At 41.9% G+C, this 61,744-nt stretch overlaps 1 protein-coding gene and 1 pseudogene across 2 annotated transcripts; both read right to left on the bottom strand.

Annotated features, from left to right (window-relative positions):
- Window positions 1-8,053: 8,053 nt before the first annotated feature.
- On the bottom strand, window positions 8,054-12,305 carry CCK (cholecystokinin; the record flags this gene model as incomplete). Its single annotated transcript, XM_079115019.1, has 2 exons — window positions 8,054-8,415; window positions 12,092-12,305. The coding sequence occupies 2 exons, from the start codon at window positions 12,303-12,305 to the stop codon at window positions 8,282-8,284; spliced, it is 348 nt and encodes a 115-aa protein (XP_078971145.1). The 3' UTR covers window positions 8,054-8,281.
- Window positions 12,306-21,260: 8,955 nt separating this feature from the next.
- Window positions 21,261-22,235, bottom strand: LOC306646262 (centrin-2-like; annotated as a pseudogene). The gene has a single exon. The product of its transcript is annotated as a centrin-2-like (transcript).
- Window positions 22,236-61,744: the final 39,509 nt, after the last annotated feature.

Raw genomic sequence — 61,744 nt, 5'->3', positions numbered from 1 at the left:
CCTTCATGGAGGTTTCCTTAACTCCCCATTTTGGTTTATGAGTCCTCGTTGTGCAAAGAGAACCAAAGAAAGTGAAGGTGAAGGTGGGGAGGTCTGATTTGATATTAACCAACTTGATCTTGTTGTGTTTTTATTTATTTTTTGATTGTAGAAGGACACAATGCCTTTATTTTATTTATTTATTTTTATGTGGTGCTGAGGTTCGAACCCAGTGCCTCACAAGTGCTAGGCAAGCCCTCTACCACTGAGCCACAACTCCAGCCCCTTGATCTTGTTTTTATGTTCAGAATACAAAATCACATGTATTCGATGGAGTTTAACATTTTTACTTATTTGGTGTTGTTTTTCCTTTCACTTTTCCTTCACTCAAATCTGAAAAGCATAAGGTGCTCACTAATTAGAGGTAACCATAGTTACCAAGTTGCCTTCAAATTATCTTGAAGAGTTCTTTTTTTTTTTCCTCTCTTGTTTTTAATTCTACAAAAGGCATTTTACTTGTCAGTCATCCTTATTCTCTATTCGGTTTCCCTCGGTGATTTTCCTAACTCAGGAGTCTTTGGGTGGCCATACTAAAAGTTCAAAAGTAAAATAATAAAATATTAAAACAAACCATTCATTCTTTGAAAATAGTTTCATGTCCTGAACTGTCTGACTTTAATACTTCTGCTGATTTGGTGGCAAGAAGAAATGAGGCTGGATCCTGCAGAGTTCAACCTGTACCAAGCTGGACACTCAACAGAGAGAAGTTGGTACCTGGAGAAGTGGTTTTAAAGTGTCCACTTGAGGGCGCTGTGGCCTTCTGCAGGAGCAGAACCAAGGTCCATTTCAAAGGTTCAGTAAGTTACTGAGTGTGGAACTTCACTGGGACTGGATTCCAACTAGCCACAGTGCTGATCAGATACCCTGAGAGACTAGCTGGCCTCCTCCTCATCCAGCCAGCCCTGCTGTTCTTTCTCCCAGCCTCTGCTCATTACCTTCACAGTTCTTGTTGCATTGTTTTCTGACTGCCAGCTCTTCTGATGCCTTCTCTTGGCTGTGTCTCTGTACATGCTATACCAATGCACCACCTGGAACACAGGTGCATTTCTGTGTGTGTTGCTGAGACTGTGAAGGGCTCGAGATGTTCCTTGTGAGCTAAGAGGGGCGAGTAGCTGAATATTTTCCAGGATGGGATGTAAATCAAGCATGTTGAAATAATTCTGGCTGCTGCCCTGGGGAGTCTGGGCAGGTATGACTTGGGAACAACTGCTGATTGTGCCTGTTTCTGTTTGTCCAGACAGGCATATTAGCCACAAGAAGGAAAAGATAGGAAAGGTGCTAGTCTTGGAACTCAATTAGATGTACCTCATTCCATTTGTCAGTAACTCTTCTTCTGGAAATTTTCTAAACTAGAAGCATCTTAGGAGTCCTGATAATGAGCACAAAATTAAGACAATAGAAATGCCACCCATTCTTAGAGAAGAACATGATACTGTGATTTCCTGGGTTTTAAAATTTCAGCACATTTTTATTTTTCACTGAGCTTATCATTCTTTTAATATTGACACCTTTTAAAAATTATGTTTTATTTTTTACAGACTGCATTTTGATTCATTGTACACAAATGGGGTACATCATTTCATTTTTATGGTTGTGCACATCTTGAGACAATATTTCATCAAGATTTTAGAGTACCAACAGAGCCTGCCAAGCCTTTTGTAGGCTAAGAAGGCAAGGGCAGGCCCCCAAGTCTGTGCTGGTTCCTTTCTCAAGGGTAGGTAACAGGAAGACATCAATAGGGTGAGTCCAAGTAGGTACAGCTGGACTTAGTTGCCCAGAGTTGGGCTGAGGTCCTGAGTGAGGAGCAGGAGTGAGGAGGCGGAGTGAGCAGGAGGAGTAAAAGGGAGTAGAGTGAGTGGAGGGAGATTCCCACAAGGGGCAGAGCACAGTAGGAGAGGTTTCCAGCCAGAGTGCCAAGAAATTAACCTGGATCAGAGCCTGGGAAAGCAGGAAAGAGCTGGCAACAGAAAGCTGTGATGAACCAAGAGATAGATATGTAGCTGAGCCCATGTGATAACCACCCAGCTTCCCTTTGGAGATATTAATTTTGATCTCGCCTAAGATGGGGTTGCAAAATAACACAATGTGGGAGGTTGTTCTGTGAGAGAGGGCATGCCAGTCCAAAGGGAAAGCCAATCCTTGGCTTCCACATGCAGAAAGGCAGGCTCATCATTGTGAGATTTTTGAGAAGTTGGGATTTTTATGGAAAATTTTCATATTTGAAAACATGAGCACTCCAGTTCCAGGTAAGATGGAGTAAGCACACTTCACACATCCTTCTAGCCAGTCATAGCTCCAGGAGAGACTACATAGACCAGTAGTTTGAAGACAATGAAAGGAAAAGAGAAGCAAGCAGATTGGGAAGAACACCAGAAAAGGAAGTACATCAAGTCAGTAGTGACTTTACATTTCCCCCTGCTCTGGTGTCTTCTTGGTTTGAACAAAGCAGAGCAGGAGACTGCAAGTGGGCTCCAGGGCATAGGCAGGTCCAGGAGAAGTCCTTTCATTTTGGTTCAAGAAGTGAGATTTGGAACAACTAATGCCCAGAGAGAGATCATGAATGCTCCTGGTTTTCTTCCTTTCTTCTCTTTCTCTGTTCTCACGACAGCATCTAAATAAGAGCATGTCTGCAGTGACATCTGTCAATAATGGAACTGGCAGGGGCCAAAATTCTGAAAAAGGGGAACCTTGCTGTTTGATCAGGGGGTTATGATCCCAAGAGGGTGGGCTCACTGTTGGTTTGTTTGTTTTTTTTCTTTCTCTATGTTCTACCACTGAGACCGGAACATGGGCCCAAATATGGAGGTGTGAAGCAGAACAGAGTAACCAGAACTCCAAGTTTCTGAATGAAGCCCCAAGGAACAGAAAGCACTGGGGAGGTTAAAGAAGGAGGAAAGTGACCTCCCGTTGTTTTTGAACTCCAAGGTTCACAATTGCCTCCACTCCATCCTAAGCCATATGTGTTTAGATCTGGTCCTAAGTATACCAAAGACTTTGAGAACTGAAGTAATGGATAGACCACCATCCATTTCCCAGGCTGGTCAATGAGTGATGCATGCCTAAAGTGAATTCAGTATAAACTCTGAATTTGTGATTACTGAACTAACATTTCAACTCAGTCTATAGGAGTAGGTTGGAACTTGAGACCGGAACCTGACTAGCTGGATAACATGCTAAAATAAAAATATCAGCATTTCCCATAAGATTTAAAGAAGCTGAAGTCTCATAATGTAATGTTCACATTGCCCAAGATATAAATTAAAACTACTGAGCAGACAAAGAATCAAGAACATTTAAATTGTCCTTGGAAAAGACAGTCAACAGATGCTGATGATGAAATTTCACTTATGTTAAAATTATCAAAGACTTCCAAGCAGCTATTATAAAAGTGCTCAAATGAGCAATTGCAACCATTCTTGAAACAAATGTTAAAATAGAAAATCTCAGCAAAGAAATAGGAGATAAAAGTAGAAATCTGAGAATTTAGAAAAACAAAACCAAACAAAGGAAGTCATTGGATGGACTCATTAGCAGAATCGAAATGACAGAGGGAAGAGTCAGTGAATTTGAAGATAAATAGAAATTATCCAATATAAACCATACAGAGGAAAAGAAGGTTTTTTAAAAAATGAAGAGTCTCTCTGACATGAGGGACATAAAAAAAAAAAAGTCTAGCATTTGTGTCATTAGGATCCCAGAGAGAGAGAGAGAGAGAGAGAGAGAGAGAGAGAGAGAGAGCGAGAGATGCTGAAAAAATATTTGAAGAAATAATGGTTGAAAACTTTCCAAATCTGGTTAAAAAGATATACATGTTTGTGAATATATATATATGCATATATATACATATATACTTATATATACACATAAATATGTACATGTAAAAAGTGTATATATAAGTATATATGTGTATGTACATATAAGTGTGTATATATATATGTATATGTATGTGTATATATAAGTGTACATGTAGAAGACCTAAACAGACCACAAACAGGGCAAACAAAATGAAATCTAGGGGCTGGGGATATAGCTCAGTTGGTAGAGTGCTTGCCTTACAAGTACAAGGTCCTGGGTTCAATCCCTAGCACCGCAAAAAAAAAAAAAAAAAAAAAAATGAAATCTATACCCAGACACACCAAATCAAACCACTGAACACTGAAGACAAAGGAAAATCTTGAAAACAGAGAAAAATGGCATTGTTTATAGGGGAAAAATTATTTGAGTGACTGTAGATTTCTTGTTGGAAACCATGGAGGTCATAGGAAGTGATACCATATTTTTAAGGTGCTGAAGAAAAAAAAAAAACTGTTAGTCTAGAATTCTAAATTTGGCAAAAATATCCTTCAGGAATGAAAGGAAAATAAAGACATTTTCAGATGAAGGAAAACAAAAGCCTGTCCTAAAGAGACTGATAATGTTTCTCAGACAGAAAGGTTTGTCTTGGTTCCATCTCACAGCTAAAATGGTGGCCCCTCTGCATCATCCCTACCTTGTATCGTCTCTTCCTAAAGGTAATCACCAGGCATAAAGAATGGACTACTTATTTATCTCAAGCTACTATTTTCAATTTACAAGGGAAATGCAGAGGTTTGGGATATACAAAGTGACCTTCAGAAACCAATTCTGGAAATATTCCAGCAGGAGAAAGAACTTGCACACTGAAGAATGGCAGCTCAGCCTTCTGGTGTCTTTGAAATAACTCTTTTAATGGAAAGTTTCTCATGGCGTTCAGGCCCCGCAGAGTACTCTTAAGAGCTATGGAGACAGAGTGATAGGGCTGTGGTCCAGGTTTCCACCCTGAGAAAGGAAGTCACCAGAAGACTCTAGTCACTGGGCCAGAACCAGCTGAGCAGACGAAATACTCTTATTTCTACCAGCAGAGGTGGTATTTTCAGGGGGACCTCATGGTATTAATGAGACAGCCAAGGAGGGGAACATGGTAGACACTGGAGAGCCACACGGGTGACAAACCTCAGTGATTATCATAATCATCTGGAGAGAAGTGGAGTATTTCCTCAGTAAAGAATGCGGATGAAGAACTAGTTTGGGGACTGTTCTTATGGTTCTGTGTCTCTCAGTAAACTGGCACAACCAGGAGAACAAATATCACAAGAAGTTTGGAGAAGAGTAAGAACAACACTTGTAACCCTACAACCCTGGACAAGACTATCCTCATTTTCATAACATCCCATGACTAGATAAATAAACAATGTGAACAGAGGAGTTTCCACCTTACATGGGTGTTCTGGAACAATCTGGTTCCAGTGGATGGAAACCAGTCCTAAGGTACAGTGAGACTAAAGAAAGAGGCAGATCCAGGACTGCACTGAGTGCAATTTATTAGAGACCCACTGACAAAAGCATGGTCATAGGCCACAGCAAGAAGAGTGGATCCCCACAATTTGGGTCAGAAGGAGGGGTGTATATATTGAAGGGGAATATCCAGAGCTGAGAGGAGTAAGTGAAGGAGATTGGGGAGAGTTGGGGGAGAGAAAGTAGAGAAGAAGGAGGAAGGAAGGGAAGGGAAGAGGGCAGAGCTTTCTGATGGGCATGGGCTCCTCGGATTCCTCCCAAGTGGGGCTTGAAGAGCTGTTGGCTTCTGTGAGAGTCACTCAGCTCAACTGTAGGAGGTTGATGTGCCCCCCTGCAGAGGGTTGGGGACATGTGGCATAGAGATGAGAGTAGTGACACAATGCAGTTAGAAGGTGGCCAGCCTGAATCCAGAGGTGGTTCCAAAAGCATTGGGGAGCAGGCCTTTAGGCTCCCTCCCACCCCTGCCCGGGAAGCTCCATCTAGTCCCCTCAAAGCCTCCATGAATTATCACTCATGCTGATTCAGCAACTTCTGTGCAGGCACAGTTTCTGGACAAGTCTCCAGCTCTCCTCCAAGGCTCTGAGTGTAGAGGTCTAGAACCAGCACTGCCACTTGTGGGCAGTATGTGCATCCATCAGTCATTTAGCTTCTCTGAGTTCTGGTTTCTTCTTGGAGAAACAGAATCATGATCACCTTGCAAGATTGGGACCGTTTCCTGAGCTGATATCAATGTGGATCTTTCTACAGGGTCTGGTTCCCAAGAGTAGGCCAGGGAATGTTCTCTCCTTTCCTTTCCCACATTAGGAAAAATTCTGAGGGACTTTGAAGTGAGCAGAGGCCATTACTGGGTGCTCTTTCAGTGGAACTCTGACCATTTATGTGGTGCTCTTAGCTGTCTTTGAGCTACTTATACTAGGTGAGCCCTAGAAAATGGATAGTAATGCAAATAGAAACATAAGGAAAAATTGTCTCCTAAAGATATAAAAAATTTCTGTTCTGGGTAACATTCCAAACATGGCATTTTATTGACCTATAGACATGAACCAGTTTTGAGTTTATTAGCCAATCATTTCACAATCCTGACTACCTATATGTGTGTCTGTCCTTAAGTTCTCCTTCTGAAATGATTGTAACATCTTACTGGTTCCTTTATTAATGGAATCTTTGACAAGTGTTGATTTTAAATTTATGTGAGCCACGACTTTACCTTTGAAAATTTAACATCTGCTTCCTTGATCATTCATAAGTCACTAATTCAGATCAAACCTCCTTCATCCCTTTCCACTGCTGATTTTAATTCCGAGTTCCTCACCATGCCTCCCCAACATGCAAACACTACACGTACACACTCATGTCATCCATACACACACCCAGTATCCTCTACTCACTCATAAAAATAGTGATTTTTGCTGGGGAGAGGTTGCTAAAAACACAGGCATCTGAATATTTTGGACTGAATGAGAATTGGATACCTAACATATGAGGTTGTCTTGAAAACCAAATTGCAAGGACTAAATAACTGAAGTAGTGACCTCAGCAGGGAATGATATGGAGTCTAAGTGTTACACTGAATCCTAACTTTGGCTCAAGTTAAAGAATTGCACTGCCCTGGTCTTTTGAGGGGTCTCTGAGGATTTCCTCACCTTTCTCTTTCCACCATTAAGGAAGGTGCACTGATTGTCTATGGTGATGGTGTCTGGATAGAGCTCCTGGGGGGGCCTGTTATAGATATTGCTTTCAACATCTGTTCCCTTTATGCTGCCATGTCTGTGGCACTGGGTCACCTGGGGCCACAGCTGACTGAGGTTCTGAGATTCTTGGAGGCCTCAGCTGGGAGGCATGGAAGGTCTGCACTGTGGGTGGCAGTTAGTAGATCATCTCTGGTGTCCCTGTCTACTCACTTGTTGCCTTAATTAGTCCCTAAAGAGGATCAACAGATGGGTTGGCTTCTTCTCTGGATAACTTCTGGAGTCCTCCCAACATGCCCACTGACTGGAAGACAGCAGAACTCTTGGGAAAGGAATCACAGGCTCTTTTCTACTCCAGCATAAACTCTAAGCGTGGTCTGGGACCTGGGACCTGGGACCTTGGGAGCTTGCTCAGGAATTGGCCCAGGCTTTCTAAATCAGAATATATGGTTTAACAAGAGTCTCTGGTGAATCTTGTGTACATCAGGGTTTGAGAAGTGCTAAGAGTGACAGAAGTTCCACTATCACAGGAACATTAAACCCTTAAGTCTGTGACTCTCATTAGCTGGGGCAGGTGCACTGATCACGTTCACCTCTCAGAGCCAGCTTCCTCATTGATAAAGGAAGGACAATAACCTCAGTGTCACAGGCCATGGTATGATCAAATACTTGCACAAGCAGGTACAGTACTGCCCTATAACTTATGTAAAGAGAGAACCCTAAAGAAAACTTGGGGAGGGTGAGGTTGGCAAAAGAGATCAGGGGTCAGGGTTTTCAGGGTTGGACTCTGGATATGACCACAAAAGGCACTTCTGCTGGTCAGCTTGCAACCACCTTGCCTCAACAGGGGGTCAGCTCCATGCCCAGCACTCATTTCCCAAACGGTGTCTAGGACCATCTTCTTTAGGGATTCCCTGGGTACTGCAGATCAGACTTCCCTCCCTGCATGCTCTGAGGACCCTCAGTAGAGTCAAGGAATGAGGGGGCAGAATGAAATCACTTTAATAGCATAGCAACATGTTAGGACCAGGAGTCACAGAGGAAGGAAACTTCATATTCTCCAACGGCACAATTCTTCTGAGGTGTGTGGTTGCACTGGACAATCTTAATAGATGGATTTTTCACATTGAGAACTTAATAAATAAGATACTTAAAGTGTCAAACTTCAGAGACAATGAGTTATGAGCACGATTGTTTTCTTATTCTGCCTCCTGCAAGTCAGGTGGATGGAGGCTGGTTCTCTAAGAGGGGTACTCATACTCCTCAGCACTGCGCCGGCCAAAATCCATCCAACCCATGTAGTCCCGGTCACTTATCCTGTGGCTGGGGTCCAGGTTCTGCAGGTTCTTAATGATGGACATGCGGCCGGAGGGAGCTACAAGGGACAGAGAAGAAGAAAACAAGAACATTATATCTAAGAATACAACCAGTTCAATTTGCGAGGGCAAACAATGGAAAAAGCCAGACAAAATATATAAATTTTCTTCTTAAAGGCATTAAAGAGACTAAAACACAAGAAGAGAAAGACCAATGTCTGCATAAATGGACAGTTCATAAAATTCACGAGTTATGGGTGTGTTCTGTGTTCACAGGTATTTAGATGGGTTCATTTTGTCCTGCCTTAGGCAAACTGAGGCATTGCCTCAATTTTTGTCTCCCCTACCCCAACAGCATTTTCCTTGTGTATTTGGCCCTCAGAAGAAGCCAAGAATTTCCCCAGTACTTACCCATTTCTAAATTTCACTGTTTAACATCCCTGACCATACCCAACTTGTCCAGAGAGCTTTAAGGTAGTGCAGTTACAATATTTTGGTATTGGAATGGATTTTAAAAAATGGAATCAAGTCCCATTGCTAATTAAACAATATTTTGAAATTAACTTGAAAGCTACTTTCATTTATTTTTAGAGATACATGGTCAGATTAAAATTTTGGCATCTCAGTAACACTCAAAGAAGGGTGAAAGAATAAAAGAGGTAACTTAAGCCAGACATTTTGCCCTAAACTCAATAACTGAAATTGAAATGGGAGCCAAGTCCTTGGGGGACAGGATTATTCTTGCCTAGAACCCACATTGAGTGAACCGGGGTCTGACAAAGTGAATGCTTTGGAGCCATGTGACACAGTGCCTCTCACAGGTCATGATAGCAGTCTCCTGGCATATAATCACTATGACACCTTCTGTGCAAACTAAGGGTTCAACAAGGTGCTTCAGGGCCCCAAACAGGAAAAGTCCAGGCCAAGGGGATCATGAGTAGAGGAGTAGAGAACCTCAGTGGTTTCTACTGTATCAGGGGCTGCCATGTCTCCACCTCTCAAGATGCTGGGATGCAGCCTCTGCGTGAGGCTTTCCCTGTCAGCTTCTGCACATGGATCCTGAGTATTTCTTGTTTATTGACAAATCACACTCCATAAGCAGTTACCTTATTATATTGGGTAATGAATTTAACCAGTTATATTAAAAACAGACACAACCACACAGAATAATACCCCCATCTTTTCTCTCTCTGCCCTCACCCCTTCCCAGTTTGGGAGCTACAAGTCAACTCAACCCATTTTAGCCCATTTGGTTGACATTCCTAGCCTATCTAGGAGGGAAACAGTCTCTGCCTTTTAACCATTTAAGGACATTTAGGTGAAATATTTGCCCTTGAATTCAGCACCACCTGCAGACTCAATTCTCCATAGACAGTCACATGGAAATATGACCCATCCTCTTGCCTGCTCTGATGACGAATGCCACAATGCAAATTTCCATCTAGTGGAAGCAAAGTGAGAGCTTTAATACGAGCAGGCAGCCAGGGTTGCTGGTGTGGGCACTGTGTACAGTTCCCACTCCTCAGAGCTGTGTCCTCACATGTGTGTGCTTACCATAGTCTTCATTCACCAGTGCTACTCAGAGCAGGGACTTACAACTGATTTATGGAATCAAAGCGAAGGGTCTGACTTCTTTAAATTTTAACATCCAGAATAGATAGTACAGCTGGGAAGCTGAATGGTTTCCAGACCCTCTGGGGAAGTTGGGACTTGGGGAGCCTCAGTCTTGCTGCTGCTCAGATATGCGGCCACCCATGTTATTCAACCTTCTCAAGCCATGGCATCCATATGGGCAAAATGGGCATGATAACTTACTGTGCAGGAATGTTTCCTAGTCTGATAGATACAACAGCTACAGCACTGTGGCTTTGCTAGTCATGGATAGGTGTGTACTAGATGCCATTAGATGCACTATGCCACTAGATGCCTCTCCTGTCACCCTCCACTAGAACTGCTTCTCCCCATACCATTAAGAGTCCTGCAGACAGTCCTAATGATAAACTCTTACACACTGCTCAAAGAACATATTTAGAACCTTTAATATATTCTAGAGTTAAGTCAAAGTGGATGTAATCTCAAAATATGTAAAATATTCAGAGACACTGTGCAGTTCTTATGTGTGTAAATGTTTATTCCTAGTTCTTATTTATCAGTAGAAGAGCATGATTGTTTTCTAGTTCTGCTGATCCTGGGTGTTGGCAGTTTATTTTCTAAGTGATTGCTGTTCCCACCTGGGCTCCTTTGGCCCAACAGACTGAAGGCAAAGGCAGGAGAGTGTTGAAAGAGGGGATAGGAAGAACTTCCCAGTTATGAATTATGCTCTAAGAGCCGTTGTTGGGTATCGGTTCTGGGAAATAATTTGGCTACTAGCTAGCTCACCCCCAACTCCCAGAACTGTGTCTCTGGGATCTTTCCTAAAACTGGGGAGAGGATTCCAGATCTACAGTTCAATAAAAAGCCTCGGTATCTCAGACTGGTCTGGCCGAAATTCAACTCACACCAGAAGCAGATTCTAAATTACTTTCAGATAGGTAAACAGAAGGAATCCCCCTAAATCGTCAGACTTTCTCTGTCATCTGACTAATATTTACATTCATTCAGTTTAATTGGCAGGAAAAAACATGCAAGGTGGTAGGTACAGCAATTCAACAATCACCTTCTGTCCTTTCCCTCTGAAGTCTCCTTCAAAAAGTTTCTAGTCTCATCTTTGTGTAAGACCACAGAAGACTCTAGACAGCCAAGCCCTCCCTTTTCTTCCTCTTTACTCAAGCCACGAGTTAAAGTTCAAATCCAGGTCCTGGCACACTGTTGGTTAAGAATCTCGTGGAAAAGGAAGTCACTTCCCTCAGCCATCCTGGCAGTGTTTGCTGAATGGTTTTAAATTCAGTTATTGGTCCAGTTTAGCAAACTGTCCCTTAGCCAGTGTCCATCATCAGTGTCACTGTGGATACAGTTGGGAGGAAAAGTCATTTTCCATCCCTCTGAATCATACAAAGAGCAAAGGGGCTCCTGGAACTCTAGACTCATCCCTGTTTGCAGATGAGAAAGTCAGGCCCAGGAAAGGGGCACCATGCTAGGGAGCTGCTAAATCACCTTCTTCCTTATGCTGAGAAAACTGACTTATGGGAACATCTCTCCAAGAGTAAAATTAAAAAAAAAAACTTATGTGTAATCATTTTAATTCACTCACTGTCAAGGAAAACTGAAAACTGCTCCTGGTTCTTTCCTCCTGTTGCACATTTTAGTGAAAACTGACCTATTGCCGCTTGTTTTTGTCAGATCTCAACCATTCTCAGCATCCATCACTTACTGCTAGAGAGTTTCCAAGTGTCTACATCTGTGTGGCTCCTGGTTCCGCTGCATTCATAGAATAGGTTATTTAGTGTATCTGGAACCCCTTTCCAGGGTTTAGTAATTATCTTTAAAAAATGTTTTCATAAAATAGTGTTGAGCTTAATCAGCAACGCTGTGCCAAACATTAGCTTAGAGAAAGGTTTTTAAGAACGTTCTTCTTACTAATAAATTAAGTCCTTCAAACCCCATTTCGATTTGCTTAGAGAAGACTCCAAAACTGTACTCTAAGGTGCAGTGTAACTCAGGAAAGGAAGGTGGAAATCCTGTCAGCTCGTGTTTCCTCCCAGAGGGCTACCTTCATCTGGCGGGCGCTAGAGGAGAGGGTCAGGACTGAGTCCAGAACAGGGGCAGAAGTGGGGACTGGGAAGGCAGCATTCTTACCTTTCCGAGCCTGTTGGATGTATCGGGCCAGCAGTGCGCCCAGGTGCGCTCGCGGCTCCCCGTCTGTCCTCTGCACCGCCCTCAGCTGCCTTCGGGCCGCCTCTTCTGCCCTCTGCACCCCGGAGCCTGCGGCCCCAGCTGGGGGCACCGGCTGCGTCAGGGCGCCCGCAGCGAGTACCGCCATCAGCACGCACAGGCAAACGCCGCGGTTCATGGCTGTGGAGAGCAAAGGCATGGGGGGGCGTCAAGAAACAGGCTGCGCATCCGCCAGCGCCTGCTGAGAGTCGGGCACCCAGAAGAGGGCTCAGTCCAGCGCCGGCGCACCAGATCCGCTAGGTTGGCGCAAGCACTAGGGCTTGCCAAGCGCAGAGCCCAGCTGAGTGACAGCGCGCGCGCCCAGACGCACTTGGCTTGTCTTTTGGGTAATCCACACCCACTGGCCGGGGGTCAGTGAGACCTGGTGTTTTGCCCTGTTTAGCAGAAGGGATGCCTCCTGTTTGCCTTAAGTTTGAGGAAGATTTTGTAGAGCGTCTTTCTTCTAACCGGGAAAGCACGCTATTAAAGATAGTGTGAAAAATAGAGGATAACCGTGGAGAGAAATGAGACCCTTGAGGAAAGGCAGGACTTTTCCAGATAGAAAAGAAGCTTACAATACCAAAATAAGTGGCGATTAGGAGAAGCACAGTTTAAACTGTGGGTGCAATAAATTAAAAAAAATTATAAAGTTTCCCCGAGGTGTGTGTTGGAATTGGTAATAAACTGCTATGCAAAACACAGGTAGGGTTTACAAATCAGAAATATGCGTTCAGTTCTCAGCTGTTTCCCAAGCACCGACTGCATCTTAGAACTGTGAGTAGATAGAAAATCCACATATTTCTACCTTTAAAGCTCTGAATTTTCTGCAATATTTAGAAAATGGATTTAAATATTAAAACTTTTTGGTATTTTCTTTGGAAAGATTGCAAAGTACTCCGCACCGCTATTTAACAGCTAGCAAATCCCAATTTGCATGAGTATCCTGGCAAATAGCTATTCCAGCGTCCTATGCAAAAAAGAACCATACCGGCTTGGGAAAGTCTCTAAGGCAGCTCTACCCACCCGGCCCTCATTTTTAGATTCAGCGCACTTATTTCTGAGTTTAAGGAATGTCTTTTCAGCTGCAGTGGGGAGTGGGAGAGACACAGAAAATAGAAAAAAGATGTACAAGGGTACAAAACTGAAGACAGCATTCTTCAAAGACACAGGACACTTGCATCCGCGTGGGCGAGTGGAGGGACCTACATACCTTTGAATTAGAAAGCAGCTGGGTTAGCGTTTCCAGCCGAGCAGCCACAGCCGAGCCAAGTTCAGGGTAGGCGGGAGCGTGGCTGCCTCTTAAATAGCCCCGCCCGGCGCTGTAGGCCAGTCATCTATTTACCCAGCGCTGACGCAGACCCGCAGTAACACGTGCTCAGGGGGCGGCCACAGGGGCGACAACGGATTGAAGTGGCTTCTGGAAAAGAGGGGAAATGGCCCAGAGAAGGGGGTTAGCCCCTCCCAGGCGGGGTTCCCAGTGTGGGTTCCCCCTCGGGCCAATGCACTTCCTCCCTCGCCCTGTACCCTGCCTCCACTTGGCCCATTCCAGCGCAGTGCGCTCTCCAGGGTGGGAAACCTCGGAGACCCGAGTCTCTGGGATGGAGAAACTGCCTGAGTTTAATTCACTTTGGGAACTGGATGGGCGACCAAGGAAACTTGGGGAACCCTAGGCCCGACTGAGTGTCAGCAAGGTGAAATTCTGAAGTGGTGTTGGTGGTGGTGGTCGGGGGTGGGCCCCTCTTGGATCGTCCGAGGCACTGGTCTTTGGACTTATGAGAACTCTCTCCAGGGAGAAAGGACAAGTCAGAATTTTCACTTCCTTTTCAGCTCAATTGAAGTCCCTGATGATTCCAAGGGCAAGTGTTCCCTGACCAGGGAAAGGGATCCCGCCAGGGTTGACAGTTGGTGTCTCTTCATGCAACTGTAGGATGGAGAGGACACCTCCGGGCTTTGCTCAGAGAGACCCATTTTGGAAAAGGACTGTGATCTTTTCCTGGGCAGAGTTACTACCCACCCGCGTTGCCCACTGCTCACTGTCGCCAAGTGGAGCCAGCTCGTGTCTTAGGGAGCTTGCTGCCCACCACACACCACAAGTTCGGGCTACTACTCACACCTTCTGCCGAGTACTCACGCACTCCCCTTTCCCACAGTCCCTCCAGAACTCTGGCTGCTCGACTTGGAGGTGAGGACTTTGCCCCTGCCCCTAGTCACTCACCTGCCGGAAGGAGGAAAGAAGGGCACCGGGCTGCCGTGCGCCTTCCCTGCGCTGTCGCTCCCCTGGCTCCGTAGCTTTCGGAGCGCAGTGGTTGTCTCCCTGAAGCCATCTAGGATGGAGTCCGCGGGCTGGTGCTTGAGTTCGCTGAGTTCTTTAAAGGGCACTGATAACCCCATTTCACTGACAGCAAACCCAGGGGAAAGGAAGCGCACAGCCGTGCGGAGGGTCAGCACCATTCCCTCACCGCCTGGGCGCACCAAGCTCTAGCCTGGGACTTGGGGATCGCCAGCCATCCCCTAGCCCGGTCGCTCAACCCTTCCCCTCTCCTTTCCTTCATCCATCTCGGAGGCAAAAAGAAAGATTTAGAAACATTTCTTTAAAAATCGGAATCTGTACCCAGGCATGGACTGCCCGGATTGAGGGACTGTGGGAATGCTGGAGTGGGGTCTGGTGGTGGCTGGCAGGGGAGTTTGACTGAAGGACGCCCTTGATTACCGCCTGCCTTTCTAATCCGAGGGGGAAGCTGCGTTTCTGCAACCTAGAGGCACCATTTTTGATACAGAGCAGCTGATTAAATCCTATCTAAGGGTTTTCCCACGAGGTTGCCAACGATTGTGAGGTTCCATTGAAGAAACTCGTTTTATTTGGGACAGTAGCCAAGACATGTCTGGGAGTGTTACAGAGCAGAATCACCTAAAGGACTTGTTCAAAGACTGGCAGTTTCTAATTCTGCATGTCTGAGTTGGGACCCAAGAAAATGCATTTCTAGCAAGTTGCCTGACCAGCTTTGAGAACTCTGCTATGGAACTTCCTTACCTTAGCCAGTTACTCCCTTTCCTCCCTCTATTTTTTGTTTTGTTTTGTTTTGTTTTTTTGAGCATTACTTTGTGCCAGGTCCTGGGGAGCAGACAATACAATGGGGAAGCAGAAGAAATAAGTAAACAAACAGCTCTGGATGATTCTGATGCATCTGGAAACTCTGGGGTGGAGGGGATGGGAGATAATCCTGAAGAAATGCTCTGATGAACTCAGTGAAGAAATGAGGTTAGGGTTTTAGATAGATGAGTCTGATGGCGATGTGGAAGGTGTCCCAAAGACAGAAGGGCAGCTGGAGCTGGTTAGGAGGGCCATGGGATGTGGAAGAGCAAGGAGAATACAGGCAGGTTTATATTTAGTACAATGCACCATTATGAAACCTATTAATTCTTATGAAACATGACAATCATTATGCAAGTTGTAAGTTTTCATAAAATTAGTAAAAGAAGAGATAAGTAAATCTTCCAACTGCCCAGGAACAACCTCCTGCTGTTTCAAGAAACAAGTAGATGCATGGGAACTTGGTGACTGACACTGACCTTGAAGTTCCAGGTTGGGAGACAAGGGAGGATGGTGGATATTACTCAAGACAGGGAATTCAAGAGAACGAGCAGATTGGGAGTATGGGGCTGGGGTGGGTAATGAGGTCAGCGTGGGATTGAGTTTATTGTTTGTGCATGGACCATCCTAGAAGAGGTTGGGAATCTGAGTCTGAGCTCAGGGCAGAAGGGCACTGAAAGTGTGGATCTAGCATGTGACATGTGGGTGACAGCTGCCCGCCTGGGAAGTGTAGGACGAGTCTAGAAAGGCAGGTAGCACGAGGGGGGAGGGTGCCTCTAGACAGACCCGGAGGAGTGACAGGAAGAAGGAATGCATGGAAGAAAGGGAGCAGGCACAGAACCTGAGGGGTGGCCAAGAGGCCAGACTGGAAACACTGCAAGGAAGAGTCAAAGCGGACAAGGACCCTCAGAGGCTGGAAGGAGGGCTGGAGAAATGGACCCTTCATTTACAATCAAGTTGTAGCCACTTCCCCCTAGGAATGGGAATTGTAAGCCAGAATAATTGTGTTATGGAAGATATGCTGGGAGAATAAAAAGTCAAAGGGAGTCTGAACTTTTGGGCCATAGTAATGATCTTTCCTTCTTAATGGATCGGAGGGTGCTAATAATTCTGACCTTGGTTCTCTGGCAATATGGGCCTGGGGCCTGAATTTTTCCTGGAATGCCCATGCATATCTGCATTAAAGAAAATCCATTTGCTTAATGCTTCCTGAGGCAGATGCTCTGGGTGCCCTTCACCATGACTCAGAGACCCCTTCTGGCTCCAGCTGCTGCTGAGTTGGGCAGTTTGGAGCACCCAGATGACATTCCCACCTCAAGCTTTCAAAGCCCCCCGCTCTACTTCCCTGACTCAAGGCTCTGCCCAGCTGGGTTCAACCTGGAAGTAAGGGTGTGAACTCCCCAGAGGACAAGTTTCAATCTATGTGGGATGCAAAGCAATTTCTCATCCTCTGTATGGCCCATTCCCAAAGCTCCTGGAAACGTTTCAAAGTTCCTTCGCAGTGACCTTGATAACACGTCTTTAATTGGATTTTCCTTTCTTTGCCTTACAGTTCTCAATTCTTTACTTTGGCTTTCTTAGATCATCTTCCAAATAAATTGCAGGCCCCCACGTCTGTCTAATTTCAACATACTCCTACTGAAGATGCCAACTGTCTTTCTGGCACTCCAGGGGGACAATAGTAACAAAACACATGAGACCCTCATGCTCATGGTGCTTCCCTTATAGTGGGAAAAGCACACTGATGTGGGATGGGATGGCCATGGACGAGTCTACAGGGAAGCAGGGACAGGGCTTGTGGAGGGCTGGGCAGCCCCTTCACATGAATGCATGCCAAGCCCTGCTTGAGGACTCTCTGTTAGGCTCTGTGGTTGTGGGCTTACCATGTACACTAAGGAGAAATGGCTTTCGCTTCTCCGTCCTAGTAAAGAAAAGGGACGTTCTAATGAAATCTTACCTTGTCTGCAGGTTGCATTCTATTTCATTTCATGTGAGATGGTAATTAAATTTCATCCTACGCTCATCCACTTGTCCCAGGAAAAGAATGAGAAAGGTAGTGTCCTTTCTGTTCTCTACCTGTCTCCCTGAAGTCCCATCACTGAGACGGACTCACCCACTGGGACCAGAACTCCTCAGAGACGGAAGGTGGAAACACAGGCAGATGTTGCATTTGAAAGGAAGTAAGAGTGAGAAATCTGTGACTGTTCACTTACTCTAGAATCTAAAAATTTCCATCTATAAATTTAAGTGACTATTAAGTCCTGTTCAGAGTTAGAGAAGCATCCTCAAGGAGCAATCCCTCGGGAGAGACCATATTTTCAGTGTAGGATTTTCCAATTATGGGATGGTCTCAAAGACATATATCCTTTTTGTAGCAAAGAAGACTTAGTGGAATTCTCAGGGACACAGGAGCCTTCTAATTTGTTATTCATTGAACTTAAACCTGCTACAAGCCATCCTCATTTAACAGAGGTCAGGAGGTCGCTTGCTATAATTGGAAATGCATTGGTTGGAAGGCTTCTATTGGGGTCTTTTCTTATCCTGAACATGTATTAGAAACCTCAGATTTGTTCTGAAACATCTGAAGGCCCACATGGCCAATGTCATCGGCCTTTATCTGAAATGATTTGACTGAAAAGACTGGCTGATGGATTTCCTTAGGAAACTTGTCTAAGTTTGGATTCTTATAAAAGCAGGGCTTGATGCAAGCATCTGCTTACATGGGTGGGTTTGGGAGTGATCCCAAGGAAGCTGCAGTGCAGGAGGAGGAAGAGAGAAGATGCTGAAGGGTAATGAGTGAGTTACTGCTAAAGCTGATTCCCCTGGGGTCTCCTCTGATATTCCTCACCCAGCTTACCTGCGACCAGGAAGAGAGGCGGGCATTTAATCACTGACTCCCATTTCCCATTTGATAAGGCTGCTCCAGGGGGTGTGAGGCCCCCTTCACTTCCATATAGGCCTCCCTGCCCCAGCAAGTACCAGGGAAAACCCTGACAGGCAGAGAAGAGAGAAGCAGGCAGCTGAAGTGTGCATAGCTACAGAGACATGGACAGGACTCAACAGTGACTGTTGGTTTAGATTGGCACAAAGCACCACAAAATGGGTGGCTGAAACAAAAACATTTATTTTTTATAGCTCTGGAGGCTGGAAAGTTCAAGATTAGGGCGACAGCAATGATCGAGTCCTGATGAGGACTGTTTTCCTGGTTTGCCAATCGCTATTTTCTTGCTCTGTCCTCACATGGGGCAGGGGGCAGAGAGAGTCCTGGAGAGAAAGGTCTCTGGTTTCTTCATGTAAGGGCTCTAATCCTCTCATGAGAACCACCATCCCACAATGGCCACAATGACCTCAGCTAAGCTAAATTACCTCCCAAAGTCCCCACCTCCTCATACCAGCACGCTGTAGGGTAAAGCTTCAAACTATGAATTTTGAGGGGACAAACACATTAGTTCACAACAGAGTAGAAAATAACCAATACATTGAAAAAGAGTTTATGTTTTTCCAATGACATTTCTGTAAAGATGGTGGAATAAGGGAATCCTAAATCCAGGAAGGACCTTGAAGACCCTCTCATTCAAAGGTAATGCATGAGTCCAACACCACCTAATGGAGTGAAGCAAACTGTGGGAGAAAAGAGCAAGAACAAAAACAGTGATAAAGGTAGGGGCTGTGTGTGGGTGTGGGTGGTGGTTAATCCTCCAGGGTCCAGTGTAGAACACTTGCCTGTTGTCACTGAGGGGAACAGGGAACTGGAATATGTGTATATCAGCTCTGGTCAGCAGCTGGCCAAGGGCAGTTCCTGGGGACACTCATTCTCTAGCACTTCTGACTAGCTGGGCATGTGGACCAAAGGGGTTTCCAGCTCCCAGGGAAGCCCTCCAAGGAAGAGCCACAGATGCTGGCACCTGAAGCTGGGCCCTCAGGCACAACAATGGCAAGACCTGAGTAGATATGAGTGGGGCAGTGACAGCAGGCGCCCCCCTACCCCAGGCCTTGTGTGTGCCCGATGTTAGAGCTTACCGTGTTTTAACTTCATTTCCTACAACAGTGCTTGGTGCATAGAAGTTGCCTCATAAATATGTTGAATGAGCTCTTCATCTACATGCATCTCTTCTGCCAATATGCCAAAGGATGGGAACTGTGACTTATTGGCCCAATGCAAGGATTGTACCGGACACATGCTAAGTGACGGATAAACATGTGCCAGCTAGACTGTTCGTCTAGTTGACTGGGTTTACAAGGCATACAGTGGTGAATGAAAAGTCGTGTGTTCACTCCAAAATCACCACAGGAATTGTTTTTAGGGCCATTTCTTTTAGCCAGGGATGTTAAGAGCCACCAGAAATATATGGGAGGTCACCTCAAGAATGGATAACGGGAGTGAAGAGAGGTCAGCTCCCAGCTGGCTGATCTCCAGGCATAACAAGCTTTCCTTTTGCTTTCAAACTAATACTGAAAAAAAAAAAAAAAAAAAAAAAAAAAAAAAAAAAAAGAGGAATGGTAGTTGCCGGGGAAACCAGCCTCCAGTGTGCTCAAACCTGCCCTTCAGCTCTCTTTCCTTTATGGGAGGGTTAGAAGAAGCCTCTATGGCTTCACTCAGGAAAAAATTAACAAATAGCGAGTAATTATTTGAGGGGTGGTCTAGGAGTCTTTCTGGTCCTGTGGATCCACTTCTCTCTGAAGCTGAGGTTCCCCTCAGCAGCGGGTAAGTCTGGAATGGTCCCAACCCCCAGCACAGACATGCTCCGCCTCACCAACCTGCCAGGGAGTGGAATGGGAGCCACTCCCCAACCCGCCTGATTCCTAAACTGGGACCGGGACACAGCTCCTCTAGCACAACCCTATTGGAGAAGGATCATAGTTTTAAAAATTAAAACAAACTGGTTTGAATAGGTATTAATTGCACATAACTCAAAACAATCTGCCAGATCTACAAAAGGGATATGATGGAGTGAAAACAAACTTCCCTCCTGGCCCTCCACCTCCCAGAGGCACAGGACTGTAGCAATAATTTCCAAAGAGAGTCCATGCACATCTAAGGCAATCGGATACGTGTCAAATGTGTGTGTACACACACACACACACACGCACACATGCGTGGAATCCAGGCAGAAGCATATAATACACAAAGCAAAGTAGGAAACATTTACTCTTCACTTGACTTAATATTCCTCATATTTTGGGGAAGTTATGTCCAAACTGAGCAAAATACTTACCTGAGGTCATTTTCTATTGTTAGCATAAGTCTAACTCATATCTGGGAATATTCCATCATATGGATGTATTTTAACTCATCTAGCTAGTGCCCGACACAGAAATTTAAGTCGTTTCCAATATTTTGCACATGTAACTGATGCTTCCTGGAATCCACATCATTCTGCACATGCACACATCTACCTCTGAGATGAATTCCTGGCAGTGAGACTCCTAAACTAAATAGTGCATGCATTTAAGATGGTGACATATTTTGCCAAGTTACCCTTGATGGCAGTTGTTGCCTACTGTCAAGGAAGCATCTTAGCCTTGCCTTGTTTATTAATGCTTCAGCTCCAGGTCCTCAGCAAAACCCAGCACCTGAGAGCATTCACTTGGCATTGGTGGAGAGCAGCCTGCTCAATGACTGGAATTTGACCTTGGAAGCCCAGTTCTGTTCCAACTCTGCATGTGTGTGTAGGGGCAGGAGTTAGGCAATGCTTCTCGGAGTAGCCGGTACTGGCCTCTAGCTGATGTTTTGGAAATTTTGGGGTGAGCATAAAAATAGGAATTGGCTACTGGCATTTGGAGGGAGGAGGCCAGGCAAACCCCTGGGTGGACAAATGAGCATGTGGTATTGAATGACCCCATTGGATATCTACCCTATCTGTCCTTAGCCAAGCCTGAAATCTTACTTTATGAATCCTTTAAGACCAAAATAGTTTTGCTCAGTTTTTTTTTTCAAATTAAGAAAGGTTTTATTTTTCAGACAAAATAAATAGCATTAACACACATACAAATGTCAGAGAGAGTTCACTGGGTTTTATAAAAGAGCAAATCACACACAGGAGTCAACTAACCATCAGAACCTCTGAAGAATGACCACTGCTTGTGGTGACAGAAGGACAACATGTGCTTGTCTAAGAGGTTGTTTTGTGTTTGCATCTCTGTGGAAATGCACAACAACAGTGAAGCAATGCAAGGCGAAGTGACAGGTAGTCGAATTTGAAGCCCCTTTTCTTCACTCTAATGTGCTCTCATTTTGCTTTCCAGAATTAAAGTAATTGGTAGGTCATTTTACAAAGAACTTTAATATCAAAGAACTCTTCCAAAAATCTAAAATAGACTCAAGGTCAGGAGGAAAATTATACAGGGTAGTGGGGGTCATGTTCTCAAAAGCCAGATTTCACACAATGGCAGGCACTAAATCTAGTCACGTGTGCTTGCAATAGAAGAGAAGACACTGATCTTAATAGAGGCTGGTCTTTTTCATGATGCGCAGGAACTCCTGCTCATTGACCTCTCCGTCTCCATCTCGATCAGCTTCATCAATCATTTCCTGCAGCTCCTCATCAGTCACGTTCTCGCCCAACTCTTGGCCACACGCTTCAGAGTTTTGAATGAAATCTTTCCAGTTTCATCATCATCGAAGAGCTTGAAAGCTCTTGGAATTTCTTCTTTCGTATCTTTCTCAGACATTTTCTGAGTCGTCACAGTCGAAAAGTCACTAAAATTCATTTTTCCTGTCCCTTCTTTGTCAATTTCACTGATCATTTTCTCGATTTTTTCTTTCTTAGGTTCAAAGCCCAGGGCCCTCATTGCCACCTTTAGTTCCTTAACATCTATGGTCCCAGTTTCATCAGCATCAAAGAGATCAAAAGCTTCCTGGATTTCCTGCTTCTGCTCTTCAGTAAGCTCTGGCTTAGGACTCATCCTTTCTCGCTGGGCACTTGACGCCATGTTTGCCTTCTTAAAATTGGAGGCCATTGCTAACGGACTCCGCTGCTGGTTAAGGCAACCACGTACACACAGATGAGGCGCCCGCCGTTCCCCTTTGCTCGGTTTTGCTATAATTTCCCAAGGACGTGAAGACTATGAAGTCAAATGAAGATTGCATGTTATTTTGGTAAGAATTTCAACAAGAGACGGCTGCTGTTTTGAAAAGATCACATCATCTGTCCCCTCGTGGCTTGTGGTATTTGAGTTCCGGACCTCAAGAACGTGGGCCTCTAAGGCCTAATCATGCTGGACCTGTTTCTTGCTCTTCTAACTCAACCTGGGAAAAGTAGGAACACCAAGTTAGGAGCAAGGTTCAAAAGCAGGACTCCAGGAGTTGAGGTGGGGTGTGTGTGTGAAGGGGGACAGGAGCCAGGATGTCATCACTGAAAGATAGAAGTGGCACATAAAGATGACTTCTTCTTCCTCCTCGCCATATTACTTATTGGCCATCTGGTCTGCACTCAGCTTCTCTTGGACACACCTGAAAAATCCTAGGGTGGAAAGGCAGTCCCCGGATTTCATCAGGAAGGTGAACAGTACAGTCCTAGGGGCTCTCTGGAGGTTCGAATGTTTGGCAAAAGGAAATTTGGGGCTACTTTGCAAAGGAATGATGCTGAGCAGTGCCCCAAAGGCCTGTTGGGAGGCTGGCAGCCAGAGAGAGAACATTTCACGTTAAGGAGCAGTTGTATTTGGACAGTGGGAATCTTACCATAAGAGTGGAAGTTCTATTTAGATTTTCACAACATCTGTTCCTTAAGGAATAGCCTGAACCTACAGCATGTGCTACAAAATGCTAAAAACTGGCAGCTTGGAAACGAGGGATCTGTGCATATATTTTCCTAGCACCTGGGAGGATGAGTGAAGGAAGGAGTTTGTTTACCAGCTTCCCCGACTTCCCTGGAGTCGGCTGGCAGCAGACGGGCTGCAGATGAGTGGGGAACTTCTGGGTGCTGTGCCCAGGAGCTACCAAGGACTTGCAGAGGAGTGAGCAGAGGATTTTATCTGCCAGATTGTGTTTCTTATGTAAGTTTCTGGAGCTTGAAATTGGAAGGGAAAAGAAACTCAATCCTCAAGCAAAAAACTTGGTTTGTATTTTGGGTCCCTGTCTTGACTTGTGTATCCTGCAAAACAGACTGAAACAGACCCCAAGACAAAGAGCAAGACACAGGTGGTCTATTTGGGAAGGACTCCAGAGAGCTTGACTGACGAGGTGAGGAAGTGAGACAGTGTGGTCACTGCTGGGAGGAACTGGGACTCAGTCTTGCTGGGGCCTTTCCAAGAAACTGTATAGAAACCATCTTAGAATTGTCCCACTAGGGCATTTATCCATGCTTTCTATCTTGTATGTATGTGTGTGTGTGTGTGTGTGTGTGTGTGTGTGTATATATATATATATATATATATATATATATTAACCTGGGATTGAACCCAGGGGTGCTTAAACACTGAGACATACCCCTAGCCCATTTTAATATTTTATTTAGATACAGGGTCTCACTCAGATGCTTAGGGCCTTCCAAAGTTGCTGAGGCTGCCTTTGAACCTGTGATCCTCCTGCCTCAGCCTCTGGAGCCACTGGGATTACAGGTGTGCCCCACCGAGCCCAGCTCTATCTCCTATTGTTTAAAGGTGACTGTGGCAGGCAGGGTGGTGGTGGTGGGGTTTTACACCTAATGACGATGCAGGCAGGGGAAAAAGATGCATGTGGGCAGCCATCAGCCTGTGGCAGAATCATCTCCTGCAGCTGCAGGTGAACCAGGAGAGCTGAGGGAAGACGCAGAGAAGCATCAACAGTGTCTCCTGTACAAAACCTCATGGAAAACCCTGTTACATCTGTGAATTATGAAAACACATGTCTCCCTCTTTTGTTCCTGTTCTTTGGAAAACACATGCACAAGGAGGTACAGATATTTTGCTCTGGAGAAATATTCAAGAAACCTGTCTTCTTTCTCATGCTGGACATTGTTTTTCCTTTCTGACTCTGGAAATTTTGTAGTTCACTACAAAATATTGTATTCATATCATAGTAGACTTGAGTCCCAGGTCTCCTGCCCACTCTCTGTAACCCAGAGCAAGTCACTATGGTTTTGCCATCTGTTTTAGCACAATTGTCAAACATGGTGCTCAGGAATCACTCCCTAGAACACTCTGAGGGCTCAGTGGGATAAGCCATTGGGGTGTGAGATGAGGCCTTGGGGACAAGAAAATTTGCATTTCCAGTTCCTTTTTACATTCTGTGCTTCTTAGAACAAAGATGGCTCTTAGAATGAGATATAGAGAAGAAAGGAGAGGTCAGGGGCATCTTGGGATTGTTTCAGTTTTGCAAATCCATCCTAGGCTCCTGAGTTCTGTCACTCATTCTCCTTTCTCAGAACTACAACTTCACTGAGGTTAAAGGAGAGGGAAAACAACCCTAAAAGCGCAAGTCCACTAGAGCTTTCAAGAAGTAGGAGGTTTTATTTTTTTTTCTGGGCTGCCTGTGAATGACCCCTTGTATAACAAAATGCTTATTTTAAAGAAAAATTATGAATGCGGGAGGGAAAAATGTAGCTATTTCTTGTAAGAAGAGGTGCGATTTGCTGCAAAAGGTGCCAGGCTGCTAAAGGCACACGCATGTCCTCTACCCCAGCTGAGAAAATCAAAAGCCAGGAGCTGGGTTTGTTCACAGCCAGAGCCCTGGAACGCATGAAGGAATCTGCCTTCCTTGGGAAGATACAAATGGGCCTAAAGGAAGCATCTAGAGAAGTTACTACTGGTTTCATAGGCTTGGTTGTGTTTCCTTTTTGCTTCTACCCATGAATATTTGCTTTCCTGATCTGGAAAGGACCATACAACAGGCAGTGTATCTAAGAACTCACCTTCACAAGCAGCTGTGCATGTATGAATGCAGCTGCTGTATCAGGGCTCTGGGTATCCTGCCTACACTGTTCACTGCAGGTTGACTTCCCTGGCCTTTCGACTCTTTGCTCCAGTGTTCTTTCTGGTAGGGGCAGCCTGCTCTGCTCTGCAGAGATAGGTCTCAAGTGCTGGAGAATCAAAGTACCTGGGAGCAGCCCTCAACCAGTAACTAGCAGGAATTGGCCCACAAGCACCCTAGCTCTCCCATTCCTGGATGGGGACACTCTGAGGCCATGTTGTACCCTGGCCCCTGGAGTTCTCCAGCAGGATTCAGCTCCAAGGCCCTTGGTGGTAACATGCTCAGTCATGTACCTTTTATTGGCTTTTCTTGTCCTGTCTTGCTCATGTGCACACCTAGGTTTCCTGGGATCACCTCCCAAATAAACCTCTTACCCTCAAATCTTTGCTTGGGGTCTACTTTTGGAAAAACTCAAACTGTGATGGTTGAAGTTTGGGCTTCCATTAACTTCCAGAGTTAAAAATATTCCTCATGTATTCTACTCTGCCCACCTGGCTAGGAGACCTGCACAGTCCTAGGCACCGTGGTGAATGGGGAGTGGTGTTGGCTATGAAAACTCAGCTTCTCCTTGGGGCCAGAGTTGACATGTGGATGTGAACACTAGGACTTCCCTTGGCAAGGCTGAGGACATTTCTTTTGGACAAGCTGGAAAAACACCTGCTGAATATTCCATAGTCCCTAATGTAACCACAGGGGTGACCTTATCCCAGTATCCAGACCTTCATATATGTTTTTAGGAGCATCAAACTACAGGATGACCCCCAAGTGTCCATTTCTTGAGAGTCACTTATTTTGGACCACTATTCTCAGTGTGGAGTCCACCAAACCCCTATAGTTTAGAACTATAAGGGATGCTTTTGAAAAAGACAGAATGGGGGTCTCATCTGAGACCTCTGGAGAGCCTCTGGAGGTAGCCCCTGTGAGCTGTATGTGACATGCTACTAGAATGTCTTAAGCTGAGCTTGCCAAAAACTGACCTCGGGGAAACATCAGGAAGCATTCCCAGGGAGACTGGTACAAGAGTTTGGATTGGGGAGAAGCAGGATAGGGAGGGAGAAAACCAAGGAAAGGTTCATATGAGACAAATTCCACAGAGTGTGGCCTCAGTCTGATTCTGCATTGAAGGTCTGCAGGAGCTTGAGGCAAGGGGCCAGGCTATCTCACACCTGCATCTGCCAGTCACCCGTTAAGGGCTTCTCTGGCAGGAAAACTCACTGGCATTTCTGACTCTCTGTAGGTGGTTGCTACGAGACTCCATGACCTGAGTCCGCTCTTCATACCATCACAAGCAGAAGCTGGTGGGGTCTGAAGGGAGGACAGAAGCAACACAAGAGATCCAGGGCATCTGGGCAGGACACCAACAATGTCCACTATGGCAGGTGACTTTTATGCAAAAAAAAAAAAAAATCAGAATAATGAACTAAAGACCTCAGAATACTGGATCCTCATTATGGAGTGGAGACTGGTTGCTTCAGTTGGACAAATCCCAATGGGCTTGGCTCTTCACACCAACTTCTTTTGAGATCTCCGTATCACTGAGATGGGCAGATATTCCTTGTTATTCTGTGCAGTTGTCTGTTAGGTAACTGTTAGTACACACACACACACACACACACACACACACACACACACACACACACAGCTTTAGAATGAGCATAATTGGGTGAACACTTCAAAACCTCTCTCTACTGGGTAGAAATGAGGAACCCCAGGGCTCATTGCCAGCTTCCTCCCCTCTCCACAGATACTACAAAGGACATCCAGAGGATCTGCTTTCAAATGGAGGGGCTGCTTAATCATTTGAATGGAGAGAGAGAGAGAGAGAGAGAGAGAGAGAGAGAGAGAGAGAGAGAGAGAGAGAGAGAGTTCACAGACTATTTGTAAGCAGCTGACTTGATGTCAAGCACCAAGACCATCCTGGGAAAACCACACTTTTTTCTTCTTTTGGTGGGAGAGGGATTATGTCCACATAAGATAAATGGATTGTTAAATCATTATAAAAAGGAAAAAAAAGAATGGAGAAATTTAGGAAGGCGAGGAAGGGATGCAGCTGCCAGGAGGCCTCATTACCCAGCACTCCCCTCAACAGATTGTCTTCTGTACCCTACGGCCGCGGACTCTCTCGAACACTGCTTTTAAGACTTGCCGCTGACTTCCAGGAAGCCTGTGTGGCTGGAACCTGACCAACCCTGCACATGAGAACAACTCTACCTTCCAGGGAAAAGACACAGATACACCCTTTTTGGGCAAACCCCCCTCCAGTGCTCCATGGTTTATTGTCCAGTTCTTAAAGACTTTGGCGATGGGAATTCTGGCTGCTGGGTAATTGGGGTTATTTGTTTGTTGGGCCTCATAGGCTCTGGGCTTTCTGGGTCAAATCAAAAATAAGTTGTTTTTCTCCCAATTGCTATAGTTCAGGTTGTTCTTGACTCCTGCCTCAGCTGTTATCACAACCTCTTGGACCCAATCTCTCTTCCTCTCTCCCTCTCTCCATTTTTTTTTTTGGGGGGGGGGGATTGTAAAATTTACATGTGTTTATTTGTTTATTTATTTATTTATTTATCATTTCAATTCATTGCACACAAATGGGGTACGACTTTCTTTTCTCTGGTTGTACATGAAGTAGAGTCACACCTTTGTTTGTGTAATCACACATGTACATAGGGTAATGATGTTTGTCTCATTCTATTATCTTTCCTTCTCCTGCCCCCTCCCCACCCCTCATTTTCCTCTACACGATCCATTCTTCCTCCATTCTTGCCTTACCTCCCACCCCATTATGTATCATAATCCACTATTAGAGAAATCATTTGACCTTTGGTTTTTTGGGATTGGCTTATTTCACTTAGCATGGTATTTTCCTGTTCCATCCATTTACCTGCAAATGCCATAATTTTATTCTTCTTTATGGCTGAATAATATTTCATTGTGTATATATGCAACAGTTTCTTTATCCATTCATCTACAGAAGGGCATCTAGGTTGATTCCACAATCTAGCTATTATGAATTGAGCAGCTATGAACATTGATGTGGCTGCATCACTGTAGTATGCTGATTTTAAGTTCTTTGGGTATAGGCTAAGGAGTGGGATAGCTGGGACAAATGGTGGTTCCATTCCAAGTTTTCTGAGGAATCTCCATACTGCTTTCCAGAGTGACTGTACCAATTTGCAACCCCACCAGCAATGTATGAATGTACCTTTTCCCCCCACATCCTTGCCAACACCCATTGTTGCTTGTATTCTTGATAATAACCATTCTAACTGGGGTGAGATGGAATCTTAAGGTACTTTTGATTTGCATTTCTCTTATTAATGGAGATGTTGAACATTTTTTCATATATTTGTTGATTGCTTGCAGATCTTCTTTGAAGTGTCTGCTCATTTTCTTGGCCCATTTATTGATTGGGTTATTTATAGTCTTGGTGTAAATTCTGGAGATTAGTGCTCTATTTGAAGTGCACGTGGCAAAGATTTTCTCCCACTCTGTAGGCTTTCTCTTCAAATTGTTGATTGTTTCCTTTGCTGAGAAAAAGCTTTTTAGTGTGAATCTATCCCATTTATTGATTCCTGCTTTTATTTCTTGTGCTTTGGGAGTCATGTTAAGGAAGTCGGGTCCTAAGCCAACATGATAAAGATTTGGACCTACTTGTTCTTCTGTTAGGTACAGAGTCTCTAGTCTAATTCCTAGGTCCTTGATCCATTTTGAGTTGAGTTTTGTGCAGGGTGAGAGATAGGGGTTTAATTTCATTTTACTGCGTTTGGATTTCCAGTTTTCCCACCACCATTTGTTGAATAGGCTATCTTTTCTCTGTTGTATGTTTTTGGCTCCTTTGTCTAGTATGAGATAACTGTATTTATGTGGGTTTGTCTCTGTGTCCATTATTCTGTACCATTGGCCTACCTGTCTATTTTGGTGCCAATACCATGCAGTTTTTGTTACTGTTGCTCTGTGGTATCTGGTATTGTTCTTTGCTCTTCCTGCTAAAGATTGCTTTGGTCATTCTGAGTCTCTTATTCTTACAGATGAATTTCATGATTGCTTTCTCTATTTCTATGAGGTACATCCTTGGTATTTCAATTGGAATTGCATTGAATTTGTATAGTACTTTTGGTAACATGGTCGTTTTGACAATATTAATTCTGCCTATCCATGAACATGGGAGATCTTTTCATCTTTTAAAGTTTTCTTTAATTTCTTTCTTTAGTGTTCGGTAGTTTTCATTGTAGAGGTCTTTCACCTCTTTTGTTAGATTGATTCCCAAGTTGTTTATTTTTTGTTGATGCTATTGTGAATTGGGGTAGTTTTCCTAATTTCTGTTTCAGAAGATTCATCACTTATGAATAGAAATGTATTAGATTTATGAGTGTTGATTTTATATCCTGCTATTTTGCTGAATTAATTTATGAGTTCTGGAAGTTTTCTGGTGGAATTTTTGACTCCTCTAAATATAGAATCATGTTGTCAGCAAATAGTGGTAGTTTGAGTTCTTCTTTTCTTATTTGTATTCCTTTAATTTCTTTGATCTGACTTAATTGCTCTAGCTAGAGTTTCAAGGATGATGTTGACTAGCAGTGGTGAAAGAAGCATCCCTCCCTTGTTCCAGTTTTTAGAGGGAATGCTTTCAGTTTTTCTCCATTTAGAATGATGTTGGCCATGGGCTTAGCATAGATGGCCTTTACAATATTGAGGTATGTTCCTACTATCCCTATTTTTTCTAGTGTTTTGAGCATGAAGGGATGCTGTATTTTATCAAATGCCTTTTCTGCATCTATTGAAATAGTCATATGATTCTTACCTTTAAGTCTGTTGATGTGATGAATTACATTTATTGATTTCCAGATGTTGAACCAACCTTACATCCCTGGGATGAAACTCACTTAATCATGGTGCACTATCTTCTTAATATGTTTTTATATATGATTTGCTAAAATTTTGTTAAGAATTTTTGCATCTCTGTTCATTTTTTGTATTTCTTTGATGTGTCTCTGTCTGGTTTTGATAGCAGGGTGATAATAGGTCCATAGAATGACCTTTTCTATTTCATGGAATACTTTGAGGAGTATTGGAATGAGTGGTTCTTTGAAGGTCTTGTAGAACTCAACTGAGAATCCATTTGGTACCCGACTTTTCTTGGTTGGTAGGTTTTTGATGATTTCTTCTATTTCATTGCTTGAAATTGATCTGTTTAAATTGTGTACATCCTCCAGATTCAGTTTGGGTGGATCATATGTCTCTAGAAACCTGTTGATGTCTTTGAGATTTTCTATTTTGCTGGAGTGCAGATTTTCAAAATAGCTTCAATTATGTTTTGTATTTCAATAGTGTCTGTTGTGATATTTCCTTTTTATTATGAATTTTAGTAATTTGAGTTTTCTCTCTCCTTCATTTAGTGTGGCTAAGGGTTTATCAATTTTGTTTATTTTTTCAAAGAACCAACTTTTGGTTTTGTCAGCTTTTTGAATTGTTCCTTTTGTTTCAACTTCATTGATTTCAGCTCTGTTTTTAATTATTTCCTGTCTTCTACTACTTTTGGTGTTGATCTGTTCTTCTTTTTCTAGGGCTTTGAGCTGTCATGTTAGGTCATTTATTTTTTGGCTTTTTTCTTCTTTTATTGAATATGCTCCATGCAATAATTCTTCCTCTTAGTACTGCTTTCATAGTGTCCCAGAGATTTTGATATGTTATATCATTGTTCTTGTTTACCTCTAAGAATTTTTTTGTCTCTCCCTTGATGTCTTCTGTTATCCATTCATCATTCAATAGCATATTATTTAGTATCCAGGTGTTGAAGTAGTTTCTGTTTTTTATTATATCATTGGTTTCTAATTTCATTCTATTATGATCTGATAGAATACAAGGTAGTATCTTATTTTTTTTTGTATTTGATAAGAGTAGCTTTGTGGCATAACATAGGTCTGTTTTAGAGAAGGATCCATGTGCTGCTGAGAAGAAAGTGTATTTGCTTGTTGATGGATGGAATATTCTATGTATGTCTGTTAAGTCTCAATTATTGATTTGTTATTGAGTTCTGTGATTTCTTTGTTCAATTTTTGTTTGGAAGATCTATCCAGTGATGAGAGGGGTGTGTTAAAGTCACCTAGTATTATTGTATTGTGGTCTATTTGGTTTCTGGAATTGAGAAGGATTTGTTTAACATATGTGGATGTGCATAAATATTAATGATTGCTATGTCTTGTTGATTTATGGTTCCCTTAAGCAGTATGAAATGTCCTTCTTTACCCCTTCGGACTAACTTTGATTTGAAGTTCGCTTTATCTGATATGATGATGGAAACTCCCACTTTTTTACTGAGTCTGTGTGTGTGGTATGTTTTTTCCTATCCTTTCACCTTTAGTCTGTGGATATCTTTTTCTATGAAATGAGTCTCTTGAAAGCAGCATATTGTTGGGTCTTTCTTTTATAAGCCAATCTGCCAGTCTGTGTCTTTTGAGTGATGAGTTTAGGCCATTAACATTCAGGGTTATTATTGAGATATGATTTGTATTCCTGGTCATTTTGGCTTATTTTTGGTTTTTAACTTGACTTGGTTTCTCCTTTAATTGACTTTTCCCTTATGGTATTTCCTCCCTTTGCTAACTTACATTGTTATTTTTCATTTATTCCTCATGGAATATTTTGCTGAGAATGTTCTGTAGTGCAGGCTTTCTATTTGTAAATTCTTTTAATTTTTTTTTTATCATGGAAGGATTTTATTTCATCATCAAATCTGAATGTAAGTTTTGCTGAGTAAAAGATTCTTAGTTGGTATCCATTTTCTTTCAGAGCTTGAAAAATGTTGTTCCAGGCCCTTCTAGCTTTTAAGGTCTGGGTTGAGAAATCTGCTGATAGCAGTATTGATTTCCCCCATATGTAATCTGATGCCTTTCTCTCAGTCTTTAAAATTCTATCATTATTTTGTATGTTAGGTATTTTCATTATAATGTGTCTTGGTGTGAATATGTTGCGATTTTGTGCATTTGGTGTCCTGTAAGCCTCTTGTATTTGATTTCCCATTTCATTCTCCATATTTGGAAAATTTCTGATATCATTCATTGAATAGATTGTTCATTATTTTGGTTTGTATCTCTGTATCTTCCTCAATCCCAATAATTCTTAAATTTGGTCTTTTCATGATATCACATAATTCTTGGAGGTTCTGTTCATGATTTCTTACCATCTATTCTGTTTGGTCAACTTTGTTTTCAAAATTAAATATTTTGTCTTCATTGTCTGAGGTTCTGTCTTCCAAGTGATCTAATCTGTTGGTTATGCATTCTATTGAGTTTTTAATTTGGTTTATTGTTTCCTTCTTTTCAAGGATTTCTGTTTGTTCTTTTCAGAATATCTCTTTATTTAAATAATCTTTTGCTTCCTGCATTTGCTCTTTTAACTGTTTATTGGAGCAATCATTCATTGCCTGCATTTGCTCTCTTATCTCATCCTTTGTGTCTCAGATCAATTTAATTATATAGATCCTGAACTCCTTTTCTGACATTTCTTCTACCATGCTGTCATTGTATTCTATTGATATAACATCTAGGTTTGCTTGGGACATTTTCTTTCCTTGTTTTTTCATGTTGTTTGTGTATCTTCCCCTCTAGCAATGTGGACGAGAGGTATTGCAGTTTTTCCCCTACAGGCTTATAGTGTCCCTGCAGGTTTCCAATACCTCACCTTAAAATGGGAGATCAATATTAGCAGCACACAATACAAACAATATGCAACCTTAACCCAAATAGTCCCTATTAAGATATTAACAATATTGTCTTAATAAACAGAGATGATGAGTTTGATTATTATCTACAGCATAAACAATAGGTTTGCAATAAGGTCTCCAATTTCTAATGGTGGACAAAGAGGATGGGGAGAGGTGTAGGATGTAACATTAATGAGATAAGAAGTGAGATATTAGGTCATAGGAATAGTGAAAGTGGAATCAAAAGAAATTGGTTGTTAGCATGAGAAAAGGGAGAAAGAGTCTCCAAGGAAGCAGAGAGATAAGAGGAAATTAGAGAGGGTGAGAAAAATAATAAAAAAATAGAAAGGTAGGAATAATAGTAATAATATTACTAACAAAAAAATCCTACAAAGCTATACTATAATATTCAAACCTCCTAGTCTTCAGTAGCCTGATGCATGGGAGGTACTTGAAAATGTGGTGTTCCAGGAAGGGAGGTGCCCCAAGTAAGGACGGCAGTGACCAGGTCTGTAACAATCCATGAGAGTGAGCAGAGGTGACCCCCACGCGTTGGTAGTTGGGGAGCTGCTGTGCTGCACAGAGACCTTGTGGGGTGTGGCACGGAGATGGCAGGCTGGGCCTGGGCTGTGCCGGAGACCTCGGGTGGCGGCTGTGGCCTGGGCTGCTCTCACTCTCTCCCTTTTCTCCTCCAGCCCTACCATCCTTCCTCATCCAAACCCTCTCCAGTAAAACCTGCCATTTCAGTTAAAAAGAGTGCTCATCAAGGGACTGAGGAGGAAAGGATTAAATGCTAATTCATACCCCTATCTTCCGTCTTTGATTTAAATACCTACTGCTACATAACAACCTGCTAAGGAGCTCCTTCTGTGGTGACCTCCATGTCCTCCTGACCCCACAGTTTCCTGCCTGCCTCTATCCTCTCTCTGGGCCTAAGATCTGGGGCCGGAACAGAGTAAGAGCATCTGAGAAGGAATATTTCTGTGACTGGGTGCCCTTGCCCTGGAACTTCTTCCCCTCCCTACTCACAGCTGAATCTTCCAGTTTTGCCCTTACAATTAGGGCCAAATGTGACCCAAGAGTACCTGCAAGCATATTTTTGCGGCCTTTTAAAGTAAAATTTAGTTTATGGAATTGAGCGGGTCCTGGAAAGTTGGGAAACCATGGACTTTGGGGACATAGATGAGTAGGGTCTGCACCAGTCCTGCTGGGTTTGGAGAATGGGATGCTGACTGAGCTGCTCCCCCTCCTCCAGGATGGGGCACCTGCAGCCAATTGCGGGCTCTCTGTGAACTCTGGGGTATGAACTTAGTATTATTTCCCACCTCCTTGGTCTTTTGATGGAGTACTTTTCTAATGGAAATGGCAGGTTATACTGGAGAGGATTTGGATGAACAAGAAGGGGTCCTGGGAGAGGACATTTCTTTAGTTAAGAACCATGGGCTTTGGTGTCAAACAAACCTAAGCTTAAACACTCCCTCTGCTACTGTTATCTGTGTGGCTTTGTCTGTGTTATTCATCTCTGATCCTTAGCTTGTCATTGCAAAATGAGCCTAATAATGGTATCTGCTTCTCCTAGTAGCCATCAGGCTCATGAAGTTCTGACACAGAATCATATATAACACATGCCAGCTGTTAGAATCACCATTGAATTAAGTTAAAACATACTTTTTGCCAGTTAGGATTTCCTGCCTTTTAAACACATTTTCTAGAAAATTGGAAAGTCAAAAACCAACAACAGAAGTTGGAGTTATTTCAAGGAACGAAGCTTAGAAAGGTTAAACTGAAAGCCAGTTTTAAGGAGTCTGGATTAATGGTATGTTTCTAAGGTTGAGGAAGGTGTTAGGGGACCTGTGGCATCGTAGCAGAGAGAGAAGGTACACAGTACCCAGCCTAGAACCCTAGCATTGGTCCTTCTTCCAGGAAAGTTCAGTACCTGTTCCCTTTGACCTTGGGTCAAAGACAGTTACACTAGTCATTGAGTTTGAGAGGGAACCTCAGTTGAAGTCAGTCCCTGTTGCAAAGGACACACATTTAGGATGAGTGATACTTTCCCAGCTGGGTGTGTGTGGTGAGAGGAAGTGATGTGCTTCAGAATGCCCACACTCTAATTATTCTCATTTTATGAGAATTGTGCTTATGTTATAGTCCAGTTTATAAAATGAGGTCAACTATCAGATCAATAGTGATGCAACTTTTAAGTGTGCTTGAAGTTGTCAGAATGGGAACAGCAATTAGAAGACCTCTTGTGAGCAAATTATTTCCTTTGGATATATGTTTTATGGTGTGTGTGTGTGTGTGTAACATGTTTGTCAGGTTTTGTCAATTCTAAGATGTTGATTTTTTTGCCCCCTTTTAACATTTCTGAATTGGGACATGTATCACAACCATGGCATTCTACAATTACTGGAGATTAGGTGGCCTGTGGTTGCATTAGTTTCAGGTGCATAAACTTGGCCTTGCTTCTTCTTATTGATATCACTTTGCAATGGATATGATTGGTCTTATGAATGTTAACTTCAGACATATGCATTTTAATACTTTAAAATGTCTTCAAAAAGATTTGGCATTGAAATGAAATGAAAAGTGATACTAGAGTTTGACATTGTATACATAGAAAGACACACAGTAAAACCTAGAGATGTCATTAGTTGAAGTAAATGTTCATTATTGGAGAAATGATTGTAATTCCCTATTTCCTCAGTCAACAATAACCAAATACGTCACATAGGTCATAAAAAAGAAGATATCCACAAGTAGATGAAGCTGTGCTGTGTTTTGTACCAAGTTACTTGCAAAAGGATTGCCCAGTACCCACCAAGTCATGCAACTGAAGATACAATAAATTGCCAAATTCCTTAAGTTAGACAAAAGAAATATCAAAGCAATAAGAGGAGGGCATGACTGAATTTCGTGGTATGCAGAATGATTATGAAGTAGTTATGGGGATTTTGTGGGGGTGAGTGCTGGACCTCACACATGCTAATTAAGCACATTCTCTACCACTGAATTACCCTCCCAGTCCCAAGGAATTATGTTTAATCAGCAGCATTTTTTCCCTTTGGTGTTCCTAAAGTAAAAATTGTGCAAAGGAAGACCCTGATGGAATGTAGAGAACTAAATCAAGATACTAGAAGTTGTGCGATACTGGGAAATATTGGATTTCCCACACAACCAAAGGTCAGAGACCCTGGAGCACTCTAGGACTGCTTGTAAGACTTCAGAAAAGGCCCTGGATTGAAGCCATGACTCTAAAATTATGGACAGAAATCAAAATTGACTTTAACAGCCTAAACAAACCCTGACAGGATAAAGAACACTGACTAGCAATTTAGGAACTGATCAGAGCAAAACCTAACATTCTCTAAAGAAAAACAGCATAGACCAGACTTCTTACTATGCATCGTCTACAATGTCCAGCTTGCAATGAAAAAGTATCAGACATGTGAAACAGGAAGTAAGACTTATGATCAATAGAAAGACACTTAATTGAAATACACCCTGGATCCAAGATGGCGGACTAGAGGGTGACTGCATCTCCTGTCGCTCCAGAACCCAGGATTCAAGAAGAGGAGGCATTGAGAGACTCAGACTAACATAGAGCCACGGGGTGAGTCTCCCCCACCGGGTGAAGCTTGGCCCGGGTGGCAGGCTCAGACAGGGGTGACTTCTCAGAGCAGGGCAGGGCAGCTAGAGTCTTCCCCAGGCAACCCTGCTCCCTCCACTGGTGGGCGCCTTCCACGGCCAGCTTCTCGGAGCAGGCCACCCAGTGAGAGCCTTTCTGCACAGAGCCAGCTCCAAGTCCAGGAGCCAGCGGCGAGCTCTGGCCTGCTGGCAAGCTTCAGGGACCAGGGCAGGGCAGCCAGGGACTTCCCCAAGCAGCCCTGCTCCCTTCGGTGGCAGGCTCCTTTCACGGCCAGCTTCTTGGAGTAGATCGCCCAGTGAGAGCCTTTCTGCACAGAGCCAGCTCCAAGCCCTGGAACCAGTAGTGGGCTAGGAGCAGCTTTCTTCAGAAGCACTGCATTATCAAGTTCCTCCAAGACTTCAGGCTACTGAAAGCTGGGAGGTGATATACTGGAAATCTACAGGGACACTATAAGCCAATAGAGGAAATCTGCAATATCTCAGAGTTCCACTGATATCTCACCAATATGAGAAAACAAGGGAAGAAAATGTCCCAAACAAACCTAGATACTATATCAATAAAACCCAATGACAGCACAGCAGAAGAAATGTCAGAAAGGGAGTTCAGAATGTACATAATTAAAACAGTCAGGGAAGCAAACGAGGAGATGAAAGAGCAAATGCAGGCATTGAAGAAGGAGATGAAAGAGCAAATGGAGGCATTAAATGATCGCATCAATCAACAGTTAAAAGAGCAAATATGGGAAACAAGAGATCATTTCAATAAAGAGTTAGAGATACTGAAAACAAACAAACAAACAAACAGAAATCCTTGAAATGAAGGAAACGATACACCAAATTAAAAACTCCTAGAGAGCATAATTAATAGGATAGAACACCTGGAAGACAGAACCTCAAACAATGAAGACAAAATATTTAACCTTCAAAACAAAGTCGAACAAATAGAGAAGATGGTAAGAAATCATGAACAGAACCTATAAGAATTATGGAATATCATGAAAAGGCCAGATTTAAGAATTATAGGGATTGAGGATGGCTTAGAGAAACAAACCAAAGGAATGAATAATATGTTCAATGAAATAATATCAGAAAATTTCCCAAATCTGAAGAATGAAATGGAAAACCAAGTACAAGAGGCTTATAGAACTCCAAATTAACAAAATTACCATAGACCCACACCAAGGCACATTATTATGAAAATACCTAACATACAAAATAAAGACAGAATTTTAAAGGCTGTGAGAGAAAAGAATCAAATTACTTTCAGGGGGAAACCAATAAGAATATCAGCAGATTTTTCAATCCAGACCCTAAAAGCTAGAAGGGCCTGGAACAACATTTACCAAGCCCTGAAAGAAAACGGATGCCAACCAAGAATCTTATACCCAGCAAAACTTACTTTCAGATTTGATGATGAAATAAGATCCTTCCATGATAAACAAAAGCTAAAGGAATTTACAAAAAGAAAGCCGGCATTACAGAACATTCTCAGCAAAATATTCCATGAGGAAGAGATGAAAAACAATGATGCAAATCAGCAACGGGAGGAACTAGCCTAAAGGAATAGCCAAATAAAAGAGAAACCAAATCATGTCAAAAAACAAAAATGAGTCAAATGACTGGGAATACAAATCATATCACAATAATAACCCTGAATGTTAATGGCCTGAACTCATCAATCAAAACACATAGACTGGCAGATTGGATTAAAAAGAAAGATCCAACAATATGCTGCCTGCAAGAGACTCATCTCATAGAAAGAGATACCCATAGACTGAAGGTGAAAGGATGTGAAAAAACATACCATGCACATGGACACAGCAAAAAAGCTGGAGTATCCATCCTCATTTCAGATAATGTGGACTTCAAGCCAAAACTAGTCAGAAGGGATAAAGAAGGACATTACATACTGCTTAAGGGAAGCATAAATCAGCAAGACAAAACAATCATAAATATCTATGCCCCAAACATTGGCTCATCCATGTATGTCAAACATATCCTTCTCAATTCCAGAAATCAAATAGACCACAACACAATAATACTAGGCAATTTTAACACACCTCTCTCACCGCTGGATAGATCTTCCAAACAAAAATTGAATAAAGAAACCATAGATCTCAATAACACAATCAACAATTTAGATTTAACCGACATATATAGAATATACCATCCAACAAAGAACAAATACACTTTCTTCAGCATCACATGGATCCTTCTCTAAAATAGACCATATTTTATGCCACAAAGCTACTGTTAGCAAATACAAGAAGATAGAGATACTACCTTGTATTCTATCAGATCATAATGGGTTGAAATTAGAAATAAATGACAGAATAAAAAACAGAAACTTCTCCAATACTTGGAGATTAAATAATACACTATTATATGATGAATGGATAACAGAAGACATCAGGAGGGAAATAAAAAAATTCTTAGAAGTAAATGAGAACAAAGAAACATCATATCAAAATCTCTGGGACACTATGAAAGCAGTACTTAGAGGAAGATTTATTTCATGAGGCGCATTCAACAAAAGAAGTAGAAATCAACAAATAAACGACTTAACACTACAGCTCAAAGCCCTAGAAAAAGAAGAACAAACCAACACCAAAAGTCGTAGAAGACAGGAAATGGTTAAAATCAGAGCCGAAATCAACAAAATTGAAACAAAAGAAACAATTGGAAAAATTAACAAAATAAATAGTTGGTTCTTTGAAAAAATAAACAAAATTGATAAACCCTTAGCCACACTAACAAAGAGAAAGAGGGAGAAAACTCAAATTACTAAAATTTGGAATGAAGAAGGAAATATCACAACAGACATGAGTGAAATACAAAACATAATTAGAAGCTATTTTGAAAATCTATACTCCAACAAAACAGAAAACCTCGAAGACATCAACAAGTTTCTAGAGACATATGAATTACCTAAACTGAACAAGAAGGATATACACAACTTAAATAAATCAATTTCAAGCAATGAAATAGAAGAGGTCATCAAAAGCCTACCAACAAAGAAAAGTCCGGGACCAGATGGGTTCTCAGCCGAGTTCTACAAAACCTTTAAAGAAGAGCTCATTCCAATACTCCTCAAAGTATTCCATAAAATAGAAGAGGAGGGAACCCTCTCAAACTCATTCTATGAAGCCAATATCACCCTGATACCTAAACCAGGCAGAGACACATCAAGGAAAGAAAATTTCAGACCAATATCCTTAATGAACATCGATGCAAAAATTCTCAACAAAATTTTAGCAAATCACATACAAAAATATATTAAAAAAATAGTGCACCACGATCAAGTGAGTTTTATTCCATAGATGCAAGGTTGGTTCAACATCCAGAAATCAATAAATGTCATTCACTATATTAACAGACTTAAAGTTAAGAATCACATGATTATTTCGATAGATGCAGAAAAAGCATTCGATAAAACACAGCATCCTTTTATGCTCAAAACACTAGAAAAAATTGGGATAGTGGAAACATTCCTTAACATTGTAAAGGCCATCTACGCTAAGCCCATGGCCAATATCATTCTAAATGGTGAAAAACTGAAAGCATTCCCCCTAAAAACTGGACAAGACAGAGATGCCCTCTTTCACCACATCTATTCAACATCGTCCTTGAAACTCTAGCCAGAGCAATTAGACAAACCAAAGAAATTGAAGGGATACGAATAGAAAAAGAACTCAAACTATCCCTGTTCACTGATGACACGATTATATATTTAGAGGAACCTGGAAATTCCACCAGAAAACTCTTAGAACTCATAAGTGAATTCAGTAAAGTAGCAGGTTACAAGATCAATGCTCATAAATCCATTGCCTTTTTATACATAAGTGATGAATCTTCAGAAAGAGAAGTTAGGAAAACTACCCCATTCACAATAGCATAAAAAAAATAAAATACTTGGGAATCAATCTCACAAAAGAGGTGAAAGACCTCTACAATGAGAACTACAGAACACTAAAGAAAGAAATTAAAGAAGACCTTAGAAGATGGAAAGATCTCCCAGGTTCTTGGATAGGCAGAATTAATATTGTCAAAATGGCCATACTACCAAAAGTGCTATACAAATTCAATGCAATTCCAATTAAAATCCCAATGATGTACCTCACAGAAATAGAGCAAGCAATTATGCAATTCATCTGGAAGAACAAGAAACCCAGAATAGCTAAAGCAATCCTCAGTAGAAAGAGCGAAGCAGAGGGTATCGCAATATCAGATCTTCAACTCTACTACAAAGCAATAGTAACAAAAACGGCATGGTATTGGTACCAAAATAGAAAAGTAGATCAATGGTACAGAAGAGAGGACATGGACACAAACCCAAATAAATACAATTTTCTCATACTAGACAAAGGGGCCAAAAATATGCAATGGAGAAAAGATAGCCTCTTCAACAAATGGTGCTGGGAAAACTGGAAAACCATATGCAACAGAATGAAATTAAACCCCTATCTCTCACCCTGCACAAAACTCAACTCAAAATGGATCAAGGACCTCAGAATCAGACCAGAGACCCTGCAGATTATAGAAGAAAAAGTAGGTCCAAATCTTCAACTTGTTGGCTTAGGATCAGACTTCCTTAACAGGACTCCCATAGCACAAGATATAAAAGCAAGAATCAACAAGTGGGATAGATTCAAACTAAAAAGCTTTCTCTCAGCAAAGGAAACTATCAGCAATGTGAAGAGAGAGCCTACAGAGTGGGAGGATATCTTTGCCACTCATACTTCAGATAGAGCACTAATTTCCATAATCTATAAAGAACTCAAAAAACTGTACACCAAGAATACAAATAATCCAATCAACAAATGGGCTAAGGAATGAATAGACACTTCACAGAATAAGAAGTACAAGCAATCAACAGATATATGAAAAAATGTTCAACATCTCTAGTAATAAGAGAAATGCAAATCAAAACTACCCTAAGATTCCATCTCACCCCAATTAGAATGGCGATTATCAAGAATACTAGCAACAATAGGTGTTGGTGAGGATGTGAGGAAAAAGGTACACTCATTCATTGCTGGTGGGGTTGCAAACTAGTGCAGCCACTCTGGAAAGCAGTATGGAGATTCCTCAGAAAGCTTGGAATGGAACCACCATTTGACCCAGCTATCCCACTCCTTGGCCTATACCCAAAGGACTTAAAATCAGCATACTAGAGAGATACAGCCACATCAATGTTCATAGCGGCTCAATTCACCATAGCCAGATTGTGGAACCAACCTAGATGTCCTTCAACTGATGAATGGATAAAGAAAATGTGGCATATATATACAATGGAATATTACTCCACCATAAAGAATGATAAAATTATGACATTTGCAGGCAAATGGATGAAATTGGAGAATATCATGCTAAGTGAGATAAGCCAATCTCAAAAAACCAAAGGACGAATGATCTCGCTGATAAACAGATGATGACATATAAAGCGGGGGTGGGAGGGGTTAGCGTGAGGTTTAGGGTTAGGGTTAGGGATGGGGGCAAGAATGGAGGAAGGAAGGACTGTATAGAGGGAAAAGAGGGGTGGGAGGGGTAGGGGGGGAAGGGAAAAGAATAACAGAATGAATCAAACAACATTACCCTATGTAAATTTATGATTACACAAATGGTATGCCTTGACTCCAGGTACAAACAGAGAAACAACTTGTATCCACTTTGTTTACAATACAAAAATAGAAATACACCCTGAAATAACCCAGATGTTGATATTAGCACACAAAGATATTAAAAGAATCACAGTCATGCCACATAATGACATTTTGGTCAAGGAAGGACTAAACATATACCATGTAGTCCTAGTGTGTAAGTAGGCTAAATCATATAGGTTTGTGTAAGTAAACTCTGTGATGTTTATGCAATGATGAAATAAACTAATGATGCTCTGAATGTATCTCCATCATGAAGTGATGCATGACTGTATTAAAATGTGTTCAAGGATTTAAAAGAAAAGATTGACAGAATGAATGAGTAGTTGGGATAAAGGCTTTAAAAGAATTATTAAAATACATTTAAGGACTTAAGACAAAGACTGCAGAATGAGGGAATAGATCAGTAACCTGGGCATGGAACAATGCAACTAAAAAACAATTGTTCTGGGTTTCTTGGGTTACTAGGGCAGTGCTCTGTAGTGGTTAAGAGACCAGACTCTGAGCCCAGACTATCTGGGTACAAATGCTGGTTCTTCTTCTTCACTGTGAGACCAATTTTTAATCTTTTTTCAGATACTTAATTTTTTCATCAGTAAAATTAAAATGATAACTGTAAGTATTTTGGATCAGATAAATGGGAATGAAGGGAATGAAGGGGGATTGGGAATAGGAAATATAGTAGAATGAATTGGACATTACTTTTCTCTGTTCATATATAAATACATGACCACTGTAATTCCATCATGTGCAACCAGAAAATGGGAAATTGTACTCCATGTATGAATAATATGTCAAAATACATTCTACTGTTGTGTACAACTAAAAAGAAAAAATATAAAAATTAAAATGATTATTATAACAATGCTAATCTTTTGGGGCTGTCATGAGCATTAAATGAGAAAACTGTAAAATGCTTTTTCTTAGTGTCTAAAACAAACTAAGTACTACCTTTTTTATTATTTCAACTTTTATATGCTTATCTCAGAACTCCAGAACAGCACCCTTTTCTTCTTGTGGGCTTTATTGTGTTATAAGCTTAGATAGTACTTTGGCAGTTGATATAAGTATTGATTGATCTAGAAAAAGACAAAGCCATAGGCTAAACACCTATGGAAATTTTTACCCAGAGGTTTTTTTTTTTTTTAAATTTTGTTCAAAATCTCATTTTCCTCCAAGGGGAAGTGAGGAGTAAGGATTAAGTGACTGTGTGTATATCAGGGAGTGGTGGTGAGGGTAATGAGAATAAATACGGGAAAAGAAAGAATTTTCACAACTTAATGTAGTTCTACTCCTTCAGCTGTTTTTAAAATAAAAAAAACCATTAGTATCAACTTCAATTTTGAGGAGGACCTATTATGTAAAATGTGAATCTAAATTCCTCTCTTTTCTCCGGTAGTCAGGGAAGTGGATATTTTTTTTCTGGATAAATGTTTCAATTTTTAATGGCTTCCTTACTTCATAGCCTTGGGCAACTAGGTTCCTTAAAATTAAAATGTTTCACATTGTTTATGCTATTCATGATTTGAGAATAATAACTGAGACTCTATTCTCGCCTTGGGGATTCATAAAATAATGTTCATGTGCTTTATCATATCTTAATAAAGTTACTGACTGTTGAGCCGGGTAGAAATGTTAGTTTACTGGTAAACAACTGTGTAATAGTATTTCTCAGTTGAGGCAGAAATTTTCCAATGAAAATAAATGAAATGAACTGTGCAGATAAGTGTGGAGTTGCCATTATCTTAAAACCTTGGTTTAATTTCCATCAACACAGTACAACCTTCAAAATCACCCCAAACCCTCATTTCCTTTTAGTTATCTTTTAATGCTAAATGCAATTAAAAACAACTTTATTCATAGTATAATTATTGATTAAAATGAATGTCATTTTTTCATCACCAGAAAATGATATTTATTGTTGTAATTTAGATTCCCAATTAAAGGATGCTCTGACTATTAAATTCATTTAAGATATATAAAACTATCTAAATGAGTGATTTTTGATTCATTAAAAATTTAAGATAATCTATGTTTAGGTGGTTATAGAAAAACAGCCAGGTTCTTCCAAAAGAGAAAGAAACTATTGTGACTGTGTGGATTGAGCATCACTGGGAAATCATGAGAAAGGAGTCTAAGATTTGGCTCTGGTCCTTACCTGTGTGATCTTGGGTGAGTTAGTTTACTATTTGCTTTTGTAAATTTCTGCTGTAAGAAGTTCATTCTTCTCCAAAGAGTTATAGATAAAATGTAAAAAGGGGAAATTAAAAAGATGTATCTGCAACTAAAGCCAAAATCTACACATCTGTGGACCAGAAACCCAAAGCACTAACCTGGAGCTAAAGGTGCAGGCCTGGGACATCCAGGTGCAGAGGTCAACAGCAGCAGCAGGAATTCAGCAGAGGCTAGAGTACTCCACACAAGGCCAGGCACCAGATCCACAGTCACCAGCAGAAGCCACAGATTGAGCTGGGGTTCCCTCACCCAAGAAAAGAGGTGATGGGAAAAGTCAGAGGCCATGACTTCCTGGAATTATGGATTAATCTACCTGCTCTGGTGGGTGAAGTCAGCAGACAGCTTCACAACCAAGACCTGGCCCAAGCCTAGGAAATAGATGTGCAAAATCTCTGGTATCACCACAGGGCTGGATGTCCTGGGACACTCAGTAGAAGGATCAGTGGAGGTGATAGCAAACCAGTTGCAGGAAGTCATGAGCTGGAGTGGGGGAAGAAGGAGGGAGAGTCAGACCAATTCAAGAAAAACTTAGAAATTGCTAAACACTTGAGAAAAAAACTGATTCTAAGAATGATGATAAATAAAATCAACAACCAAGAGATGAATTTATTCCAGATAAAATGAAAATAATAGAGCAATATAAAACTACTTTAAGAATGCTAAGAATTCTCAAGAGATGAGTAAATAGCTGTAAGAATGAGAAATTACTAAACAAAAACAAATGAAACAAGACAAAGTAGATAAGCTAAGAACCAACTAGAAATCTTAGAAATGTAAAATTATTGAAGTAAAAGTTGTATTAGACCAGACAAACTCTTATATTAGAAAGTCCAGTTTTAAAGGATGAACTAAAAAAAAAGTAACACAGAAAGAAAAAAAAGACAAAGCACAAAAAAAGGTTAGTTTGAGTCTTTAGCAAATATACAAAAGGAGTCCCAGAAGTGAATTAGAAAAAGGCAGAAAAGTCACATTCGAAGAAGATTCTCAGAACATTCTAGAATTGAAGAAAGGTATAAGTCCTTGGATTCATAGTATATACTGAAAGACATGCAGGATAAATGAAGATAAACCATACCTAGATACATTTGAAGAAAACTGCAGAGCATTAAGTATAAGGAGCAAATTTAAAGTTACCAAAGAAGAAAACAATCATACCCATAGTAAATATAATTACTCTGACAAACCATTTATGAACAGTAAAAATATTAATAAATTCCAGAAAACAATAGATTAATATATTTAAGGTTGTGAGAAAAAATAAATTCAATTTAGAATTCTGTCCATAGCTGGGCCCCCATCCCTCTCCAGGTCTACAGTAAGCTAACTGTCCAAAGGTTTAAGCTTGATTTAAAACCAAAAAGAGACACCTGCCTAAACCCAGGGCAGTGGAACTATCGTATCTACCCTGGTATGTCAACCAAGGGGGGGAAATTATTATTGTCTAGGAAGAAATAGACCCAGGGGTGGAGAGGGCTCCCCTAGCTCAGTGCTCACCCTACACTCATAAACCTTGAGATCCATCAATCAAATCACAATCACAATCAAATTGTGTCAATCTTTTAAAAACTTTCTGTGAGAGGTTTCAAGATGGCGGCCTAGAGGGTGGCTGCATTTCATGTTGCTCCAGGACTCAGGAGTCAAAAGAGGAGAAATTGAGACACTTGGGACCAACTCAAAGCAGCCGGGTGACTCTCACCCGTTGGGAAGGCGTCTTGGATGGGACAGTGGTCCCGGAACGCAGGAAACTTTGTGAAGTAGAGCTGCCGGCGAGACGCCCCTCCCCCCGCTGGAGCAGTGAACTCGGACAACTGGGAGCGTCGTAAAGGAGGCCGCTTGGCACAGCGCTGGGACTCCCCGGCGGCTGCCCAGGGGAGGAGTGGCGAGGAGAGCTGTGTGGACTCAGGACACCGGGGCCTGCCCTGAGGAGGAGGAGGAGGAGCATGGCCGCTTGGATTCGGAGTGACTGCACCAGAGCTACAGGCGGTTGCCAGAGGAGGGGCTGTGTGGCGAGCTGTTTGGACTCAGACCACTTCTGAACACCGGGGCCTGCCCGGAGGAGTAGGAGGAGGAGGAGGAGGAGCGCGGCGGGTCCTTTGGACTCGCAGTGACTGCATTAGCGCTCCAGGTGGCTGCTCAGAGGAGAAGGCGAGTGGTGAGTTGTTTGGACTTAAAGTGACAGCTCCTGAACACAGGGAGGCTGCCTGGAGGAGAAGCGTGGTGGGTCGCTTGGTCTTGAGTGGCCGCACCAGAGCTCCGGGCGGTTGCCCAGAGGACCCGTGCAGCGGGTCACGTGGATTCAGAGCCACTCAGAGCGACCGCTCCTGAACACCTGGGGGGTTATCTGGAGAAGGAGGAGGAACGGGGAGGGTCACTTCGACTCGGAGTGATTGATTGCCCAGGGCTATGGGTGGTTGGTGGGAGGTGGAGGCACGCAGTGAATTTCTTGGACTCCTAGTGACCGCACCGGAATACTGGGCGGCTGTCTGGAGGAAGAGGCATGTGGCGGGTCTCTGGGACTCAGAGCGATTGTACGGGGCCCCAGGTGGCTGCTCAGAGGAGGGGCCGCATAGCCAGGCGATTAGGTGCAGAGCAGGGTCCCAGGATCTAGGAGGCTTCTGGGTGGAAGAGCCGCACAGAGACAGGCTTAGGGCGGAGCGAAGGTTCCAGGCCTGCGGGCAGATTCTCTGAGGAGGGGCAGCCTAAGGAGATTCATCTGCGAAGGGTGAGGCTCCCAGGCCCAGGAGGTAGGGCCGGGCCCCCTGGGAACTTTGCAGAGGAAGGCAGCCCAGCCCAGGCGGTAGCTGTAAATTGAGGGGAACCTCTAGCAGGGAACTGACCAGCGAGACCTCCCCACCGGGTGAGTCTTCCCTGCCGGGTGAGGTTTCCCCACAAGGACGGTAAAACCAGAGACTCAGGCCCAAACAGGCCTTGCCTCAGCCCGCAGCCTAGGTCCCCTTTGGATGACCATTGGTCAGCAAGTGGAGGCACCTCTGCCCACTAGCAGGGATTATACCCCACCTGAAGGCCACCACTCCTAGAGAGGCAGCTTCCTTGTGGATCACCACATTATCAACTTCCTCCAAGACTTCAGCCGACTGAAGGCTAAGGGGGGATATATATATAGAAATCTTCAGGGACATTGTAAGTCAATAGAGGAAATCTGCAATATCTCAGTGGTCCACTGATACCTGAACAATATGAGAAAACAAGGAAAGAAAATGCTGCAAACAAATCTAGATGTTACATCAATAAAACCCAATGACAGCATGGCAGAAGAAATGACAGAAAAGGAGTTCAGAATGTACATAATTAAAATGATCAGAGAAGCAAACGATGAGATGAAAGAGCAAATGCACGCACTGAATGATGGGATGAAAGAGCAAATGCAAGCATTGAATGATCGCACCAATCAACAGTTAAAATAGCAAATACAGGAAGCAAAAGATCATTTCAATAAAGAGTTAGAGATATTGAAAAAAAACCAAACAGAAATCCTTGACATGAAGGAAACAATAAACCAAATTAAGAACTCCATAGAAAGCATATCCAGTAGGATAGAACACCTGGAAGACAGAACCTCAGATATTGAAGACAAAATATTTAACCTTGAAAACAAAGTTGAACAAACAGAGAAGATGGTAAGAAATCATGAACAGAATCTACAAGAACTATGGGATATCATGAAAAGGCCAAATTTAAGAATTATTGGGATTGAGGAAGGCCTAGAGAAACAAGCCAAAGGAATGAACAATTTATTCAATGAAATAATATCAGAAAATTTCCCAAATCTGAAGAATGAAATGGAAAATCAAGTTCAAGAGGCTTATAGGACTCCAAATATACAAAATTACAACAGACCCACACCAAGGCACATTATAATGAAAATACCTAACATACAAAATAAAGACAGAATTTAAAGGCCCGAGAGAAAAGAACCAAATTACATTCGGGGGAAACCAATACGGATATCAGCAGATTTTTCAATCCAGACCCTAAAAGGTAGAAGGGCCTGGAACAACATTTTTCAAGCCCTGAAAGAAAATGGATGCCAACCAAGAATCTTATACCCAGCAAAACTTACCTTCAAATTTGACGATGAAATAAAATCCTTCCATGATAAACAAAAGCTAAAAGAATTTACAAAAAGAAAGCCAGCATTACAGAACATTCTCAGCAAAATATTCCATGAGGAAGAGATGAAAAACAAGCAAGTCAGCAAAGGGAGGAATTATCCTAAAGGAATTGTCAAATAAAGGAGGAAACAAGTTGTGTCAAACAAATAAATAAATAAAATTTAAAAATGAACCAAAATGACCGGGAACCAAATCATATGTCTATAATAACCCTGAATGTTAATGGCCTGAATTCATCAATCAAAAGACATAGACTGGCACATTGGATTAAAAAGAAAGATCCAACAATATGTTGCCTGCAAGAGACTCACCTCATAGAAAAAGATACCCTAGACTAAAGGTGAAAGGATGGGGAAAAACATACCATGCACATGGACTCAGCAAAAAGCTGGAGTATCCATCCTCATTTCCGATAATGTGGACTTCAAGCCAAAGTTAGTCAGAAGGGATAAAGAAGTCATTTCATACTGCTTAAAGGAAGCATAAATCAGCAAGATATAACAATCATAAACATCTATGCCCCAAACAGTGGCTCATCCATGTATGTCAAACAAATCCTTCTCAATTTCAGAAACCAAATAGACCATAACACAATAATACTAGGTGATTTTAACACGCCTCTCTCACCACTGGACAGATCTTCCAGACAAAAATTGAACAAAGAAACCAATAGATCTCAATAACACAATCAATAATTTAGACTTAACGGACATTTATAGAATATACCATCCAACCAAGAGCGAATACACTTTCTTCTCAGCAGCACATGGATCCTTTTCTAAAATAGACCATATATTATGCCACAAAGCTAATGTTAGCAAATACAGTCCTTGTCTCAGGATCTGCTTTTAGTGAAACCTCAACCAGATAAAGAAGCTTTCGTCTTTTTAATACAGTATATGGCGTGGTCATCTTCTGAGAAGAAGGTTGGGTAAAGGGTTGGGTGTTGATCTGTAATAACAATAGAGTGAATCAAGGAACGTGGAGCCACAGTGAGGCCAGGGAGGACTCAGTGAATATTGGAGTTCATCCTATGGGGGAGAATCCACCCATCACAGTTCCATGATGATGCCCTAAGGGCTCCGATCAGAAAAGAGTGTGAGGTGACTGAGTGATGGCAAGGTGTGCAACAGAAGAGACTTCTGTACCAACTTTTTAGCTGCTCTAGCTGAGAGTGCCTTTAAAGGGGTCATGTCACCAAGACTTCTTTCCCAGGTAGCTCTCACTCTCATAGCCTTTCTGCTATTACCACCCAGGTCTCTTCTTTCATGAACTTCCCTCAAGCTGACCTGGTATATCCAGGCCAGAGGGAAGTTCTAGCCTCTGACTAGTCAAGGATTATGTAGTGTCCTCTCTCCGGACAGTTTATACAAAACGGATGAGGTTGCAGATGAATCTACTTGTACATATCTAGAAAATGGGATACATCTATAGGCACAATACCATATTGCAAGTCTCTAGAAATTATTCATCTTGAGTAATTAAAATTTTGCACCTGTTGATTAGCAGCTTCCTATTTTCCTCTTAACGCAGTCTCTGACAATCACAACTGTATTTTTCACTTCCATGAGTTTGACTATTTTAGATAAATGGAATCATGCAGTATTTATCTTTCTGTAACTGGCTTATTTCACGTTGCATAATGTCTTCAAGTTACATTCATGTTGTCACATATTGAATTTCTTTCTTTGTAAAGCTAAATAACATTCCACTGCTTGTATACACTCCATTTCCATTTGTCGATGGACAGTTAGGCTGTTTTTAAATCTTGGTGATTGTGAATAGAGCTGCCATGAACATGGGAGTACTAACATCTCTTCAAGATCCTGAATTCTATCACATGTATACCAAGAAGTGGGATTATTGGATGATATGGTAGTCCCATTCTTTAGGTTTTGAAGAACTTCCACGTAGTCTTCCATAAGGGCTGTACCATTTTGCTTTTTCACCAACAGTGTGCAGGATTCCAATTCCTCCACAAACTCACCAACACTGCATCTTTACAGATGTGAAGTGATATGTCTCTATGGTTTTGATTTGCATTTCCCTGATGATCAGTGATGTTGAGCATCTTTCATATGCCTACTGGCTATTTGTATGCCTTATCTGAAGAAACAGTTACTCAAGTCCTTATTCCACTTTTAATTGGGTAATTAGGGTTTCTTTCTTTCTTTTTTACTATTGTGTTTTAGATGTTCCTTACACATTTTGAAAATTAACCTATAGTCAGATATGCAGTTTGTACATACATGGATTGAATTTAATTTTCTCCAAGCACTATTATATTGAGACCCAAGCTGGATGGGAAGTTTCTTCCTGAAGCATGCTATTCTCATGGCTGATGAGGGCAAGCCAAACCACGCAGGCATATTTACTGCCTCTGGTTGAATAAGCATACAGCTCATCTACTTACATTCCAAGTCACAAGACCAAGCTCAAAGCCCAAGTGGAACAAGGAAGCATACATGACTCACAGTGAAGCCTTGGTAAGAACAGCAAAGGGTTATGAACAAATAATACCACCTACCTGCCCAAGCTTCAGAAAGTAGGCAGATTGTGACTCCATTCAGGATGCAGTAGTGATGATACCTGCTGGTCACTATACCAGTCACTTCCCAGCCCCAAGAAAGTCACCTAATAAATACTTGATTCCCTAGGAGCCACTCAAAAATAAATTTCTAAAGTGTCCCTGAAATCTGTGTTCTCACACTTGGCTCCAACAAGGCCTAAGTTAGTTATTTATTTATTTTTGGTTAGCTTGGTAATTAGGGTACAGAATTGGGCAAAAGGAAGGACACAAGAAAGTGGGACTTCCTTCTTTTCTGCTATTTTATGAGTAGAATAACTTTGCAGGAGGACATGTCCACTCCATTAGGTATGAGGCTAGGACATTCAATTGAATGTCCATTCATGCCATAGAGTCACTGGGCTCCCACAGAGACAGAGGGTCCTCGTGGGAGTAAAGGACCCATGTATTACTTTCAGGGAAGTGGAGACTCAGGATACTTCTTTCGTGAGTAGGAATGAATGGGATAAATAATCATGGTATGTAATTTGGTGTGCACATGTGTGATGAGGACACACACACCCATGCACACACACACACACACACACACACACACACACATACCCTGTCCTTTCTCCTTTTTTTCTTCCATATTGCCAGAGTGCTATTGATGTATGTGTGATGCAATTATGCATGGATTTGAGAAAAGCACTTGATAACACAATTCTTAGCATAGCACAGACACAGACATAAAATGCATACAAATTAACATTCTAGGTGATTTAGATATTAACTTTCATTGGTATGTTTCATAATACTGGTGAAATCTGTTAAAAATGAGGTTCCAAAAAACTGTCTTAGGTTTTGGGAAAAGATAAGAAATTTGGAGATATTTTTTGGTGTGTTTTCCTAAAAAACAAGGTCTGATTATTTCTACTTGCTTATGAGAAAATACACTTGAACAGATTAAAAATACTTGCCCAGAGCCCACCACGTCAATAATGGGTGACCAGGGGACCAGGGAAGTGTGAAGCTCAGTAATAAAAACAAAGGCTCAAGTGCAAGCCTGCTTTTAAATCACAAGGATGCCAGCTAAAATTCTTTTCTTTCAGGCAGACTGGCCCTGAGTTAGGGAGGGAGGGAAGAGGAGTCTCTAGTTGTGGACTTTTGAAGAACATAGACTCAGACTTATGCTAGGAGACAAAGGTGCCCTTCTCCACCCTGAATGTCCATCACTGTATATCTGGGTTTCCCAGGTCAAGGCAAAAATGATGATTTTTTTATTCACCAATACTTCCTCCACCTGCAGTTATTTTTCTGCGGGTGAAGGTCGAGTTTCTCTCCACTCTGAATAAATCAGAAGTTGGCATCATGACTTTTCTGTGAGTAGGGAGTGCAGTCCTGTGGTCCTTCCTCCTGCTGCAGAAATAAGATAGCACAGGCAGAGGCAGGGCCTTGACCTGTTCGCCAGAGCAGAAGGACCTCCTTTTCCCAGATGAATGAGAGTCACAGGGCCTCCAGAGAGAGGAGACAAGCTCTCTGACCCTCCAGGAGGCAGCAAATGGGAGAGAGCAGTTTTCTTTAAACAGCAGCCTTTGTGGTTGGAGCTCTTTCTCCTTCTCTTTACAATAGTCAACTGGGACAGCCTCCCAGCATGCATTCTGTACTCCTTGCGCGGTTCACAGAAGTCTTCGCTCTGGGAAAACCAGTCTCTATGGTTTGCCTCAGATTCCTCTCCTTAACCAACTCCTTGACCCTACCCACAGGGCTGTGATCTAGGTGTGACCAATCAAAGCAACCTCATTCTTGTGTTTGGAGTGATCGCTTCACAAATCAGCGCTTAACCCAAGCAGAGGCAGAGATCCTCTATAAGATTAGATATATTAACCTTGAAGGAGCTGCCCTCTGACTTTATTTTGGATGTCAGAGGGGTATTTTGTAATCATCTTTTCACCAAAAAGTGAGAATCTGCCTGAGAATGCAACCAGCACAGAGGACTGAAAGAAAAGAAGGAAGAGATAGAGGTCTGAGAGCAGCCTGTCTGGATCCATCTGTGCCTGAATAGAAACCCATGACCACATTTTCTATTTGAAGTAGTCAATAAATTCTACTTTTATGTAAGCTTGTTTGAGTCAGGTTTATGTTGTATTCTATTACACTTGAACTCTGACTTCTATAAACTTGGCCTTGTCTATCCACGTGAATAGAGGAAGAATTTGCACGCCCTTGGGTGGAAGGAGGTTTATTATTAGAGTTCAACATCCACACCCTTCCTTGGAGAAGGCAGTTCAGATGTGAATACACATGTTCATCATCACCTTCTCCTTGCTTTCTTCTGCCTTGCTTTGATGCTAAAAGCAATTTGTGCTCATGTTCTGGAAGGTTCTGGAGTTGTGAGTTGCTCGTCACTCTCACCATCTCCCTTCACTGTTCCCTCCTGCCACCATGAAGGGAATGGAGGAAGAGGTCTGATGGGGGCTGATGTGAAGGAGAGTTTTATATTTCTTTCTCTTAAAACAGTTGGGATTTCGCTAGGAAGGAAAGGCTTAGCAAACCCCAAATTGCCTTGATAAATATTTGGAATGAATAGGACTTAGTTATGGCCTTGAAAAGCTCCTGCTGGTGGTGATGGTCCATACACATTAAGTTGAATGCTGCCTTTAGAATATTCATCTATGAAATGTTCACTATATGGAGAAAGATCTGCCTCTCAGTGTTGCAGGGTGACCCCACACACAGCTGGAACTGCAAATGTGGTGCTCTCTGGCAGGAACAAATTCAATCTACTTAATTTCTCTGAGTACCATTGGCAGTGAAGTGGTTACACAATCACCGGAAACTAAGGCTGATTTACAAAGTAAGGCCTGTGTGAGGATGCTACTGCTGTCGTTTCCAACTCTGGAAGGGGAAGACAAGCTATTGGCTTTGCAAATTAGAAAGCCAAGTCTACTGAAATTAGGCCAGGTCTGAAAGAAGTTGAATTAGAGCTAATAAGAATTTTTAAAACAAATTCATTGAAGTATAATTAAAGTCCAAAATCTGCACATACTTAGAGTGCTGAGTTTGATCGGTTTTGACATTTGCTTACATCCTTGAAGCCATCACTGCAATCAAAATAATGAACATTTCCATCTCCCTACACAGGTGCCCCTTCCCTTTCTCCAAAACCACCTTTGTCCCTCAGGCAATCACTGATTGCCTTTCCATCCTGATAGATAAGTTTCCATTTTCTAGAATTGCTAGAGTTTTCAAGTGGGTTTATGCAATGGTTACTAGATAGGATCTGTTAGCCGGCGGAGAGAGCGGCCCTGAGGTCATGGAGTTGGCAGGGCAGGTCCTGTCTGCCAAGCTCTGAATTCCTAGAAGTTTTCCTCTCACTGCCTCCTTGAGAAAACAGCCATATGCTAGCCTGCTGGTGGTGAAGGATCTGGAAACTGCAGTCAATAAGGACTAGCCAAGAAGAGCCAAATGTGCTAGGGGGGTGGAGTGCAGGATGAGACGAAGAGAGGAGGGTGGTGTGAAATGTGGGTGGGACGGTGGACAGGGCTGATCCTGGGCACTGCTGTCTCTGCCAAGATCAGAGGCAAAGAAATGAAGTTTAAACTGAAGCCATGTGGGAGGATCGCCTTTAAATGGTCATGTCTCAGAACAAAGAAGATAATTAGGAACTGAAACAGTGAAGTTGTTCCTTGGGGCTTTACATTTTGTTTTTATAAAAAGAGTCGATCATATCTTTAGGGGTTGAAATAGCCATGCTCCAGTCTAAAGGCAGAGGGATGGACTAAAGACATCCTAAATTCTCACCCCAGCTCTGACTCAGTCATAAAGAAGGGTTTAAAATGTTTCACGTATGCATATTCTGCCAAAATACATTATATTGTCATGTATAACTAAAAATTAAAAAAAATATATTTAAAAATGTTTTATATAAAAGTACCTTAAAGAGTAAACATCCAAAAGTGCCAGAGCCTAACTTGACCAGCTCCATTGTGAGGTTTCAGGTGGTAAGCACTATTATAGAGGAGGGATAGGCAATGGTGGACACAGGTCTGTCCCACACACCTGTCCCTGTGTGCTAGCTCTGCTGTGGGACTGGCACTGGCAGTAGGGTAAACATGACCCACCATTGCCACCAAGTAAATTACCTTTGGGATGTAATTTTAGGCTTAGAGTTCCTATCGAGGTCACGTTAAAACTGATATTGTTTGCGTACAATGTATAAATCATGCACAATTTCCCTCGTAGGCCATTAAGTTTGATGGATACAATTCTATTGTTGAACAAATACCATCTTCCCTATCTGGGTCTCTTCCACCTCTCAGGGATAGAGGTGATCAATATGTGCTACCTGAAAAATCATTTGGTTTATCTTTCATAAAGTCACATTGCAATTATATCAGAAATTAATGTCAAATGAATTGGAAACCAATTCCTGAGTGCTTTCTCATCTGGGGAGGCCCTGGGGGAAGTACATTGAAATTGTTAAATATGGGAAATCATCGTTATTGTGATTTCTCATATCGTGTTGTGAATGTGTGTGTGTGTGTGTGTGTGTGTGTGTGTGTGTGTGTGTGTGTGCTTGCTCTGTTTCCCTTGAAGGTCCTTGAGGAAGGAGACATATCATATTTGTCTTTATGTTCTTGGTACCTAACCCAGTGTCTAGTACATACTGAGGGCCAAGTGGATGTTTATTGAGTAAAGAAATGAATGAGCCAGAGTTTTTTACAATTGAACATTCACATAGCTCCTCATTTTTTCTTAAAAGAGGTAAGTACTTAAAATCTGCAAGAATAGATTTAATTTTTCTTTAGATTTAAAATATAATTCCATGAATTAGGTTTTTAGATTGAAGAACATCTTTAAAATTTTTTATGGATATTACTTTCAAAAGTGATTTTAAAAATCAACTTTCAATTCTAACATCAACACAGTCAGACTTTCTTTGTCTCCTAATCTGATGCATCTGCTGACATGCTCTTGCCCCAAATTTTAACCTAATTTTAGAACAAACCATTAATCTCAGAAGGTGAATCATTCTATAGGATATCTGGTCAGGTCTTCTTTATTTGGTCAGGGTCATGAAAGAATAAGGAGAAAGGAGGCTAGTTTACATGAGAAGGTTAAAAGATAATGTCAGAAGCAATGTGTGGAGCTTCACTGGATGTTTGTCCAAACAAATGTGTGGAAAAAAATAGGATTTGGGGGAAAATAAAAATAATGAATACTGGATAATAAAAAGTTGTTATTAATTTTGTTGATTCTGATCATGTTACTTTGGTTGTGTAGGAAAATGGCCTCACTTTTCAGAGATGCATAGTGAAGAATTTGGCATGCTTCTATAATTTAAGGAAAATTTGCAAAATATTAACAAATGTTAATTATGAGTGTATGGGACTTGTCATAGTAGTCGCTTTACTTTTTTGGTATGTTTGAAATTTTTCATCATCTGCATCTTGTAGCTTCTGTCTCATGATTTAAAATGGCTCCTTGTAGCACAATTCATAATAGCCAAACTATGGAACCAGCCTAGGTGTCTATTAATGGATGAATGGATAAAGAAAATGTGGTATTTATACACAATGGAGTTTTATTTAACCATCAAGAAAAATGAAATTATGTCTTTCACAGGAAAATGAATGGAACTAGAGACACATTAAGTAAAATAATCCAAACTCAAAAAGTCAAGGATTGTATGTTTTCTCTCACATGCAGAAGATAGAGAGGAAAAAGGAAAAAGAGAGTTGTGTGTGTGTGTGTGTGTGTGTGTGTGTGTGTGTGTGTGTAGGGGGAATCTCATGAAATTGAAGGGAGATGAGTAGAGGAAAGGGAACAGAGGGTGAGAGGTGGTGGGGTGGGGGAGGTGCTGGGAGTGATAAAGGCCAAATTATATTGTTATATTGTGTGCATGTATGAATATGTGACAGCAAATCCCATCATTATGTACAGCTACAATGAACCAATAAGTATGTGGAAAAAAAAGAAAAAAATGTTGTTAACATGTTAAACATCAGTTAAGAAATAATCCCTGGGCATGTATGAATATGTAACAATGAACCTCACTGTTATATGTAATTGTAATGCACCAATCAAAACTATGGCTAAATTTTAAAAAATAAAAGCTGATAAAAAAGGGAAAAAAGACAAAAAAAAAAAAAAAAAAAAAAAAGGGACTGTTTCAACACTTTTCATCTCCCTCCCAGAGACCTAAAAGGTAAAAATAGGCCAACCACTCCTTCCTTTTCAGGGTGTGATTTGAAGTGACTTACATTACTTCTGCTATCATCACAGAAGCTGAAACTCAGTCACATAATTGCAGAAAGCTTCAAGGAAGGCTGGGAATTGTCAATGGTAGCTGGGAAGCTCTGTGCCCAGCTCAAACTCAGTGTTCTCTTATTAAAAGAAGAAAAGGAGGCTGGATATTAATGGCCACAGCATTCTTTGCTAAAACTCATCTCTCAGGCCACACAAGTGTCCCTGAACCCCCTGCTCACACATGGAACATGTCCATACCATCATAAGTGTAACAGCCATTTGGTGACATTGTCCTTCACTCAGAGATCTGAGCACCTAATATGCTAAACCCAATTCTTAACTCCAATATCCCAAAATGAGATGTCCCCCAGTTTCCCCTTGCCAGTCTGTGACAGCTCCGTCCTTTAGACTGCTCCTGCCCAAAACCTTGGAGTCACTGTTGACTAATCTCTTGTCTTAATATATGACATCTCATCTTCGGCAAGTTCATTATCTTATACTTTGATTATATGACCACTTCCAAGTACTTCCAAGTAGTCCCAGACACAAGTATACTCAGCTGGATTGTGCAACAGATTTGAGAGTGATCCTTTAAAAATTTAAGTCATCAAACAAATGAGAAAGCAAGCCATGAGATGGGATAATAGCGTTTACACATCTCTCATAAAGGACTATTATCCAAAATATACAAAGGACTCTTAAAATTTCACAATAAGCAAACACTACTGGATTAAGAACTGGATAAAGACCTGAACAGACACCTCACCTGAGAAGATATGCACAAGGCATATAAGCAAGTCATCGGGGAATAAGCAAATTAAAATAATAAGGAGATACCACTTCATACCTGTCAAATGGTCAAAATCTTATTTTGGGGGAGGTACCAGGGATTGAACTCAGGGATACTCAATCACTGAGACACATCTCCAGCCTGATTTTGTAGTTTATTTCAAGACACGGTCTCACTGAGTTGCTTAGCACCTCACTTTTACTGAGGCTGGCTTTGAACTCACAATCCTCCTTCCTCAACCTCTGGAGCTACTGGGATTATAGGTGCGCACCACCTCGCCTAGTAAATGGTCAAAATCTTAATCACGAATACTATTGAATGCTGGCAAGGATAACAACAGAAACTCTTGTTATTGTTGGTGGGAATGCAAAATAGCATAGCTACTTTGGAAGACAGGCTGGCAGTTTCTCACAAAACTAAACATGCACGTACCATATGATCTAGCAATTGTGCTCCTTGGTATTTATTCAAAGGAGCTGACAATTTATGTCCATTCTAGAAAAGTCAATAAAAAAAAAATCTGTGGTCAGCAGAGGTTAAGGAGAAGGCAGAGGACTGATAAGCAGAGCACAGTGAAACTACTCCGTGTAATGCTATAATGTGTATGATGCATGTCTTTACACCTTTGTTGAGACCCATAAAAAGTTCAACACCCAAAGAAGCCCTAAGGTGAACTAAGGACTTTGGGAGATAATGATGTATCAATGTAGGTTTGTCAATTGCAATAAATGTACCACTGTGGCACAAGTTGTTGGGGCAGGGGATACTGTGCCTGTGTGGGGGGAGAGGGTATAAGGAACGCTCTGTACGCCTGCTAATTTTGTTGTGAACTTAAAACTGCTCTAAAAAATAGTATGCTAAAGGAAAAAAAAAAAAAAAAAAAAACAGGTTCCTGGTCGCTCCACATCGCCGGATTCAAGCAGAGGATATCTGTTTCTCGGTGAGATGAGGCAGTTTTTGCTGCTTATCCATCCCCTGCTCTTTACCCCATTTGTCTGCTGTGATCACCTGCAATCTGCCAGCATATCAACACCTTTTTTGAGAGCAGATTGCTCACTGTCAGGCGTCTATCATCCGCCATTTGCCTGCCTCTCGCCTGTCCATCGACTGCCTTACCCCTATCCATCACCCAACGCTCGAGGTTCACCTCCCGATCGTCCAACAGCTGCCAGCAGACTGACCGCAGACCACCAGTGGAGAATCAGCTGCTTGCTGCTGCCTGCAAGTTCACTGTCACAGTACCTGCAGGTTTGATTACACGTGGCTGCCGCCATTTTGAGACAAGAGCCAGGCCCCATAGGACCCCTGGCCGGACTGACTGAGTCCCATCTCCAGGATCCCTCAGCCCGACCAATCACTCCCTGCCTCTGGGGCCCTCACATCCACTGACTGCTCCCTGCTGCCAGGACCCCCAGACCAACTGACTGCGCTCTATCACCGGGAACCCAGACCGACTGATTGCACTCGGCCTCCTGGATCCCACAACCACACCAAACACACCCACCTCCAGGACCACTGCTGGACCAACTGCATCCTGTCTCCAGGACCTCCAGCTGACCACGTCCACCCCTGAGCTGCAGCTCCCCATTTGCCAACACATTTGGAAGCCAGAGCAGCCATCTTGGATAATCCTGGAAGCCGTAGCTCTGATCTTTGGGTGGGGCAAATCCCATCCTGAGACGCCTGCTAGAGGCTTGAAGCTCATTGTCAGGTACCTCTCATACATCAGGCTACTGAACACTGGGAGGTTTCATTACTATATGACTGTTATACAGTAGATTTTCTTTTTTCTCTTTTTTAAAAAAAATATTTAAGTTTTTATTTCTTTACGTTTTTTGCTTTCTTTTTCTTTTGTTTACCTGTTCCCTCAGAGTCGCTTTCTCCCTTATTTACACGCTAATATCCGATTTCTTTTGATTACACTCTCACCCTTTCTATTTTCTAGAACTTCTGTATATTCTTTTCTTATCCCACTAACAGCCATATTCTTCATCCCTCTGCATCCTCTTTGTCCTCCATTAGAAACTGCAGACATTATTGTAAACCTGTTTGTTTTACCAAAGATAACATTTGAACTCATTTTGTTTATTATGACAATTTTGTTATTGTCCCCATAGGGGCTATTTGGTCTAGGATTGCATAGTGTCTGATTTGGGCACTGCTAATATTGATCTCCCATTAAAGAAAGGGTTTTGGAAACCTGTAGGGCCACTATAAGCCTATAGGGGGAAATCTGCAATATGCAGCACTAGAGGGGAAGATACATGAACAATATGAAAAAACAAGGGAAGAAAATGATCCAAACAAATCTAGATTCTATAGTAATAGAATCCGATGACAGTATGTTAGAAGAAATGTCAGAAAAGGACTTCAGATTATACATGATTCAGATGATTCATGAAGCAAAGGATGAGATAAGAGAGCAAATGCAGGCAATGAATGATAATACCAATAAGCTGAAAGAGCACCTGCAGGAAGCAAAAGATCATTTCAACAAAGAGATAGAGATTCTCACAAAAAACCAAACGGAAATCCTTGAAATGAAGGAGACAATAAACCAAATTAAAAACGCAATGGAAAGCATCACCAACAGACTAGACCACTTGGAAGACAGAATCTCAGACAATGAAGACAAAATATTTAATCTTGAAAATAAAGTTGCCCAAACAGAGAAGATGGTAAGAAATCATGAACAGAATCTCCAAGAACTATGGGAGATCATGAAAAGACCAAATTTAAGAATTATTGGGATTGAGGAAGGCACAGAGTTACAAACCAAAGGAATGAACAACCTATTCAATGAAATAATATCAGAAAATTTCCCAAACCTGAAGAATGAAATGGAAAATCAAATACAAGAGGCTTACAGATCACCAAATGCACAGAATCACAACAGATCCACATCAAGGCACATTATAATGAAAATGCCTAACATTCAAAATAAAGATAGGATTTTGAAGGCCGCGAGAGAAAAGCATCAGATTACGTATAGGGGGAGACCAATACGGATAGCAGCCAACTTCTCAACCCAGACTCTAAAAACTAGAAGGGCCTGGACCAACATATTTCAAGCTCTGAAAGAACATGGTTGCCAACCAAGAATCCTATACCCAGCAAAACTAACCTTCAGATTTGAAGATGAAATAAAATCCTTCCATGATAAACAAAAGTTAAAAGAATTTACAAATAGAAAGCCTGCACTACAGAATGTTCTTAACAAAATATTCCATGAGGAGGAAATGAAAAACAACAATGGAGGTCAGCAAAGGGAGGAGCTACCTTAGAGAAAAACCACTCAAAGGAGAAACCAAGCCAACTTAAAAACCAAAAATAAGCCAAATGACTGGGAATACAAATCATTTCTCAATAATAACCCTGAACGTTAATGGCCTAAACTCCTCAATCAAAAGACATAGACTGGCAGAATGGATTAAAAAGAAAGACCCAACAATATGCTGCCTGCAAGAGACTCATCTTATAGAAAAAGACATCCACAGACTAAAGGTGAAAGGATGGGAAAAAACCTACCACGCACATGACCCAGTAAAAAAGCGGGGGTTTCCATCCTTATATCAGATAAAGTGGACTTCAAGCCAAAGTTAGTCAGAAGGGATAAAGAAGGACATTTCATACTGCTTAAGGGAACCATAAATCAGGAAGACATAACGATAGTAAATA

This window comes from Sciurus vulgaris (assembly GCF_902686455.1).
Source record: "Sciurus vulgaris genome assembly, chromosome: 16".
Classification (NCBI taxonomy): domain Eukaryota; kingdom Metazoa; phylum Chordata; class Mammalia; order Rodentia; family Sciuridae; genus Sciurus; species Sciurus vulgaris.
Note: the sequence above shows the minus strand (reverse complement) of the source record. Positions and strands in the feature narration are given on the sequence as shown.